Below are 72089 nucleotides of genomic sequence, written 5' to 3' on the forward strand. Positions count from 1 at the left end.
ACGCAAATTTTGTTCTCTTGCTTCGCCCATGATGTTCGGTTGTGGTTGTTCTTCTTCTTGATCAAACTCTTCAAATTCTTCTTTCTCTCTTCTAGCTCTTTCCCTTCGTAATCTTCTTTCATCACAGTCAATATCTAAAATCAAATCACAAAGCAAACTCCGGAAGGAGGGCGTCATATACAAAAGGAAAGCTTAAAATGAACTAACTACTTTTTGTTGTTATTATTTTTTAAAAAAAGAATTCAAAATTCTAAAAGGGCAATTGCATGGTTCCCCGACAATGGCGCCAATTTGTTCGGTGTAAAGTAGGTGTCGTAAATTCTATCTACCCAAAACAAATTAATTTATTTGTACTCTAACTACAACTAGAACTAACACATAGTAATAGTGGAAGTAAGAGGTCGATCCCAAGAGAACCGCAAATAATTGACTACTTGAATTCCAAAATGCAGAAGCAATAAAACCAGGGGGGGAGGGGGGGAGAAGAAGAAGATAAAAGCAATTGTAGCAAGAATTGCATAACAATCTTTTTTTGTTTTTTAGTAAAGAATTGATAGAGAGAGATTCTTGGGAAATCTTGTTACTAAGTTTAACTCTATCATTGTTCTTGAACACATGCTTGAAAAATCAACGTCTCATAATTCAATAGGGAAAGTCCCTAAAGACCCATATAGCCAATTAACATGAATCATACCAATTAGACGTAATCTAAGTAAAAAAAATACTTCCATATAGCATCTATCATGTCTTTTTCTTAGAATGCTTAAAGAACTAGGGTTATTGTGATTATGACATTCAAAAAACACATTAGAGTAAATTTCAAAAATGATTGTATGAATGCTCTAAATTAAGGAATTCAAGAGTTAAATTCAGAAAAAGTCCTAATTAACACAAGAAAACTTAATTTTTGTAACCTATCTCTCTATTATGAAATAATACCAAGAGAGATTTACATACAAGAAATCAATAGAATCAATGTGTCAATTATCATCCATCAATTTCTATTCACATTCAGTCCAAGAACATTCAAAGAATCAGAAAATTCAAGAAATTATACAAAAGAACTCGAGAATTAAAACTTAGACTAAGGATTTTCCAAGAAAATTACTTACCTAACCATAAGTTGGAGAGCCCTTGAAGAAATCCATTGAAGTTGGCATTAAACTGAATAAAGATTGAACAAAAATTGACAGAATATCTCAGAAAATTACAAGGAAAATTTCTTTGGTTCGTGGAATCTCTCTAAAAAACGAGTTCTCTCCCTATTGAAATCTGGAAAATTTTAGCTATTGTAGAGGGTCGCAGCGTCACAACCCTGTGTGACAGTCAGCCTGACGCTCACTTGCACAGAGGCGCAGCGCGCAATTTTTTTTAATTTTTCGTCATTCTTCGATGTGTCGCAACACTCAGCTTTTAATGATAGACAAACAATGACAGACAAGAAAAAAAATCTGCTTTTAATGACGCACAAAAGATGTCAGCTGGCAAAAAATCTGCACATCTGCGTATCTTCATATTTTCTTCCTTCTTTTCTCCACTTCCTTTGATCTCTTTTGATTAATTTGACTCCATTATGCTCTAAACTCCTCAAAATAGCTTCAAGAGTTTCGGGATTGTATTTTACCTATAAAATAGACATTTGAAGTAAACAAATATGATAGAATTGAAGGTTTTAACATAGAAAAGGTAGACTTTTACAAGACCTATCAAATAGCAACATGGATCTTCATTTGTAGCATCCCATTCTAAAGTTAAGAGTTCTCTTCTTTTTCTTTTTTTTTTTTTTCTTTCTTTTGTTCTTGATTTGAGTTGAGAGTAAGTATCCAAGAGTTCTGTTAGATCCGAGTAGTTTGAGGTTACAGCTCTAACAGAGTTAGTCATTGTATCCTACTGAGATGATCAATGTAGTCTGCTTGCAGCCCGTGGAAAGCGTATAATCGTCTTCAGGACAAAGTTTACCAGAAGCATACATCGACCACGTTATGATGTCTCCAAAGGTTTTGAGGTTCTTTTAAGTATTTGGTTATTTTCATCTAAGCCTTGTTACACCATCTAGCTTTCGTTTAAGTTTGAATATTATACATTGAGTGTATTGTTTCTAGTAATTGAGGTATAATAAGTGTGCTAGTGTATTCAATTCTATATATATCATTTTCCCCCATCAAGAGATATGTAATTAGAACCCTACACCCCTATTGAACATAAAAAAATATAGAGATTATCTAATTATTAAATTAATTACATATAGTTTAGTTCGTTGTGTAGGCATATTATATTCAGATTAATATGATCTTTTTTTAATGCCAAATGCTAAGTTACGCTCGCCTTGATAACTAAGATTGAAAACATCAATTAATCGACAATATAAAACTTTATTATTTACACAAAAATTGTGTCATATGTTAGCATAAATTCTTTATATCTATATTGAATAGATAAACCCTAGGATCATTCATGTCAAATTATCAAGAATAACATACCGAATTCTATTGCAAAATTGATGATAGCTTATGATGGATGACTATGATCTTCCTCAACCAAAACTCTGAATGCCTTAGTGGGATCTCTCTCTAGATGGGATTCAAGAAAGACTGAGTGCTTATTTTTTTGGTATATTGAGGACCATAGCATTAAGGTCTCTTTATATACCAGTTCAATTAGGGTTCCCATTAAACCCTATTAACTAGGAATGGGCTTCTACTCATTAAGTTCATACTCAATTAGGAATCTAGGGCCTTAATTAATTAGATCACATAATAGGGTGCAATCTAATAAAATAACCCAATGTGATAAATTATTAATCCACATACATAGCTCATACTTTAATTAAACGTATTATTATTTAAATATGTCTAACAATCTCCCACTTGGGCTATGTCTCTGTACCTAATATAATTAAATCACATAAACCTTAAACACGCATAAACAGGTTATTTCAATAATAAAATTCTCCTTTAGTTCAATCTGGTCTATCTCCTGTATTAGCACGGAATCAAGCGGCTTTCGTCACTATCCTTGTAACTAAACCCTTCTTGATCACCAATTCCAATACATTCAATGACATAGATCAAGTATAGATGGATAGCATGGAAACTACAGGCAAAGTGATCTAGATCATATCTGTTTTCAACTAGTCCAAATTCCTTAATGAGATCATTCTAAAAAACTTTTTGCTAAACTGCATGTATGATAAACAAGTTCAGATAATAAAACATAAACCATCAACTTTATTCTATATAGAAAATAAACAAAATAAGGTCAAAGAACATCCTCAATAACAAACTCCCACTAAACCATGGAATCAGAAAAGTAACTCCATGTGAGCAACATGCTCATGAAAAATTTTAGGTGGTAAACCTTTAGTCAATGGATCTGCCACCATAGAATTTATTCCTATGTGTTCAATCGAAATTTGACCATTTTGAACTCTTTCTTTAACAACCAAAAACTTCACGTCTACATGCTTTGACTTCGTATTTCTTCTGTTGTTGTTAGAATACATCACAACCGACTTATTGTCACAAAATAATTTTAGTGGTCTTTCTATGCCAACCACTATCCGCAGCCCAGTGACAAAATTTCGCAACCATATTCTATGATTGGATGCCTCATAACATGCTATAAACTCTGCAACCATGGTAGAAGAAGCCATAAGTATTTGTTTAACACTTTTCCAGGATACAGCTCCTCCAGCCAACATGAAGATATAGCCTGAAGTGGATCGCAAAGTATCTTGACATCCAGCATAATCAGAATCAGAATACCCAATGATCTCCAAAACTTATGATCTCCGATAAGTGAGCATATAATCTTTTGTTCTCTATAAATACCTCATAACCCGTTTGGCTGCTTTCCAATGATCCATCCCCGGGTTACTCAAATATCTGCCTAACATTCCAACTATGAACGCAATATCTGGATGCGTACATAGTTGAGCATACATTAGACTTCCAATAGCCGATGCATAGGGAACCTTCTGCATCTCCTTAGTCTCGAGTGTGGTCTTGGGGCATTGACCTAAATGAAATTTATCACCTTTAGCGATCAGGGTATCTCCCGGCGTACAATCTTTCATGCCAAATCTACTCAAGATCTTTTTAATGTAGTTCTTTTGTGATAATCTCAAAATACCTTGAGAACGATCTCATAGTATTTCAATTCCTAATACAAAAGAAGCATCACCAAGATCCTTCATCTCAAAATTTCTTTTGAGAAATCTCTTAGTGTCATGCAATAAACCTACATCATTACTAGCTATGAGTATGTCATCAACATATAACACCAGAAAGATTGATTTACTCCCACTGAACTTGTGATATACATAATCTTCCACAATGTTCATCTCAAAACCAAATGAGGTTATCACTTCATGGAATTTGTGATACCATTGACGAGAGGCTTGCTTGAAACCATAAATGGATTTCTTTAATTTGCACACCATGGACTTTGAATTATAAAACACAAAGTTTTCTGGTTGCACCATATAAATCGTCTCATCAATGTTCCCATTGAGAAACGCAGTTTTTACATTCATCTGGTGTACTCTAAATCAAAGTGAGCTACTAGTGCCATGATTACCCTAAAAGAGTCTTTCGATGAAACCGGAGAGAAAGTCTCTTTGTAATCAATGCCTTCCTTTTGAGTAAAACTCTTTGCAACAAGACGAGCCTTATATCTTTCGATATTGTCATGTGAATCCCTTTTGGTTTTAAATATCTATTTACAACCTATGGGTTTCACTCCTGATGGAAGTTCAACAAGTTCCCAAATGTCATTATCTTTCATGGATTTTATTTCCTCTTCCATAGCATTTATCCATTTTTTAGAGTTAGAACTTTGTAAAGCTTGTTGGAAGTTGATTGGATCATCTTCCATTATGCCCACATCATCCTGATATTCTTGAAGAAACACAATATAATCATTTGGAATTGCACTTCTTCTCTCTCTAATAGATCTTCTTAGTGGCACTTCTTGAGGTTGTTGAGTTTGAATTTTAGGTTCAACAACGGGGACTTCAATGTTGTCTTGTTCTATAATTGGTTTAATAATGAAGTTAGGAATTGGAGCCTAAACATCATTTATAATCACATGAGGAAAAGAAACCAATTCCTCTTCAAAGACAACTTTCCTTATGTTATCTTTCCCTCAAACTCAACATCCTCAAGAAATCTAGCATTTCCTGTCTCAAACAATGATCTAGAAATGGGATCATAAAACTTGAAGCCCCGAGAGTGCTTAGAATACCCAATAAAATAGCAGCTAATAGTTCTTGAGTCCATTTTTCTTTCATTAGGCCTATAAGGCCTAGCCTCAGTTGGACAACCCCATATGTGAAGATGCCTAATACTAGGCTTCTTTTCTGTCCGCAACTCATAAGGGGTTTTGGCTATTGCTTTACTTGGTACCCTATTAAGAATATATGTTGCAGTCTTTAGTGCCTTACCCCAAAGGGATTTTGGTAAAGAAGAATGACTAATCATACTTCTTACCATATCCTTAAGTGTTCTATTTCTCCTTTCCACTACACCATTCATGCTGGGTTTGCCCAACATAGTGTATTGCGGGATGATTCCACATTTCTCTAGGTATTTGGCAAAGGGCCTTGGACGTTATTTACCTAATCCATCATATCTACCGTAATATTCACTACCACGATCAGATTTGACAGCCTTAATTTTCTTTCCAAGTTGAAATTCAACTTCAGCTTTGAAAGATTTGAAAACGTCTAAGGATTGAGACTTCTCATGAATTAAATATAGGTACCCATATCTTGAATAGTCGTCTATGAACGTAATAAAATATTGTTGTCCATTCCAAGAGGTCGTAGGGAATGGACCACAAATGTCTGTATGTATTAGTTCTAAGACGTCTGAGCATCTGTTGGCACCTAATTTTCTTATGTTTATCTGTTTTCCCTTAATACATTCCACACAAACATTGAAGTTACTTAAATCAAGGGAATCAAGAATTCCATTTGACACAAGTCTCTGAATTCTCTATTTAGAGATGTGACCTGAACGCTTGTGCCATAACATAACGAAATTCTCATTTAATTTACGTTTTGTACCACATGAATTAGATAACAGGATCTTGTTAAATGAAGCAAAAGAATCAAGCATATATAGATTATCAATTAAAGAACCGGTACCAATAAGCTTAGAATCTTGAAAACGACTAACTTTATTATTTCTAAAAGAACAAGAAAAATCAAATTTGTCCAAACTGGAAATAGAAACTAAATTCCGTCTAAATGACAGTACAACAAAAGTCTCATTTAGATCCAAATAACAACCAGTTTTTAAAAGTAATCTAAAATTTCCAATAGCTTCAACTGGAACTACTTTGTGATCGCCCACATAGATGAATCTTTCAGCATCACTTGGCGGCCGGCTCCACAGGATACCCTGCATTGATATACTTATGTGAGTAGTAGCACCAGAATATACCCACCAAGTATCTGTAGGTACAGAAGCTAAATTAACTTCAGAACAAACCAAAATAAGAAGTTTACGTGGCGTACTTGGGACAATCTTTCTTGAAGTGACCTTTCTTTTTGCAGAAAAACAAGGATTTTTAGTAGCTTATTTCTTGTTTTTATTCTGCTGAGATGTCCCTTCTGTAGCATCCACAATTCTTGCCAAATGAGCACTTTCTGTCATTTATCTCTTAATCCTATATTCTTCTTGCACACATTGTGAGATAAGCTCATTAATACTCCATTTATCGAGAGATAAGTACCAGATGCACGAGTAAATTTTTATTTATCTCGATATCAAGTGCCTTTAATTTACCTGCGAGATTGGACATTTTCATAATGTACTCTCTTATGTTTCCATTGCCCTTATACCTCATAGAAGTTAAAAAAGTCAAAAGACTACTTGCTTCCCTTTTTTCATTTTTAGTAAAATATTTTTCAATTTGAGCAAGGAACTTATTGGCATTTTCACTTTCCGTGATAGAACCCCGAAAAGACTCCGGAATGGAGTGTCTAATGATCATCAGATACATGCGATTTGACCGTTCCCACTTCTCTATATTAGCCGTATTTGGCTGCTCCTCAGTAGAAGTAGGTTTATGGGTCCTTAATGCAAGGTCTAAATCCATACACCCAAGAAGTATCTCTAGTTTCCAAATCTTGAAGTTCGATCCATTCAACTTAAGAATTGAACTTAGATTTCCAGATATTTGAGTAAGACCACTGAAACAATAAACAACAAAACATATGCTCACAAATAAAACATAACAAAATAATTTCACATATGTGATAGACCCCTTTAACAAGATACCTAGCACAACATTGATGTCCAGCCTTTGGGCAAAAAACACCAACTGTAAATGGTACTCTCAATGTAGTAATCAAAGTACTGACAATTAACTCTGTCAAAAAATAGCCTTTCTTTAGATCGACTATTTTTCACATGAGCAATCCTTATAATTGCCACATACTCATTACCACATGCATATCCACAATTTGGCCAAATAATTATCTTCCTTTGGCCGATAATTATCCGCATAAATTCATGAATATGCACATCATTTTAGAATTTAATTAATCTAGATAACAGAGGCTACTTTGGTAACATATTATTTTGATCAACTCAATCTAAAATATAAGACACAATAATATAATAATATTATTGTACAAAAAAAAAAAAAAAAAGGAAGAACATCAAATAGTTTTTACCAATATTCACTTAATAATTGCATAAACACAATACAATTAAAGCAACAAAACATGTGAATATCGCTAAATATCATCAATCAAATTTAAATTTAAATTCACCAAAATATCAATCAAATCTAATTTTAAATTTACCACATTATCAATTATATTTAAATTTAAACCATAGCATGATCAATTAATCTTGAATCCACAATATGATTATTCAAATCTTGACTTAAACCACTAGTAAAACTTTAGATTCAAATTCACAAACCTTATTAATTTAAAAACTAGATTTAAATTCACTCAATTATCAATAATCAAGATCAAGAATCACTGGCAAGATCAAACAAGATCATATAAGAATCACTGGAAAAATCAAACAGATTGATTAATAAACGAAGAACATCAATGAAAATTCCTCCCATAGTAGCTTTTTCTATTATAAACATGACTTTTTTTAAAAAATTCTTTAAACTTCTTTACCCAAAATTGAATCAAGATCCATGACAAACAAATATGAATTGACAATTCAACATGAAATCCATGCTCTGATGCCACTTGTTAGCATAAATTCTTTATATCTATATTGAATGGATAAATCCTAGGATCATTCATGTCAAATTGTCAAGAATAACATACCGGATTCTATTGCAAAATTGATGATAGCTTATGATGGATGACTATGGTCTTCCTCAACCCAAGCTCCGAATGCCTTAGTGGGATCTCTCTCTAGATAGGATTCAAGAAAGACTGAGTGCTTATTGTTTTTGTATATTGGGGACCAGAGCTCTAAGGTCTCTTTATATACTAGTTAGGGTTCCCATTAAACCCTAATTAACTAGGAATGAGTTTCTACCTATTAAATCCACACTCAATTAGGAATCTAGGCCTTAATTAATTGGATCACATAATAGGGTCCAATCTAATAAAATATGATAAATTATTAATCCACATACATATCTCATACTTTAATTAAACATATTATTATTTAAATATGTCTAACATCATAGTCTTAAGTACATTGTCCATTTAAATATAACTCAATAATGAAAGTCTATCTATGATGTTTTTGATACATCGTGAGTTCAAATTGTTACCATATTTTCAATACGTGTTTAGGTAATCCGTCTCCTAAAATGGTGAGGATCTCAATCTAACAACATCAAATAGGTGGTGCAAGTGGTGCTTTGCCTAGCCCGATCACATGAAGTCTTCAACTTTTGTCTCATTGGACAAACCCAAATATACGTAACCAATGACATTATCAACATGACAGTTCTTGAGAAGTTCTTGTAGAACTATGAAACCACCTTTCTAAATTGGCTTCAGGCTTTAATCGTTAGGAATGATTTGGTAGTGTATTAAGTCATAGTTTATTTCATTACATATTTTATTTATTTACTAGGAAAATTATTTTAAATGTCAAAATTGTTGAAAATATTTACAAATAATAGTAAAATATCACAGTCTATCTTCGATAAATCGTGATAGACTACTATCTATATCTACCTATGTCATGATAGATACCGATGGTAGTATATCTCGATCTATCGTGATTTATCGCAAATAGGTAGTAAAATTTTGCTAAATTTATAAATATTTTGATTTAGTTTTCTGTATTTGAAAGAAGCCATTTATTATTAGTTTTAATTTCTTGTTTTAATTGATATCTTCTCGTCAATGTCCACATTTTAAACCATGAATACAACATTCTTAAAAAATTGTGGTCAAATTGAGTGCAAGCTAAGATTTTCATTCCACCACGTCACGATCCCTCTATTTAAGCCCAATTTGAAGGGACATTGGCCCTTAAAATCGGGTCTATTGCGGTGGGCCTCAGCCCATTGAACTTGCTTGCATTCCTTCTTTTATGTCTCATACTTTGTAGGTATAACCTATAACAATTGAAAAACATTTGGATATATCTAGAGGTGTATCTAGAAATTGAGGGTATTTTTTTGGATGAATGCGAAATTTCAAGTTGGTTAGATTCACAACTTAAAGGACCCAAATAAAGTTTCCAACTCAATCCTTAAAATTCGGATTGGGTTGTCGGTTATAACTTATCTTTTCTTTTTAATTACAAATATATAAATTTATATATAAAATATAACTAATAACTAAAATCTCATAAAATTCAAATGCTAAATACCAAATATCTATGATATTTGTTGCAAACTTTAAACAAAGACAAATATCATAAGAATTTTAAAAGAAAAAAAAAATTAAAAATTCACAAATTAATCAAACTTTAAACACACACACATATATATAGTCACCCAACCTAGCTCAACAGAAATACAAAAATTTTAACTCAATCCAACCCAAGAACAAAACTAATCCAACCCAACCATGACTTTTTGGGTTGGGTAGTCTAGATTGTTCGGGTTGTCGGGTTATTTGAACACCCCTAGATATATTGAAAATTACATTCATTGTATATGTATTTTATTCAATTGCTTAATAATAATTTGTTACATGATAATTTTTTCTTTTCTTTTTTTTTTTACTTTTTTCTTTTGTTGTTGTATGTGATTGGGACTCGCAAAGATATGCATATTAGAATATACCAAAATATTGCTCGTATTTTTTTTATATATTTCTAAATTTTGTAATAATTGTTTATACATATATTTCACCATTTGTTATCATAAAAATACAAAAGTAGCAGCCAATCAATAAAGTGCATAGGAAAATGACATTAAAACTAATTTTTTGTGAAATTCGTGAATTTTGCTAAACCAAAAGGTTTATGATACTAAATAATCAATGAATGGCTAAGGGCATACTAGGGCGAGTTCCTAAGTACTTACAAAATCAATCAATTATTTATTACACTAATTATTAATCATGGTAAAAGCTTTATGTTTTAGAAATTAGTGAGATCATAGAAAATTGTAATTACTTAAAAATTATTAGGTGAATTAGTGGAATGCAACACCCATCTAAATTTACCATAGAATTTGACAAAATTAAAACTCTGTAGTAAATATTAACTATGGCAAATTGTTCATGTAGTACCTCAAATCACATAGAAAAAAAAATTAAGAATTTTTTTTTAAAAAAAAATTGTGACATGCAAAATTGTGATCTAGATATTAAATGGACAAACTATACAAAGACCAATAACCTCAAAATACATCCAGATATTTATAAAATTTAAAAAAAATATTTTTTAAAATATTTTTATATGATTAAAAAAAAAAGTAAAAAGTACAAAAATGAGGTGCACCCTAATATTACCATATATATATTTTTTATCGATCATTTGAAGGAATGAAAAAAAAACGTGAGTGGTTGTAAAAAGTGGGGGATTTGTGGGCAAGAGAAAACCCAGGTGGCGAAATAGTAAGGGGCTTTCCTGCTCCTATCTGCCCGTGAAAGTCGTTGGAGTGCCCTTCACACGGACACCAATTTTGCATTCTCCACGTGGCAGCCGTTGGAAGCTCCATAGAGATTCAAGATTACAATCTATCAGAAATAGAGGAAAAGAAATGGGGAGCCAAAAAAAAAAAATCCATTCGTGTGATTTTTCATTTTGCATTCATGTGTTATTATCAATATGAGTTTTGAAATAGATTTATGTTCACCTTTTCATGAGTTCGATATGAATCGATATTTTATTATATCAAACAAAAATTCAGACACATAAATAATAGACTTGTTTATGAAAATGTTTCTTTATTAATTTAAATATATTTTTTAAACCTTACAAACAATTGCATTATTTGAAATTAAAAAACACGAAGAAAGAAAAATGAAAAGAGAAAGAAAATATTAGAGAATTGGGTTGGCGGTAACCTTTGTCACAAGGCAGAACTCTGCACCTTCCTTTCTCTCCATATTCTTTCACTCTCCACTATTTAAAAAAAGCTTCCCCTCTTCTTTTTTTGCTTTCTCACATAAATCTCACCACCAATATTCACTTTCCAATTCTCAATTTTTTTAACAAAAAATCTCTCCTCCGTCATGGACTCTGGCGAATCAAACCTCCCTCTCCTCCTCCAACACTCATACTGCAGATCCAAATCCCTAACCTCCGATGATCTTCGCAACTTCCGAATCAGCCTCAAATGGTGCGCTCTCGACCACTCCTCCGCCGCCGGAAAGTTCTTCTCCTACTTCACCTTCACTTTCCTGACCTTCGTCGTCCCTGGCGTGGCGATCCTCGCCGTCCGAGATCCGGCCGACGATCCGATCTCGTTCAATAAACTGGTTCAGGTTCCGGAATCCGGACTGGCGGCGGTCGGATTCTTGAGCCTGTGCCGATTCTTCCGGCGGTACGGACTCCGGCAGCTTCTGTTCTTGGAGGGATTGCAAGAAGATTCAGTGTATGTGCAGAAAGGTTATGCGCGTGAACTGGAGAAGTGGTTCCGTTGCGTTGCGTACATTCTTTTTCCGTCGTTCTTCGTTGAGTTGGCCCACAAGATCATATTCTTCTCCACCGTCAAGATTTCATTTCCGTGAGTTTAATTCAACTGCTTAACCTTGATTAATACCTAAATACCTTAATTAATACATAATTAATTCTTTTATTTCTATTTCATTTTCGTATATGTATATATATCTTCCTTCCTTTTTATTTGTGGAGTTTTTGAAATGGTTAAATATTGTTTTGGTCCTTTATTTTAAGGTTTTGATTCATTTTAATAATTATACTTTTAAAATATTTATTTTAATTTTTATACTCTCAACTTTAGTTCATATTGGTTCATACACTTTAAAATTGCTTATTATAGTTCTTGTATTTTAGATTTTAGTTTATTTTGATTTTTATTCTTTAAAAAGTGACCATTTTTTATCCTGTCATTTTCATTTTTAAAGGATTAAAATAGTCACTTTTTATAAATTCAAGGATCAAAATGAATCAAAATTGAAAGTATAGTAACCAAAATAAACATTATGAAAGTAAAGGGATTAAAATCAACTGAGTTGAAAGTATAGAGATAAAAATAAACATTTTAAAGGTAGGTGGACTAAAATGATTAACCAGAACTAAAAAGTATAAAGACTATAATAGTATTTAAACTATTTGAAAAAACAAACCACTTTGGTCGCAGATATTTTAAAAGGTCTATTATGAAATTTTTAAGAAAGTTGTGATTCAAATATTCTTGAACGTGCCAAAGTGAGCTTAGATTGTCGATAATTGTGATGAGCTTCTTTTAGAAGTCAAAAGTTTGATTCTTCCTCCACTCCTCCTCCATAATTATTACTAAAACGATACTTTTAAAATTATTTTTTTTCAAAATTACTCATATATTTTTAAAACATGCAATATTATCCATTGGCTTTTATAACCGTTTTAAAACAATTATTTGAATACAAATTTAGAATTTCGTTCTCTCGCAAAATTATACTTTGGTTGAAGGTTTTTTTTTTTTTTTCCTTTTTACAATCAAAACAATAATAATTTACCATGAGAAAAGATTTTTTTTTAAAAAAAAAAACTACCATCTTTAGAAATTTGGAGGAAATTTTGATATTTTTCCTCCTATAAATTCGGAGAGTACATTGAAAATGTTGATGCATAAAAGATGATGAAAAATACACAAACAAAACAAAAGACTATAACATATATTATTGTTTATAATTAATGTGCAGTCAACTTTCAAGTTTCTATTTACTTGGTTCTTAAACTTAAAAAACTATCTAATATAGTTTATTTATCTTTTGTTTTTTTCTTAAACAATATTCACATTTAAAAAAAAAAAATTAATAGATTTATACTAAGATATTTAAAAGAACTCTATATTTTCAAGTTTATATCTAATAATAGATATAAAATTAAAAGTTTAAGAATTTATGAAACATATTTTAATGTTCATAGGTCAAATTAACACACAATCTTAAAAATTCATGATCGAAACTTGTAATTCAATTGATCTTCTTTTCATTCATTCTCCTTACCATCACAGGATGAACAAGGCAGGGTTTCCAGTGAACTCGATTTTATTCATATTCGTGTTGGGATCGTGGATGTACCGAACTGGGGTGTTTTTGCTCGTTTGTGTATTGTTCCGGCTCACATGCGAGTTGCAAATTCTTAGGCTACAAGGGGTTCACAAGCTGTTCGAAACGAGCAGCGGTTCGGGATCGGATGTGGTGGTGATCTTCAACGAACATTTGAGGATCAGAAAACAGTTATCGGTTACGAGCCATCGGTACCGATTCTTCATAATTGTGTGCCTGCTCGTTATTACAGTTAGCCAGTTTGTTGCATTGCTCTTGGTTTTAGCCTCTAAAACTGACAAAAATTTCTTCAATTCTGGCGACGTTGTGGTATATGCTCAAACTTTTATTATCATCATATATTTTAGACTTCGTTATTTTGTACTTTTAGAAATCATTATTTTTTCGTTTTGTTTTTATTTTAATTTAAATTTCATTTTAGTACCATTTTCGTTATAAAAATTTAAAAATGTCTAAGGTAGTCTTTAAACCTTTTAAATTAATATCATTTTGATGTTTATCTTCATTTTGTTTTTAAAAATTAATGTCATAATTTTGATCGGTATGTGTATTACAAACAATTTCAAGTTAATGGTCATTTTCTCACAGAACTAAAAGAAAAAAATTAGAGAGAAACTTAAACAACTAAATAATAGATGAAAAAATATAATATAGTAAGGACCAATTGATAATATATATGTATATATGTGTGTGTGATTCTCATCATGATTTTTTTTATTTTATTTTAAATAAAATGTAGTGAAGATGAATCAGATCAAGATGGACTATATAATGGATCCATTGATGATCTAGGTTGAATATCTATTTATCGTTTTTATTCTAATTTTTATTTAGTTGATAAGTTTTAAAATGTTTAATTTAATTTTCATTTGATCATCAATTTCGTAATGTTATATTTTTATTCTTGAGTTTCGAATTTAGTTTTTATTGTCTTTTCAATATTTTACACTTCTACCCTTGAGTTTTTAGCAACACTCAATTTGATCTTTAGCTTTAACTTTTAGTTAATTAATTTAAATCAGTATGATGCAATGTGAAATTTTTTAATTAATTTTATTAGTGATGAAAATTAGTTTGAAAATTAGTGTAAACTACTTTAACTATATCAATTTAATGGTCTTAAACTAATCAATCGATATTAACATCAAGAGCTGAATAGTAAAAAATGTAAAAAATAAAATTCGAGGATCAAATAGAAACAAAAGTTAAAGTCAAAATAAAATTATTATATTTTAAAATCTAGATACCAACTAGGTACCAAATATAATGTATATTAAAAAATATATTTAATTAAAAGTTAAAAAACCATATTTATTATGAAATTGATTCAACAATAAAATTGGAAATTTAGGTTTGCTCGGCAGTTCAATTATGCGGATTCTTCTTGTGCCTATTTGGAGCTGCAAGAATTACTCACAGAGCACAAGGAATCGCTTCGGTTGCAACCCGATGGCACATGCTAGTCACCTCCGCTGCCACTGGATCCAACCCGACCAAATCTCTGCCATTGCCACCATCCGTCGACGATAAAAAAGACAACAATAATAACAGTAACAGTGACGACGACAACGACACCGATTCAGATTCATCATCGGATGTTTTGATTTCAGTGAACACACAAGAACCTTCTTCCTTCCAAATCAGACAGGCTTTAGGTTAGTGAATTCTGCTCTCGTAAACTTCATAGTTTCAATTATACTCTTAAATTTAGAAATTTTCATTTTCACATTTTTTTTTACTTCGAATTTTGTTTTTAAAAAATATCATTAATTATTTTTTTATACAAAAATGATGAAATCAGCATGATATCAAATGTGTAGAAATTAGAATGGTTGACTTTACTTTAAGTAGGTTTGAAAATAAATTGCTTGAAATAATTTGAAATTGAGTATTGTTTTTTTTCTTTTTTGAAATAATTTCATAGATAATTAAGGTTTATTTGGTAATCATTTCCTTCTTTATTTCTGTTTTTAAAAATTATGCCTATTTTCTTCCTATTTTTTACAATGATTTGCATCTCAAGTACAATGATTGAATTTTTGGCTAAATTCTAAATACAAAAATAAGTATTTAAAAGCTTTTTTTTTTTTAGTTTTTTAAACTATTGGTAAAAAATAGATAATTATGGAAGAAATTTGAAGAAGAAAGTAACGTCTACAGGCTTAACTTTTAAAAATAAAAACCACAACTCAAATGGTTACCAAACGACGCCTAAAAATTTTCAGATCCCGAGAATATAATTGAAACTTACTACAAAGCTTAACCTAAATTACAAGTTTATGTTCATCGACCTTTGAAGTTGTGTCTAATATGTGATCCTAAAGTTTTTAACAATGTATAAATATTTGACAATTCAATTTTTAAATATCTTTTCAACGTTGGATCCTCAACATGTTACCTCTTTTGGTTAGGACTTCAAAAGCTCTCGATTAGAATCTAAACCGAAGTTTAAAGATTAAATTTTTAATCTAATATTGATTTGATTGTGCAAAGCTAGACTTGGAATCTTATCGTTTTGATTGAAGTAATTATGTTGTGATTTTGGCAGTGTCATATTTGCAACACAACAATGGAGGAATTACACTGTTTGGATATGCATTAGATCGAGGATTGCTTCATACACTCTTCGCATTCGAATTTTCTCTAGTTATGTGGATTTTGAGTAAGGTTGTCGTATTATCTTAAACCAAAAAACCTAATCAAACTTTTAACAAAAACTTGCATTTTTAGGTCAAGTAATTTTATAAGAAATATTGTATTGTCATAAGTGGATAAAAGATTCATTATTACTCTAAACAGCCATGTTTCATCTCTCATAGTGGAATTGTGGTAGTATGCGTTGTTATTTAAAAATAGATTTAAGAAAAATATTATTTTAGTTCTAGCATTTGAAAACTCTGTCATATTTTAGTTTTCTTATATTTCACGTTATGTTCTATTTTGTTTGTATGGAAATTATTATTATGGTTTAATCAAATTTTATTTTAAAAATTGCACTTTAAAAAACTCGTTATAGAATTATAAAGTTCAAATGGATTCACTTGAGAAAGTTTTAAGAATTTAATTTAAACAATAATAAATTTAATATTTTAATTGAGACAATGATAATAAATGAAGAACGTACGCTGATTTTGATGTTTAAGGCAACTAGATTGGGAAAAGCCCATAGGCCCATAAGACTTAAGACTTAAAGCCCAAACAAACACATAATTTCGAAGTTGTTAAATACAAGGATTTTCTACATAAAATGCCTTAAATATAACCTATATTATATTAATATCTTTACCTTTTATTTTCTTTCATATTTCCAACTTTTCATAGGTTTATTTAAATATCTAACGTATAATATATACCTCAGTATATAAAGGAAAAATTAAAACAAAATTAAAACAAAAATAAAACACCTATTGTATATACTACAACTAGATATACGTGTCACATTGTACTTTAATCATATCCTTGTATATGGAATATCACACCTAAATATACCTGTGTATATACAAAATCTATATAATTATTACTAACCCTTAGCAATATTTAGCAACAACGTTTGCAAAACCTATTGAATATATAGAATTTTTTTTCGAATAAATAGATTAAATGAAACACACAACTCGAATAATTGGAAAAAAAAAACATATCGAAAAAAAGATACACCCTATTATATATTGAAGGAACTTAAGCAATTTTTTATGCATGGTCTATATGTCTAAAATTTTATTTAAATATCTAACATGCAACATATTCCTTGATATACAAACAAAAGATAAAACGAAAACAAAGCACCTATTGTATAAACAATTGGATATATATTTCATATATTGTAATTTAATCATATCTCTATGTATAAAATATTACACCTAAATATACCCATGTATACACAGAATATATAGAACTGTCACCAAGTTGTTGTTAGATCCGCTTTCCCTCGTTGAAATTCAAGGTATATTACTTCAATCCGATGATTGTTCAGAATCTAATTTCGACATTGTTACGACAAATGCTTGAACTTCCACTTAATTATATGAGAATTACTTGGGTTCTTGAACCATCGGAGCGTCGGAATACTATCACGAGAACTTCACCAAGTATTTCACCTCATGATTTTCCGGCACGTTTCTTGGCTGGAAACCTTGTTACTTCAACACCGGCGTGATGGTTATAGATTTCGTCAAATGACGACGGCCGGCTACAGGAAGGGAACTGGAAGAAGAACTCGAAAATAAGGGGAAAAAACCAAAAAATCAATAGGGAAGAAAATTTGAAAGTAAAAAAAAAAAAAAAAAAAAAAAAAGACCTGTGTGAAGAAAGGGAAGATGTCAAGAGTGAAGATGAAAGACTCCTTATTCAACATGAAGGAGTTGGTGAAAAAAGATGAAGAAAATGGAATAAACCCCTATAATTATGACAAGAGAAAATTTTGTAAATCAAGGTATATTTAACATTAAAAAAAAAGTAAAAAAAAAAAAAAAAGAAGAGGGAAAATGGTAAATTATCCAAAATTATCTCTAAAAGCCTTTACTGAAAAATTTAAAATTTAAGTACATTTATGAAATATATGCCACCAAGAGGGATTTTCTTGTAAAAATCTCTAAATAGAATAATATATATATATTTAAATAAAAATCATATATTATGAACTTTAATTGTATTTCGATTATTTTATTTTATTTTTAAAAGAATATTGATATATTTTTTGGTACAACCAATGGTAGAGATAAGAGGCAAAGTAAGTTAGTTCAACTAATATAAAATGTGTTTTAGCTATCAATTACAGTTAGCTAAGCTCACTTTGATAAATCTGATAATTAAAACACAATAAATCTCAAGTTCGCAATCACATACTAAAATAAAATAAATACACTTGAACTTTGCCGGTTGCTTCAAAGATATTATTGTAGTTTCAAAAGTTGCAACATTATTCCTAAACTTTAACCGTTTAGAAAACAACCTTAGAGTAGGAATCTCCCTTAAAATTTCAAACACATAATCATAACAAAAAAACCGTACACCGATGACCTAAAATAATGTAGTAATAAAAATTTTCGTTCTATGTCACTTCAACACTTTCATTTTTCAATTTTCATCCATAATTTTTAAAATTCTTCTAGTCCAAATGTATTTTTGAAACGTTTATGGATATATAGGAATAATATCGTTACTTTTAGAAGTATATATATATATAATATTTTAATCATTTAAATATAACCAATAATCAAATGTGTCCGATGCACCTTAAACATTGTAGTTTTAAATTAAATTATGATGTATATAAGATTATAATATTTAAAAAAAAAAGTTTAAATGGTTAGTTTTAGTCTAGCTTTTATTTACACAAACCTCTAAAAATTGATTTTGTCTCTTAAAAGAAAAGTTTAGTGATTTTTTTTTAGTTTAAGTGAATCTTACATTATTGATTATATATTAAATACCAAAATAAGATCTAAAAAAAATTAATTTAAAACATAACTTTTGTTTCTGTATTATATTTTGATCATTTTTTTTAAAAAGAAAAAAAATCTCATATATATATATATATTGTTATCCAAACTTATAATTCATGAACATAAATGTGAAATACAAAAATTGAAAGAGAGCATTGAGCAACAAATAAATAAAATTTTAAATAAAACAGTTATTGAATATTTATTATTTTACATAAATAATTATAAAATTTTAGATTTTTAATACTAAATAGATAACAAAATAATCAAAGCAATCTATATATATTTAAAAAAGAGGAGGAGGAGGTACCTGAATATGGAGTTTAATTTAACAAATTGGTAAAGAAATTTTTTATTCAAGTAGATTTGATTTTAAACAAAATATACATCACGATATGGTTAAAAGTAAAAATTGATAACATCTTTTTCAAAATTGAAAAACAAAAAATAATTCAAAAAATAAAATCTAATATTAAATATATAACATGATGATCAAAACTGAATCTAAATTAAAATTTTGAAATAGATCAAATTAGGAAAATCAAATGAGTGGAATTTTTTATTTTGATTTTCATAATTTGAATATTTAATTTAAACCAATACAATCTCTTCCACATTTTTTCCCGTAATATGATATGACTATTAGGAGAAACAAGAAGAAAGCCATGGTGTCATACAAAAAGAGTGCCATGTCACGAAATCAAGCTCTGTAAGCATGCCTTCGTCAGCACAATTTCAGAAGGATCAGTCAAACGAAATCTGTTCGAAAAGAATCTCAACTGTTATAGATTTTCTATGAGAATGTACCATTTTTATTCATTTACTTAATATTCTTTATTTTTTGCCCTTCCCATATTAGGGAATTTTGTGTACAAATGGTGAGATATATTCTCAATAAAGTTATCGAATTCATCTGGGCAATTCCTCTTTTCTCTTAACAATTCTCTTTAACTTAGTATCAGAGTAGAATGACTACCATCTATTTGGTAGGAAATTAAGTCATGAATTCCAATAGCCCTAATTTTAGCAGTCCTCCCTTAAATTAGTTGTTCAATTAAATCACTTCTATAAAGCTGAACTGGAGTAACTTTCTTCTATGAAAACTTGCCCTCCCAATCCTTCAAAGCTACCGACTTAAAGGACATCTAACTGGACATATAGTTTATCCACTAATGGTTTTGCAACCAGCTGTTGGTGATCGCACGACTCAACATGCAACGATAGTGACTGACACATAAAGCTCAGAAAAAGACTTTGGTAATGGAGCATCTAGTTATTCAATCGGCTTAGAAGTAAATCCTCAATATGAAATGTGGATGATGGTGGATCGACTCCTATTGGGTTGGCTATACAACTTTATGACCTTCAGGTGGCGGTTCAAGTGATGGGATGTGGTTGTGCAAAAGACCTCTGGAACAACATTCAACTTTGTTTGGCGTACAATCGAGGGCTGAAGAGGACTATCGTCGACAAATTTTTCAGACGATAACAAAAAAAATAACTTTAAAATGGAAGAGCATTAACGTATTATGAAAACCCACTCTGATTACCTTAAGCAAGTTGGGAGTCTGGTTTCTATAAGGGCGTTAGTGTCACAGGTCTTGTATTGGATGAAGAATTCAACGCTATTGTTGCCATGCTCCAAGGGAAAGGAGATATATCTTGGTTAGACATGCAGTGTGAGCTCTTACTCTATGAAAAAATGCCTAGAAAGTCAGACAACATAAATGCCTAATGTAAGCTTTGGTCACACTACCACATTGAATATGGCAAACATTAAGGGAACCAATAGCAATAATAGCCAAAAGGCTCAAAGAGGCAACAACTCTCATTCAAATGGAGGTCATAAAGGCGATAGAAATTTTAGAGGCCGCAAGAGAGGTCGAGCCCAAAAAACTAGTGTGTTGGATATGTGACAAGATTGGAGACATTGCTTATCACTGTTATAATAGATACAATAGAGAATTTGCTTCAAATTTAGCTCCAAACGAGGGTGGTAACTTCAACCACAATCAGTATAAAGGAATGCCCCAAACTTCCAATACAAATCAATTCAAGGGAATGCCTCCACATCCATCTGTGTTTGCAGCTTCTCAGATAGCGAATCAATTTCTTGTCACTCCAGATATTATTACTGACTCGAATTGGTATGTTGATAGTGGCACCTCCAACCACGTGATGCCAGACTATAACAACCTTGCAAATCCCATTGAATATGGAGGTAAAGACTCTGTTATTGTAATCAAAGGAGATAGTTTAAAAATATGACATATAGGTAATGATTTTTTGGCCTCTGGTGCTAATATATTGAAACTTGATAGTATACTGTTTATCCCTGATATTACTAAGAATCTACTCAACATATCTAAGCTTACAAAGGACAATAATATTTACATTGAGTTTCACGATGATTGTTGTCTTATTAAGGACAAGGGTACGGGCCAAATCATTTTGAAGCGAGTGCTTAGAGATGGATTATACTAGCTGGAAGGTGTCGAGGTCTGTTTGAATGAAGGTGTCATTGGGTCAGGCTCCCTACAGCCAGTGCACAAAAATAAAATTATGATTGCTTTTATGTTATCTAGTTCTAGTATATCTGTAAATCGTTTAGTATCAAAGACAATTTAGCATAAAAGTCTTGGTTATCCGTCTTTGAGAACTCTAGAGTCAGTACTTAAGGGTTGTAATCTTCCATTTTAAAAGTTAATGAAGAAGTTGAGTTTTTAGAGTCATGTCAATATTGTTGGAGTTGATGTCCTAAATCTCACGTGTCTTGTAGTTTGTAAATACAAATCACATATCTAATAAAATAAGAGGTATTATATTGACGTTTAGTCTGCGTAAATTCAATCCAATAAATTAAGATCCAAGGTTGTTTTATGAAACTTAAACATGTATGTGGAGACAGTAAATGAATAAGACTGGGTACCTTATCCTAGTGATACTAGGAATACGATACACTTTGTAGATATTACAATTTTTGTAAAGTGTTATAAATGATCAGATGCTGATCGTTCATGTGGAGACATGCGAGTAAAGGTATTCTATACAAAGAGTTTGTATAAGACCAAACCACGAAATGAATAGTCTTTTTATATAAAAACGTTACTAGAAAAGACTTACATTTCACTAGAAGGACCATAAGTGACTTGGCCTTAATCACGAGTGAGTTGTGAACTCCTGTCTAGAAGGGAAATTCTTTGATTTGCATGGGTGAGAGCAGCTTTTGTTAGTCGACTCAACAAGGAATTCACTCCTTCCCGTCCTTAGGGAAAGTAGATAAATTCGTCCATTAATAGTTGATTCCTGGTCTTGAACATTGTGACCACAACCTCTCACTGACACCTATTGGAATCAGTAGTACTTAAGGTGTTAGAGGTAAACAACAAGGGTAACTACATGGGTAAAATGATAATTTGACCCAACTGTAGTTATAAGCGATTTGTGAATGGTCGACTCACTGTTGATTAGTTATATCCGTGGACACAAAAATATATCTATAGTGCGAAGAGTGTGGTCTTTAGTGAAGTGACCGATAGTTAATAAAGATTGATTAATTTAATTAAATAGTTTAATTAATTAATCTCATATCATTAGGACTTATAATCTGTAGGTCCATAAGGTCCACTTAGTCAATTGATGGAATCGCATATTGATGAGATTAATATAATATAGTTAATTATAGATGTGATCTATAATTAAGAGAGAAATATTTGAATAATATTCAAATATTAAATTCTTATGAATTAGATTCATGAAAAATTAATTAATTAAATTTGAGGGGTGAAGGAAAAATAAACATGTGATGTTTATTTATTCATTAATTAATATATATATATATATATATATATATATATATATTAAATTAGATTTAATGTATATGGTCATTTAATTGGTATGTTAATTAATTGAATAAATTTTATTTAATTAATTGGACTTAAGGGTAAAATGGAAAAAACACGGAGAAGGGGTAAACCCTAATCCATTCAAATATCCTTTTATGGCCATTCAAGGGATGAAATTTCATTGTGAAACTAGTCTCCAATCTAGATTTCCTCTCAACAATTCTCTATTATTATTCCTCCTCCAAGGTGATAGATACCACTGTTTTATCCTTGGATTCCTAGAGAATAACAAGGTTGCACTTGTGGTGGTGTCTCTTGTTCGTTGAAGAAACATTCGTGAGAAGATGGAGAGAAAAATATGAAAGTTCAGGATTCGACAAAGGTTTGTTACATTATCTCTTTGTTTCTTCTTTTAAAGTATGCTTTCTATAATGTTTATCCATTATTATTTTTGTTTTCTTTCCTGTTTTTGTTTCCTTAAAAACTAAAAACAAAATGCTAGACGATCTCATACTTCCGCTGGAATTCGATTCCCTTCAATTGGCAATTTTTACAATTTTTTTTTTTTTTGGCTTTTAGAAACAAAAAAGAACATGATGGGTGCTTTTATGCATTGTATTCATGAGATGAGTACTATAAATTTTATTTGGGTATTTTTGGCTTAATAGATGTTTTCGATATTTGGCACATAAACTCGCTTTACTTGACTTGATCATGTACAGGCCCGTTGTTTTTGGGCATTTTTACTGTAAATCAAGTCTATAAGTCCGTGTTGTTCGTGACAAAAGTTGTTATGATAAGACCCGAGAAAAAAAATGCGAAACAAGAAAAAACGGAGAGAAACTATGCAGTGCAGTTCGATTTTTTAGGGAAAACTTTTACAAATTTGTCAATAGCTGGAGTTATAATTGTTGAATTGTGCTGAAATTTGGTTAGCATGTTCAGGACACCTATGGTATCATTTTGAACAGTTGGATCGTCATTTTGAGCTCTGGTTTATTCACCATTGCCGCTAAACAGAAGCAATTCTTTTTTGTTTTTTTCTGTTTTGTTTTAAAATTTACTAAAATCTAGGGTTTTAGATTTTATTTGTTTATAATTTAATTGGTATAACTCGATTATATTAATTTAATTATTTTATTAAAGTGCCAAATATCAGTCTATTAATTCCTTTTATATAACTGAATGTGCATGAAATGTATGTTTATATTATATGATTTATATGTTGCATATTGTATGTCATATAGATTTAAAATCCCACCTTCGTATAAACATGTTTCATGCATCCTTTTAATATAAGTGTTATATTATGGTTGCATGATTAATTAAGCATGCTCATGCATCATACTAGAATATAATTGCTATATAGTATGATAACATGTTAACTGATTTCATTTGTGATAATATAATTGTTATATTATTTAATGAAAATGTCGCATTAAGCATGACATTACCTAGATTAATATAAATGTTATGTTAATCAATATCACAAATGCATATTTATAGATTTTCTTTTTCATTATTTTATAATGGTTATAAGTATAATGAAATTAGAATTGAAATCTATAATCAAGAGTTGCATGCAAACATATGTCCAAGTTAATTTTAAATGGTTTAAAATTAATACACCTAGATTTATGTTAAACACGTTTCTCATGAGATTAGAAATAGGTTAATCTTTTAATTCGTTTTAATAGGATTAAAACGAACTCTGTTAAACGGTTAAATTTATAAAATAATTGTCCATAAGGGACCTTTGTTTAAGAATATTCTGCCTAGGAGGAGGTGTTTAAGCTGACGAAAACGAACATCTCCACCTGTAAAACTGACCTGGAAAGTGATTTTGGGCAAATATTTTATAAACATGCAATAAATGATTAATTTTATTAAAGAGTTTAATGAATGAAATCACATATTTGTTAAAATAATCAATATAAGCGTTATATTGAGTAAATTAACAAGGACTTAGTTAAAATAAATTAGTCGAATTTTACTAAGTTAATAAACTCATCTTTTGCAAAAAACTTAGTGGGAGGAAAAAGATATATATGATATGTCATTTTTCCGCTCACGTTCTCCCTAAAAGTTCACAAGGTAAGATTCATGCTCGACCTCGTGGTGCTCTGGACACACTCTCCCTTAGAAAGGTATTTGCATGGGTCAATATCAAGGTAAATGGAGAAAGTTTTTATACTAAGTGGGAGAAATATGTGTGTCAACATATCTAGTGGTTTCCTTCATTAGTTGGAAATGTCATTTCCAAGCTCGGCCTCGTGGCTCCTGAGTGCGTAACTCTATAAATGGATTAGAACGCTATAATCAATTGCATCAATTATATTCTTCCCTAAGGCAGACTGTTTGGGGCGGGGTTATAGGGTTGAAAATGAATGGTTACACTTACAAGAAAGCTAAGGCAGTTAATGATTTCTGGACAAAATCAATGATAATCAAATATTATAGGAATAAGAGTTATTCTGGTGTAATGTTTGATTGAGAATATCTCAATTCAGTGAAGGAGTAATTGTTCACCTCAAGAGGGTACTTATTCTACTTCACTGAAGTATCATTATAAAGTAAAGTAATGTTGGGTTCATTATTTAGTTTTTACTAAACTGGTTGGATAAAAATTATTTTTGCATAAGTGTCTAAAATAAGTGATTTGTTTTGTATCAGCAAATATGACTAGTGCAGTAATCTCCTTGCTTGAAACTGCTAAATTAAATGTTGATAACTATGTACAATGGAAAAATATAATCAACACGATTTTGATGATTAACGACCTGAAATTCGTCCTATTGGAAGAATGTCCTCCAACCCCTGGACCTACCGCCTCACGAATTGTTCGTGAGGTCTATGATAGGTGGACCAAGGCTAATGAAAAGACCAAGGTCTACATTCTACCTAGCTTATCTAAAGTATTGGCTAAGAAGCATGAAGTCATGGTCTCTGCTTGGAAGGTCATGGACTCGCTGCGGGGGTTGTTTGGCCAACCGGCCACTCATCTCAGAAATGATGTTTTAAATTCCATTTTTAATGCCCGTATGCCAAAAGGGGCGTCTGTCAGGGAGCATGTCTTTGACATGATGGTCCATTTCAACGTGGTAGAAATGAATGACGTTGTTATAGACGAAGCTAGTCAAATTAGCTTTATACTTGAGACACCTCTGAAGAGTTATCTTTAGTTTTGCAGTAATGCGGTTATGAATAAGATACATTATAATATAAAGTTAATTTTGAATAAGATAGATTCAAAATTAACTATATATTACGAGAGTATTAATGTTTGAAAAAGATTCAAATATTAAAATAATATGAATAAGATTCATATAATGAGGAAATTATATGTTAATTGTATATGATACAATTAATACAATGTATATAGATACATTATATTATATAAAGTTGATTTTGAATTAGATTCAAAATTAAGCTTTATAATGTGAGAGAATAATATATATTTGACTAAGATTAAAATATTATACAATATGAATGAGATAATTCATATCAAAACTATAGCTTAAATATAATATGAATGAGATTCATATTTAAACTATATAGGTTATCAGAGGAAAATACATTTGAATATGATTCAAATATAATGTTAATTAAATATATGATATTTAATTAACTTATATTAATTAATTAGATTAATTTATTTATTTATTCAATTCAATTAACTTAAATAATAACCTTGGTTGGATTTTAACTCCCCATGTGGTTAAGGGAGTTAAATGGTGAGTTAAGGGAAGTTACATGTAACTTCTCTTCTCCCTCAAAAAGAAGAACGTGATTTTGAAGATACAAAAGCAGTTCTTGATTCACTCTCACTTTTTGCAAAAATTGTTTGAGAAGAAAAAATTCTTCAACTCTCAAGACACACAATTTAGAGAAAATAGTTTTTATACAATATTGTTCTTTCTATACAATATTGTTCTTCTCTTTGTATCTCTAAAAGGGTTCCAACAAATCAATTCTTGCCGGAGAATAGCGGGGAAGACGTAATGATAATATATTGTTCAAAATCGAAGAAGAGTTATTATGTTCACAACGAGAGAAAATTAAAGATCTGTCTTAAAGGTAATTCTCTTCTCCTAAAAGTATGCTATTTTTTTTATTCATGTTTATTCTCTATTTTTCAAGTTTTTTTATATCAGATTTCAATAGCACAAGACGTTTGTGTGCTTTTATTGTGGGATTTGATCCCTTCAATTTCCTATTCAGAATGTGCCATTTGTATTCATTCACTTAATATTCTTTATTTTTTTTGCTCTTCTCATGTTAGATAATTTTGTTTATAAATGGTGAGATATATTCTCAATAAAGTTATCGAATTCATCTGAGAAATTCCTCTTTTCTCTCAACGATTTTCCTTAACTATGACTTCTATTATTTTCAATTTTTAATTTAAACCAATATATTGTTTTTCTATTTGTGACCCTAAAATATTGTTTTCATTACAAATTTTATTTCAAACAAAACAATCGTTTTTATGTATATGATAAACCCTAAAATATGATCATTTGTCTTAAACATATAAATCACATATCAATCCAGGTGTATCTACAACAAAATTGAAAGAAACAAAAAAGATGTACAATCACTAAACTAAATTCATTGATGTGCTTTACTTTGAAAAGTGAAGAAAAAGGTGTAATGGGCTTCTTCTCTACCACGTTCAATATGTGAGAATTAGTAGTGGTCTTCTTATCCACCATCTTTAATATGTAAGGATCCATGTGTATCTACAATAATCATGAAGAACAGAAAAAAATCTACAAAAGCATTTGAAAACAAGAAACTACATTAAATCACTCTGAAATTGTATGCATCTATTGCTTAACTTCAAAAATGATCGAAAATTGAAATTGAAATATTAGAAAAGAAAGATTTGAAAATTGGAAGATTGAAAAAAAAAAAGTTTATATAGGCATTGAATTATATTAAATTAGCATACATGTCAATAGAACATTTATTTTGAACTAAATATTTTGAATTAATTAATGGGTTTGTTAGATATTTTTTTTTAAAAAAAAAAAGTCTTTAACGGGAATTTATTTTTAAATCAAGAATAAATCATTTATTTTGAATCAAATCTATTGAATTGGCTAATGTGTGATGGTGGATCATTTAAACAAAAAAGGTTTCTAATGTAGATATTAAAAAACTAAACTAAAAATAATTTTAAAAACAATATTTTTCCTTTTATTTAATGTGTCAGTAGAGATTATTAATGATAAAATGTTATTTCTTTTTAAGTAGATATTAGTTAAAAATAAAATTTAGGGTGTTTTCAAATAAAGAAAAATTGGTTAACTTATTTATAAGTACAATAAAATTTTACTATCCGTGATAGACATCTATCAATGTCAACTATAGATGTCTATCGCAGTCAATTACTTATAGACAGTGACATTTTACTATACTTTAAAATATTTTCAACAATTTTACAATTTAAAATAATTATCCTATTTAAGTTATAAATTCTCTTTCTTTTTTACATGTGATGCTAAGAAACATAGGAAAATATCTTTACCGTGATGCTTAAAAGTGGGGGAAATGAGATATTTTAAATTATTTTTAATGTAAAATTACCTAAAATATCTCTATAATCATCCATTAAAAGAGCAAAAAGAGAGAGAAAAAATTTATCATTCCATTATCTAAAATATTTCTATAAACGTCTGAGATAAAAGAAAAAATCAAAAGTTTCTCTTATGTAGCCTCAATCTTTTAAGTAGTACATAGATTTTGTTAGGAGGAAACTAGAAACGTGGATCTTTCACCATTTCATTGACTAAAAAACAAATTTATTTTATTTTATTTTTTAAAGAGAAAATATTAAAAACAAAAAACAAAAAAGATAGTAAAAAAGGAGAGAGAGCAGAAAACGAAAGACGAAATTGGCGCGTCCAAACACGTGGTCAAAATCCAATGTCCAACGTTAAAAAACCAACAAAAATCTCACCATGTCTTGAAACTTATTTTATTATTCTGAATTTTTTCAAAAGGACATCTCTTTACTTTGACAAAAGAAATTTGGACCCTTCAATACAACCAAAAGCAATTTTAGACTTCGTCAAACAAATAAATAAATAAATAAATAATCCTCCTTCTCATGCAAACAAGTGGATTATCACATACTCTCTTTTTTAATATAACAATTAATGAGAAATCCAACATTCAAACCTCTAATTTCTAAAAAAAATATCATATAAATTATCATTGAGCTAAACTCATTTTGATGTTAATGCTATGGTTTAGAGTGTGTTTGAATTGACTTTTCAAATGTTTAGTTCTTTTAAGAAAAATAATTTAACAAAAATTATAATGTTTGGCAACAAGACGGAATGGGTTTGGGAGAAATGTATTTTTGAGTCAAACACTTGAAATCAAATCTTAAATGAATAATATTGTGTTTAATTGTAAATCATCTCAAAATTTCATAAATATATATATATATATATAATTGTGACTAAAACACCTTCACATTATCCTCTCCTAAATCTATCCACATTCACTTCCATAAAAGTTGAAGCGGGTAATCACTGGTGTCTAACAGTCAATCTTATTGTTTTAAATACAAATTTCGGCTTATTAACTAGTTCATAATATTTGCTTATAGTTTTTTAGTACACAATTAGTACATGTCCTTTATAGCAATTTGACATTCATAAACATATTTTGAGTAGAACAAACCAATTAAAATTACGTATAAAAACATTTTAGAGAAAGTATAACCAAATATATGAGTATTTTATTAATAAAATGTTTAAAAGAAAATGTATTTTGATTTTGATTTAATTTGTTTTTTCATGCATTCCAACACAAGCCTTAAAGATTATAATAAAAATATCGACATGTTATATCATTTTTTTACTATAAACTTTAATTACCATTAAATTTGAAAGTGTTCTAATGTCTATTTTTCGATAACTATAAATTTACCAACTAATTTAAATTTAACAAAAATCCAAAAAATATATATAGACTAAACTCATTTAAGTAATTCAAATTACACACAAAATTTAGTTGAATCAATGTAGAAATTAAACTCATTTTTAAAAAATCAAATTATAGAAAAGTTTGTGTCTATTAAATGGAATTGTGGAAAGGAGAAAAGTGGAAGAACATTTTTGAAAGATTGAAAATTGAAATTAAGAAAAGGAGAGAGAATCTTATCCGTGAAAGTATTTAAAAGTAAAACCATTCAAACTATAAACAGAAAAAACTATATTTTACAACTATAATAACTAAATTCTAAGGTTCTTAAAATTGTTGGTATTATAACTTTTCTTCTTTTTTCCAACTTTAATGGTTTGCTTGAATAACCCCTATTGCCTTTATCTGACTTTAAAAGCAGGCCATTTAATTGTTTTTGGAAAATACCAGATAACAAATTATTCAATTTAAAAAGTTTTTAAATTGCAAGTTATTAATAAATTTGAATTAATTAAAAAAACACAAATTTCCAAAATTAACAACTGGATCTCTGAAAATAGAACCACTTACAAAGAGATACAATCGAGGAGAAAAATCAGGGGTCTTTAAACAGAGGAATTGAATGAAGATTTTGTTTCTATTGAAAATTAAATGTCCAGATTCATTGAATCAAATCACAGGGAGGGAAACAAAACACTCAATTTTTCCATATCAATTCCATGCCAGTCAGTACTAAATGCCTTCTTGACAGCTGAAATTCCGACCAGGTTCAACGAATCTTCCACTTTAACGAATTTTTCACTTAAAAAGAGAACCTAATTTCACTTTTTTTTTTTTTAAAAAAAAGTTAATTTTCACCTCACAATATTACGATGTCATGGATGGTAATGTGCATGGCCATGCATGATGGTGATGGTGAAATGCATTCATTTATGTTTTTTAACTACGAGTTTACTCCCTAAATTTTGAGTTTTTAACCAACTTTTTATTTATGTAAACTTTTCGAAGTGTATATAGTAAATTATTAAATTGTAATTTTGGGTCTAACAAGTCTATGTCAAATTTGATTTTTTAAATAATTAATTTATTATATATAAATTAAAATTTTTATGTCAAATGCAACACCGACTAAATTTTGTGTTTAGTAGATTTGTGAACAAAAAGTTTAAAATTTCATAACTAAAGTTGTAATTTAGAAAGTTTAGATATCAACAAATACAAACATTTATTTTAAATAAATAAATGCAAACCTTAACGTTTAAAAAGTGTCTAACAAGTTCATTGTTATACATTTTAGATTTCTCAACTTTTGTCCATTTTAGTTTTTATGATCTCAAAATGTATGTTTATGTTTAATGGTTTCTTTAACCGTTGACCATCTTCGTTTATTTATCTTTTATCTCATCTCATATCTTTCAATCCAAACTTTAGCATACCATGTCATTTACTTATGATTCTCTTGTTAACTTATTTTTTTAATTTAAACAATGTCATATAATTATATAAAATAATAATAAAAAAATAATTTGAAATCTTATAAATTTATCCTTAAAAATTTAGGGATTAGGAAGATCTATTTTAAAATATAAGGATTAAATGTATATAAGATAAAAAAAATTCAGGACTAAACACATGTTTTTTAAGGGAAATGTATGTATAATAAAAGGACATGCATATGCATGAAAGGGAGCACCATCCATGGCGCCATGGGTTTCCGTTTTGGTAAGACATTGGCTATAAATTCCTTCTCTTCTTCAAGCTTCCATCCAGCAGAATCAGAAACAGTTGGCAGAGAGAAACCCCGTAGCTTTTCTTCTCTTCAGCTAAACGCAAATCCGTTTAGCCTTTTCGTTTCTCTCTTGCTTGCTGCTATAGCTCTTCGTTTCGTCTCTCTCTCTCTCTTTCTCTCTCAATCGGATCACCGCAATTCTTCCGGGTGTTAGATTCGTTGGAATTCTTGTAAGAGTCAATTCCCCCCTTCTTCTTTTCTTTTTATCTCTGCGTTTTTCGAATCAAATCATGTAATTATTCTCGCTGCAGTGGATTTTGTGTTCTGTTTTGCCACCATGCCATTTTTCTATTTGATTTCATTATAGCGAGAAGGAATTCGAGTAGTTTTAGGAGATTTTGTTGTAAACTGAATGAATTTCTTGATTGAATCGAGTAATGAATTAACCATTTAGTACAGAGTAAGACGAGAGGGACCTTGGGGATTCTCTATTTCACTGCCCTAATTGATTGATTTTGGGGGAAATTGCTCTTGCAGGATTTCGATTCAATCATGGTTCTTTGGGTTTTTGGCTATGGATCTCTTGTGTGGAATCCAGGATTCGACTTCGATGAGAAAGTGATAGGTTTCATTAGAGATTATAGGCGTGTATTCGATCTTGGTAAGTTTCTTCCTTAACATTCCAATTCGTTAATGACAGCAAAAGTTTTCTAATATCACATTTTCCATTACACAGCTTGTATTGATCATAGAGGTACACCTGAACATCCTGCTAGAACTCTCACGCTAGAACCCAAACAAGGATCAATTTGTGTACGTTTCGAGTTTTTTTCATTGTATTCTTTATCAATAATGCTAATTTTTTATGACATTAAATTTACCTCTTAAGCTTTTGGCTCAATCAGTAATTTAAGATCTTACCTAATTAGCATTCTTTCTTTCTGTTAGTGGGGTGCTGCATTTTGCATCCGTGGATGTCCTGAAAGAGAGAGAGCGGCCATGGAGGTATTTCTCTCAAATTTATCTTGATTTCACCCACAACCAGAATTTATTCCCTTACCCGTTTTGTCTTTTGCAATGTAGTATCTAGAGAAGAGAGAGTGCGAGTATGACCAAAAGACTATTGTAGACTTCTACACGGTAAGGCTGAGGCCATATGCAAGAATTTGCTTCATTATTAGTTGTGTTTCAATTGATCGTTTCATTTGTTGTTTTCTTATTTTTCGATTGGTTCCCTTTGTTGATTCAGGATGAAGACTCTTTCGAACCCACATTGACAGGAGTAGTAGTGTAAGCATATCAATGGATTTTTTTTATTCTCTTAAACATGTCATTTTTGGTTTATATCTGATTTGGGACAAGTTGAACAAGAACATCTCTGTTTTCTTGATCTCATAAATTCCATGTTTGTGTATGCAGTTTCACATCTACATTTGATAAAGTGATAAACAAATACTATCTAGGACCTGCTCCCTTGGAGCAAATGGCTAGGTAATGAGAGGTTTAGCATTGTGCTTTCAGTGGTCTTATTCATTCTAAAATGGGTTCATTCTAAATTTCTCATTTACTTACTTTTCAGCCAAATTGCAACTGCATCTGGTCCATGTGGGAACAATAGAGACTATCTATTCCTGTTAGAGAAAGCCTTGTTCGAAATCGGTAATAAGCCAGCTCTTTGATTAAAATTGAATTCTGTTGTGATTGGTATCAGTTGCATTTAAGTTTGGTTCGATATTGACCATATGCATAACTGATCAGGCCACGAAGATGATATGGTGATCGAGCTTGCAAACGAAGTGAGGAATATCCTTGGGAAGGTTGGAAAGGGGGTGATTTTGAAGGAGAAGAAGAAGCCGATTGGATCGACGACCCACCTGCCTTTCATGTCCTTCATCTCAGGTGTTCAAGTGCATCCGTTGGCAGAAGCCGCCATGGCCATGGATTCTTAGAAAGTATGGACTGATTGTTTTAGTGAAAGGTGAAAGTTAGGCTAACTCAAGAGCTAAGAAGACGAAGCATTTGGATTTGATTGATTGATTGTCACTCTTCTTTCTTCTGCACTCTCCCATTAAAAGCTTCTCTGATTCATTTATGATTTTTACTTCGCTGTTTCTGATCTGACCCATTAGAGTTGTTTCTTCTTCTGCGTTCTTAGATCTGCATCAACATCTAGCTTTTGAGCTTTTCTCACACTTCCCATGTCCTCCATTAATGAGCTTTCTTCGCTGTTGGAATATTACTTAGCGCATTAGGTTTGGAGGTTGTAGTTGGACAATGAGATACTGAACAGTGAATATACACTGTATGTTTATGGATCTTACTTTATAACTTGAATACAAAATCAAATTACACTTTGCTTCAGTGTTTTATCTCTTGATATTTGAGGTGTATCATGAATCCATGTGATTGAATTGTGTGATGTAGCTTTCAATGGCAAGATGTTCAAAAGATTGAAAGGCTGCAGGGCGGACCTGTATTCAAGTCAATGGGTCACACTCTATTTTTTAAAGTGGGTTGCAATGAGTGGAAGTATAATCGAAAATTATCCATACTACTGTAATATATAAAATTTTCCCGACTATGAAAAAGACTTTGAATTATAAACGTTATAAAACATTGGGCAAATAATAATTTATATTTATACTAATTTGATGGTTATATAGCTTAAAACTTTAAATTAATAATTTTCTTTTTTAAATACAAATAAGGTAGTGGGATATGAACTATAGCCTAACACACATCTGTGCACTATTATTTGTATTCATTTAAATCTTAAATTATATGTTCTAATGCTTAATTTTTACGCGTAAAAGATTTTGAGAATTGTTTTTTAAATATAAATTTGAGTAGTTTTTCATCATCTATTTTGTTGCTACTTTGATGGAATTTGACACAGTTATTAAGCCATGTTTACCAAAACGTGAAGGAAAATTGGTGCGATGAATCATAAATACAATTTAATTTCTTTTGATCGCGTTTACTTAGAATTGTGAATCTTTCATATTTTACCGTTATCGTTACTATTAATGTTCAATTTTCAACCGCAATTAGATTGAACACCTTTTGTTGCTCAATCTGATTACAAATTTCAAAGCGGGCCTCAAATCGCATTATGATTACGAAAAGCAGGTAAATCAAAACAAAAGTAATCAAAAGACTTGATTGATTTAAGAAAAAATCTAATAGCATATATTAATTTTCAACCGGAGTAAACGTGGTTATGTGGCCTTAGTTTTGAGTGTTAATTGATACACAATCCAAATTTTTTATACTTGATCTTAACTAACGATTTACTTTTCTAGATTAGAGATGGCAGTGCAATTTATAACGATTTTTCTTCTCTTGTTGATTATGAAATAATGATAAAAGTGTGTGCTGTTCGTAGTGGATTGATCTTCATGGACTTATCTAGTTTGTTTGATTTCTTCATTCTTTGTTTGGATATTTTAACTCTATTTGTCCTGTTTCTAAGGTCCCCAGATTGTAGAGTGTTTTTTGTTCTTCTAGATTTTTTGGTGCCTTGATCGTGGAATCCCTCTTGTTGTCATATAATAATATTACTTATTAAAAAAATGATAAAAGTAATAATTTATTAAAATAAATGTAATAATTTAAATTTTGGGTCAATCAATATGTATTGGAATAAGTAACGTTAGTTTTCAATTATTGGAATCACTTTCCAAAAATTTCCCCGGGCTTTGATTGGCTGTTTTGAGTTTATTTGTTTTTCTTTTCTTTCTTTATTCATGATTAACATTTTTTTAATAAAAATAGAGTGAAATATATTTGAAAAGCTATTTTGAATGATTGTCTAATATCCTAATTTTTTTCAAATTGACTTATTTTTTTTAAAATTAAACACTTGAAAATGTATTCCAAATAAATTTTAAATTTTATTTTTCTACTGAAATTTGTTTGCATCCAAGTATCTCCTTCCCAAATTATTTTACAAGTCTTGGATTTTTGTCATCGTTTTAATAGAAGCAATATATTCGCATGTTGTCCAATAAAAAATCGTCATATCATATATACCCATCAAATTTGACTTTTGATTTTATTCTTGTTGGTTAGGTAGAAAGTTAACATGGAAGAGAGTAATTTGTAAAGATGTTACTTGTTAACAAGGACATGCATGTTTGGCAAATTAAGGCAAAATGTAAAATCATAGATTGAAGAACTACAATTTTCTTTCCTTCTTTCATTTTGTTTTTGTTTTTACTTTTGTTTTTTTCCTTTAAAAAAAAAGTTTAACAATATTTTGGAGAGAGAATTCGACTCTCTAACTTTTTGATCGATGATACTTGTCTTAACAATTTCTACATGCATAGATTGACGTTTTCTAAAATTTCTAAATCACCAACATTAATTTAATAAATTATAAACCTCTCACAATTGTGAAAGTCCGTAAAGTTTCAAATATTAAAGTCAGTGTTATAAATATTCTCAATTAACTCGTAATATTTAGAATGTTCTAATTAAATGTCTCATAAATCTCATATGTTACATGTAATGGACATTTTTTGGAGTGATTCTAAAATGGTCAAAGTCACTTTTGTCATTTTCAAAATCACATGAAACTTATTTTAATCCTTCAAAACTAATCTTGATGATATGAAAATTGCATTTAAAAGTGTGAAATTTAATATTAAATTAATTTTAGGTGATTTAAAGCATGTTTTATAGTAATTTGGACGATTTTAAAATCATTCCATTCACCCCAATTAATCCCATAATTTTTTTGTCTTATATTTATGTTAGGCTCATTTATAAACACACGTCAATGGATTTGACGATTTCATTTGTTCTCTCCTTCTCCTTCTCCTTCTTCTCCCTTGTATTATTCATGTTCTTATTTTGCACTTATTTCATTATAGTCAGAACATTATTATATACTATAATTTAAACTTAGACTTTTTTTTGGGGGGGACAAAAAACATAGATTTAGTTTTTTTTTTTTTTTTTTTTAATAGAAGAAATAGATTTAGGGTTTAATTTTGAATGTTTATTGCTAAACCAACACATTCCCAATTAATTTAGTCTAAATTTTACAATAGGACTTATACACTTGATTTGGGCTGTCATAAAGCCCAAATCAATATATACACAATCCAATGATTTGGGCTTTAGCTCCAAGCCCAATGTTGTAGCTCCGGCCCAAAACTAACGAGCAAAACGCTAGGGGGGAAAAGAACTGGAAAAAAAAAAAAGAAAAAGAAAAGAGAAAAAGAAAAAACGACTTGATCGAGAAGTAAGGTCGAAGAACAAAAGCACCCAACACCAAAATCCAGTCTTTCATTCTCCGGCAATCCCTCCTCTTTCACTTCCGTATTTGAATATCGCTCTAAGTTTCTTTGGAGTAGATTCTCAGCGCCATGGATCTCAACATGGATCTCAATGCTCCTCACTCCATGGGTACTACCATCATTGGCGTCACATACGACGGCGGCGTTATCCTCGGCGCGGATTCTCGTACCAGCACTGGTAATTTTATCGTATTCACTTTCTAGCCCTAATTTCTTAGTACTCATCGTTTTTTTCTACGAATATTATCTTCAAGAGATGTCCGAAATGATTAGATGTATGTGGAGTACAAGTAGTAAGAATTTACTTCTCTATCGACCTTGAATGTAAATCATTTTGTATGCATCGCATTGAGAATTAAGCTTGGCTTTGTTGTTTCGAGTTTCTTTGTGTAGGTGTAACCATTGAAAGACTTCATTTCTCGTGTAGTTTACTAGTTCCCCCCACCCCCACCCACGATTGGCATCTAGCGAGAGTAATTGAATCTTCTGCATTTTTTGGAACATTACATGTCTGAAATTTAGGCGGGTATTTTGAAGCCTAGCTGCTCAAAATGACGAGCTTTCGTAAATACTGTCTGTTACAGTGACGGGTTCTGAAAATTTATGTAATGTAGTGGTGGGAGTGAACGAGCTTTATCATGTGAAAAATTATGTACTGGAGGAATAAGTAACTTGTAAAAACAGCTACCATATTATCTTAATTAGTTTTTTGTTTTTTTTTTTTTTTTTGTTTTGTTTTGAAAATCAGAGGAGTTTTTAAAACTCAACTCCCAAGCAATCTGAAATGGAAAAATAAATCTCAGTTGGTTTGTTTGTTGCCTGTTCCCTCTGTGCCCGCTTTCTTGCGCTGCTTTGATATTGACATTTTTCTTTTATTTTTCTTGTGATAGGTGTCTATGTGGCTAATCGTGCATCAGACAAGATTACAAAGCTTACTGACAACGTCTATGTTTGTCGGTCTGGCTCGGTATTTCCATTTCTGTTATTTCTCATATTAAATTGTTGAGTCAGATGTTGATGGTGACAATACTTCATAAGTTTTGTTCTGCTTAAGTTTAGTGTTTAGTTCAAGTCTTATGTTTTCAATTTTCCCCTCAACCTCTTGTTCTATCATCAATATATCAACAAATCTCTCAGTTCATGGGTGTTTGGTATTGTTAAATAAATGGTTTATTTTATGCCTCTTGCAGGCTGCAGATTCTCAAATTGTCTCTGATTATGTGCGTCACTTCCTTCATCAGCATACGTGAGTGCTTTTAATTATTGGCGATAGTATGTTGCAACTTTGAATTTGTTGGTTCATTATAACTTGATCACATTGAGCAATTTTCTTTTATTACTTGAATGGTTGTGATGGATTTGGGAAGATTGGATCTGTTAGCAACTGCATTTCTTTTTATTGTTTCTCAGTGGGGTTCAAAACTGTACAAAAAGTGGAAAATTCTTTACTTTATTTTGGTGCTATATTGCTATTGAAACAATTTGAACCATATATCAACAATTACAGTGTTGGGTTAAGAAGCATGATGACTTGATTTTTCCTTCACTTAATACAATGGCTAGCCACTATGTTAACTAGCTTGATGCGGAAAATGCCCAGTGTATAGGTCATGCTGTCCTGGGATTATTGTTGTAACACTAGATATGGTTGATCTGGTGGGAATGTGTACTTGGGATTCGTTAAAGGTGGTGTTTGTTTATAAATTCTTTAGGTAAATGTACTTGTTTATTCTTCCTCTACGAACTATCTGACAGGTTTCTGTTTTGGTAATTGTGATATTGTTATTCTTTTTTATTCTAAATTGCTGACTATGGCAAATTATGTCAACCTAAAGATGGTTGTAACTCATTCTGCTTGCTGGTTTTTGTTTTTATTAATGGTACTTCCTTTGATATAAGTGAGGTAGTCGAACGAATTCATAGGCATGTTTTGACCTGATGAGTCCTTGCTGATTGTATATTATCTTTGATGCACAGGATACAGCTTGGCCAGCCTGCAACTGTTAAAGTGGCTGCAAACCTTGTTAGGCTATTAGCATATAACAACAAGGTAGGAGCTCATATTCGTTTGTTAAAGATTACTGCATGCTAAATATGTATGCACAGAAATTTTCGATAAGAAACAATAACATTTCATTGAAACAGTGTAAATACCCCAACCCCAACCCATCTGAGGAGAGAAAGAAAACTCTCCAATTGGCCAAAATCATGGAAGTAGACTAATCACACAAGTGTCTTGCTAGACAAGAGAAACCTCTTTTCTAGATAATTGTTGTCTTGTTTTTGTTTTTGGCAACCAGGGCTTGCAGAAAGTTACCACAATCATATCGATCTACAGAACCATTATCTTTCCTCTGAAAGGGAAACTGCCATATGGGCTGTTGTAAATGTGCATATTTTTATCCTTAATGATTGTAGATTGATAAGTTTTGCCCTCTTTTTTGGAATAACAAGTAATTGTATAAAGTTCAAATATGAATTCAAAAAGGGAGGAGTAGGGAGCATCCCAACTTGTGAAAGTAGATATAAAGTTAATTCTGCAGTGAGTAGAACATCAAAGTTCTCTTCCTTTCTGTTCTTGTGTAATGAACATTTCAGAGTTGCATGTTAAAATAAAACGAGAAAGAGAGGAAAAGAAATGAAGACATGTTAATACTTCAATTCCTTAACAATACAGAACTTGTAACATGTGAGACTCAACAAATGCGAACTTTCTTGAAAATGATTTGGAGCTTCTCATAAAAATATGCTAATTGCGTTAAGGATTATTACAGGTTGTGTAAGAACTCGACTTAGGGAAAGAATGAATGTTCTTTAGGGTTCTATATTAAGCCTCCTCTTCTATTTGTTATTCTTTTTCTCACTTTTATCCCAACTTATCCATTCGACAAATCCAAAACCAAACCTCGCTTAACTTCTCTATTTTTGTTGGAAAGTTGTTTGATTGACTTTGTTATCCTTGTTAGATAGATGAGGTCACAACTATTTTAATAAAATGCTCACGAGAATGGTCTTTGCTATGTTTAAGTAAAGTTGTATTCTTGTTTTTTTTTTTTTTAATCCAAACTGAGTACTTTCTTTAATATCAATGTCATTTCGTTGAATGGGCAGGATATGTTACAAACTGGCCTTATTGTTGGTGGATGGGATAAGTATGAAGGTGGTCGAATCTATGGTATTCCTCTTGGTGGAACGATAATAGAGCAGCCATTTGCTATTGGAGGTAAAATCGTTTATGCCCTATTAATTATAATTGAAAAAGTAATGATGTTTGACGAGTTTTTTCCTTGGCATCCTTGTGTTTTCTAGCTTTATGACAGGATAGTCTGCTTTATCATCCTTGAATGAATGAATGAATTGTGATTGGATTTTTATGATTTCTGCTTAACCCATAAGGAGGATTCTCAAGCATGTCTTCTACGTCAAGAAAATATTCCCCTTCCCCCCTTCTCTTCTCTCCGTAATTAGATGTCTGAGAAGAACACCAATTCACTGTTACAATCCTTTGTGATGCTTGCAATTACGACCATTACCTGGTTCCTCTTGGTTCTTATTATTTCATAGGATCTGGCTCCAGTTACTTGTATGGATTTTTTGATCAAGCATGGAAAGAAGGAATGACCAGGGAAGAAGCTGAGGTATTTCTACTATTATTGGTGAATTAAGCATTCTCCATTATTATATGCTTTGTGCTAGCTGACTCAATATATATATATCTTTATGAATACTTCTGGGCTCCTACGATTTCCAAATATGGGTATTTCCCTGTTCTACATTCCTTGTTTACCTGTAAGTTGTAAGACTTAAGAGGCATATTCTTTCGTAGTTAGTGTGAATTTGAGATGACTGTAGACATGTTTGGGAGTAAATTTGATATAGTTTACATTACTTTTGTCTTTTTCAAAATCATTTTGAAATATGTTTTTAATAATTTTAAATTGATTTTGATTGTGTGACAATAGCGTTTAAAAGTGAAAAATCAAACATCAAATTGATTTTGAATGATTAAAGGCATGTTTCATAATAATTTTGAACATGACAAATTGATTTTAATCATTTCAAAATCAATTTTAAAATAGGCCTTTGGGCTTGTTTGTATTGGCTTTCTAAGTGGTTAAAAACATTCTTGTTTTTTGTTTTTTTATTTTTGTTTTTGTTTTTTTGTTTTTTGTTTTTTAAATTTTACATAGAAACACTTTTTTAAGCACTTAGAAAATCAATCCAAATATGCCATTCTAAACACCTTCAAGAAAGCACTTATTAAGGTTGGGTTTGCTAACTGCAACTTCTGAGGCTTGAACTTTGTCGACAAGATTTTTTTTCTCTGATTATATGCTTTTATTTGCAGCAATTGGTGGTTAAGGCCGTTTCTCTTGCCATTGCCCGAGATGGTGCTAGTGGTGGTGTTGTCCGTACTGTTACTGTAAGATAACATCCTTTTATCACATAAACTATTACTTTAAAACATGTCCAATCTTCTGTTCTCATAGTTAAAAACCATTGCGTGAACTCCGGCAGATCAATTCCGAGGGAGTGACAAGAAAATTCTATCCTGGTGATCAGCTACCGCTCTGGCACGAGGAATTAGAGCCTAAAAATTCGTTACTGGATGTGCTGAATGCTTCTAGCCCCGAACCGATGAACATATAAACACTAATGCAAGGATCTTTGCCAAAAGTTCTGGTAGTTATCTGGTTAGGCTATTCTACTTTTCTGGAAACAAGAGAAAAAAGAACCTGCTTAATCGCATTTGTTCTCTTCACTCAGTACCTCTTTGTAAACCTTATTATTATTTTTTTATTTTGCATGAGTTTTCAATGTACCATGTTTGAATTTAGTCCTGGTATATGGCACATGCTTGTTGTGGCATATGAAAAGATTGTAACATCGTTATTGTGATTAATCTTGGGATTATAGGTAGTAATATAACTGGTATTACCTGTATGGGCGTTGATATTTTTGTGATTATAGGTTAGGGTGGAAGCAGGTACATGTGGTTTTTGGCAAAATTCAACTTAAGAACTAACTTTCTATTCTAGTTTTTGAACTTTAGAAAATGTCCGCAATTGTTATATTAAAAATAATAATAACATAACTTTGAGTATCTATATTAGCTTTTTGGACATGCATTAAAGGAAACCCACACATCTTTAGTATTGGATTGTTATTTCATGATTTATTATTCTTTACATTGAACTCCATTACTAAACAATTTACTCATTGTCCTAAATACCCAATGTCTTCTATAATCGAAGGTGTAGACTTGTGTTTTCTTCATTCTTAGAACACAAACTATGGACAAGTCGATTTCAACTTAAATTGGGAGAAGTTCCAGATCCATAGTTTTTGAACTTTTTCTTTTTCTGGGCATTTCCCTTGATTCATTCATTCAAATATTTACTTTCTAGTATAGTATGATGCACCTATATCATTTACTCGCTCTGTAGTAAAGCTTTTTTTTTTTTTTTTTCTTCCACGACCTTTTCAATAATAAAGAGTAAGGATTCATTTGGATTGACTTAAGAAAAAAAAATGTTTTTTTTTTAAATCACTTTTAATAAAAATACACTTGAAAAACTATTTTGAGTAGTTGTCAAACATTTCAATTTATTCTAACATGACTTATTTTTTAAATTAAACACTTGAAAATATATTATAAACACATCTCGAGTCTATCATACACATTTGTTCATATTCATGATAATTAATAACAACACAATGATATACTTAGTTGCTTGCTCTTAATATACTCGATATAGTCATCATTATTCATCAAGAGAAACTTTGGATGTTCGTTGATTATGACCAAACACGTTGATAATATGATACAATTTCGGCAACTTTATCAATTCACCTACTGAAGCTATCTTTTGTTTTCAAGGCCTTCCTACTTGACATTTGACGATTCGAGGTAATACATTATCATCAACATTTACTATACTCCAATTAGGATAGTTAACAACATGAAGAATTGAAATATTGTAAATGCTTTTTTATTCTTCCTCTTCCTCTTTTCCCTACTTATCATTATCCTCAACTTCCCCTTGATATTTTTTCAGCATTGAATTAGGTCATTTGAAATAGGTAGTTGATGTCTGATGAAAGATAAAAGTAAGTGAAAGTAATTAGAATATCCCCTTGAAGGTATAAAATAAGATTAAAAAACCTCTTTTGGTTTCTAAACTTTCGTAAGATAACAATTTAGTCCTCAAACTTTAGGTCATAATTATTTAGACTTTGCACTCTCAAATTTATAATAATTTAATCCATGAACTTTAATAAGTAACACTTTAATCTTTATACTCTGTAATTTTTAACACATGTAGAAACTTATTTATAAATTATAATGACTAAATTATTGCGTAATAAAAATTGAAATTTCATTTTGATGAGCTATTTCTTGATAGGGACTAAATTGTTAAAAATTTTAAAATACAAGAACTAGTTTGTTAGTATTTGCTAGTTATGAAAATTATGAACTAAATTAAAAATGGTAAGACTTAAAACAGTTACTTCTAGAAAGTGTAGGGACCAAAAGAGTTTTTTAACCTAAAAATAATTAGAATCCAAAAGTATTACATGCTTACATCATCATTTTATCACAAAGAATAAAAAAAACTTTAAATACTATTTTGGTCTTTATACTTTTTCATTTTGATCTCTACTTTTAGTTTAATTTATGTACTTAAAATAAAAAAAAGAATGAAAGCTTTTTTCCATTTTCCCTCGGCTCCCCTCCCATTTGGTTAGAACTCTCAGTTGAGCAACACTTCTGGCCGTGAAAGATGAGTTCGACGGATCCGTCGCCGTCACCGGTGGTGGTTGCCGCTTCTCCTCCCGTCGGATCAATCCGTTTTACCCGCGTTTTCGTCTATGGAAGCCTCTTAGCCGATGAAGTTGTAAAGGTTCTTTTGGGTCGCGTTCCAACATCGTTCCCTGCTGTTCTCGATGGCTAGTCAGTCTGTTTTTATGAACTCTTTTTTCTATCTATATTCCCCTAACTGCTTCGTCTAGATTGAGAATCAAAACGAATGGAACAACGTTTCTTTAACTATTAGGTTCCGCAACTTCTTAAGAGTAATGAATCGTGACCTTTATTGCAATAATCGATATCTAAACTAGTGTTCAGAACCAGTCCTCTGGTCTTTTACTTGTGATTATTAACTTGCTGAGCATTTATGGATTGTCGGTGAAAACTTGAATAAAAGAAAAATAACCTTTATGAGAAATCCCACGTTGCTAAATTTGTAAGTTGGAGTCTCCTTTATAAATCTCACCTTTAGTTGTGGGTCAGGTGAGGAGATAGGCAAAGATGGATTTGGTGGGCATTTCACACATGTCTACCTCAACTTTTATTTATTTTATTTTTTATTTCTTTATTTTATTATTGTTATTTTAAAATAAAGAAAATTTATTCGGTTTTCAGTCTTCTTGTACACTTCTCCCTCGTGCACGTTTTTCTCCCGGTTAGTTTTGCGCAACCGTTGGCCTTCAAGGCCTATAAATTCAGCCGAATTCATTCATTCTAAATATAACAACAATCTTCTCCTCTCTTCTCTGCTTTCCAGATGAAAGATTTCCCTTTACTATTTCCTCTAATTTTACGTTTTTCGAGATACTTTTGTTTTAGAATATTGTGAGTTTTCCGTTCGATTCTAGTGCAATTTCGATCGAGGCAGATTTATTTATTTTGGACTGTTATATCCTGGAGACGACGTGGCTATAGCTCCGTGACTTGGCCTATAGCCGGTTTTTGTTTTGCAGGTTATTTTCCAACATTAGACGTTACTCGATAGCAACTGTTTTCTGTCCATCAGAGGTAGCTATTCCAACAATTTTAAGACGATTCGATCTGTCGCTGTTGCGATGGCAACCCAGACTAATATTATGTCCTTCGATCTCAACCGTCCATTTCGATTCGAAGGAGCAAACTTCAAACGATGGAAGCAGAAGATGCTGTTCTTCCTCACAATAAAGAAGATATCTATTGTCTATACTACGAAGAAGCCAATTGTGCCAAAGGAAGATCCGACTAAACAAAAAATAAATGATGTAGGTGATTGGGAAGAAAATGATTTCTTGTGCAAAAAATTTATATTAAATGGGTTGACTGATGATCTATATGATTATTACAGTACAATGAAGACAACAAAAGAAGTATGAGATACCCTATAGAAAAAGTATGATACCGAAGAGGCTAGTTCGAAAAGTATGTCGTCAGCTGGTACTTGAAATATCAAATGACGGATGACAAGTATGTAGAGGTCCAATCCCATGAATTGCAGAAGATAGCCCACGAAATTATAAGCGAAGGTATGACCCTGAATGAGCAATTTCAAGTTACTGTTATTATTGATAAATTGTGGAAGGATTTTTAGAATACCTTGAGGCATAAGACCAAGGAGTTCTCCTTGAAGAGTCTAATCACCTGCCTAAAGATTGAAGAGGAGACCTGGAAGTAGGACCAGAGGGAGGAGGTAAACATAATACTGAGAAAGCCCATCTCAACTGTTGTGAAACCTGACAAAAAACAAAAGGGAACCAAGAGGAAAGATCAGAATCCGTGGATCCAACAACCATAACAACTAGAAGAAACATAAACCCCCTTCGGAGAAATGGTATAGTTCATCTGCTTTAATTGTAACAAACCTAGGCATATGGCTAGGACTGTAGGAACAAGTGTCCTCCTGCTGAGCAGGCAAACCTAACAGAGGAGCTCTTAGTAGCCATGTGAAGGAACTTTTATCAAAGAGGACCTATGAGCGGAAGCAAGATCGTTCTAAATTCATTGTGATAGGAATATTACATTCACAAACAAACATACAAGTTATGCATTTACTAACAAATTACGATATGCTTTACATAATTAAGTAACAAAGGACCGAGAGACATACCTCTTGAAGAACTTTTCTTCTTTGATCTCTCGCTCTTGTCAGAACCAGCAACTCTCGTTTTCGTTGTGATCGTTAAGGCTATCATCCACCAAATCTTGCTGTCACTCACCACCGAATGGTCTTTTACACGAACAGGCACTAAGGAGGACACCACCACTCAATAACCTCGGTATTCTCAGAGTGAGAATCCAGAAGGTATGGGCTCTATTGGATTTGGTAGAGGGGATGAGGAAACTACGATTGTTTACAACGACCAATCAAGTAGGGGAGATTTTGTATCTATCGTATAAACGGGTGCTTGATCGTTTAGCAAAGGGTGCACGATCGTTTAGTAAAACGGGGATGATTTTTTCGACGAGCATTTGGGAGATCTCGCTTTTGCGCGCGATCGTTTAAAAAAAGCTATACGATCGTTTATGTAATTTGCACGTGTACATGATCGTTTAGGAAAACTTGAGCTATCGTGTATGCTCTCGTTAGCTAGACGATAGGCAGTGTACTAATCGTGAAGCGATATCCGATCTTTTTGCAAAATAAAAACTATTTTCATTTTATTCTTTAGTTATGAAAACGGAGTGCAACCTCCCACTATTTCATACGATTATGGAGAAAAACCACCAATAATTATCTCATAACTGTTTAATTAAAATAAATATAATCATATTATATTTTTAACCTATAGTTTAATATCACATCATATGCAACATATAAACTATAGTCCTTTTTTCCTCCACTAGATATAAATCATATTTATATCATTTTCCTCCAATTAATGTATCTCATACATCATGTCAACTATATCATTATAATTGATCAGTTTAATCATATCATATATAACCAAACTCCCTCTTGTCAATTTGAACACTTCAAACTGACCCAAAAACTGATTCTCAACATGAATCCATTGAGCTACCAAGGGGACCTTATGGACCTGTGGCTCAAAGCTCCAACGGTACGTGAATAGCTGACTAAACTCTTTCGCCACGAGATCCACTATCCGTTAACTGCCAAACATTCCACTAAAAACTGACAACTGCACTCTTCTCACCACAGATATATTTCTGTGTCCATCGAATATAACCAGTCAACAGTACGATAACCTTTCACAGATGCTGTAAGTATAGCTGAGCCAATTTACCGTTTTACCCCTGTAGTTACATCTAACTCTTTAAGTACCACTGATCCCTCTAATGAACAATACAACATAGCCCTACTATGTATGGACACCTCTCGAGCCATGAGAAGGCGTGTGGTGCCACATTATTCAAGCCTCGGAATCAGCCCTTAAGGGAGCAATCTATCTATTTACCCCTGCTTCGGGGAACGAGTGAATTTCATCCTGTGTATTTGAGTTCCCAGCTCCCAAATCAAACGAATCCCTAAAGTGGTAGGTTTGAGTCAGCAATCTGGCCACTCGCACCCATGCAAATCAAAGGACCGCCCTTAAAGGCAAGAGTTCCCAACTCACTCAGGATTAAGGTCATGTTACCTATGGTCATCCTAGTGAAGTAAAGTCTCTGTCATGAATGGCGTTATATTATGAGACTAACACTTCGTGGTTCGGTCTTATACAAACTTCTTTTTATAGGACACCCCCACTTGCATGTCTCTACATAAATGATCAGGATCAGACCATCTGTAGCAAGTCACAACACTTGTAACTATTCTACAAAGTGGGCTGCATCCGTAGCGTCACCAAGATAAGGTTTTCCTCCTATATCCATATACTAAAGACCATTTTGGTTATCACTTAAGGCATGATCCACCTATATGTCTCCACATACATGCTTAAGTTACAACGACAACCAGGGATCTTAGTTTATTAGTTTGTGGTAAAGCAAATAAAACATCCCATTTTTATAGACAGCAGTGAAGAAAATATCATATATTATTACATCACAAGTGTTTGTTTAATATAGTGTTTACAAACTAAAGGACCCAACAAGAGTTTAGGGTATCAACCTCAACACCATGATCATAGAAGTAAATGTGATCGGTGGCTCCAAGAGGTGGTGGATAGGCACTGACGCTGTGCACCATGTCTGTCATGACCTTAGTCTCTTTAAATCTTACACTGAAACTAAGGATTAAAAACATATTGTTGGGGGATCATCACTCAATGAAAATTGCTGGAATCGACAAGGTGAAGCTAAAGTTTACCTCCAGAAATACTCTCACATTTAAGGAAGTCTTGCATACTCTAGAGATCAAAAAAGAATATGGCCTCGGGCTATCTTCTCAATAAGGCTGACTTCACTCAGGCAATAGGGGCATACTTATATACCCTCACTAAGAATAATGTATTTGTAGGGAAGGGTTATGCAACTGAGGGCATGTTCAAATTAAACCTAAACTTAAATAAAATAACATCTTCCATTTATATGTTGTGTTCATTCAATGTTTGACATGCTAGACTTTGTCATGTTAAAAAAAAATTAATTAGTAACATAATTAAGTTGGAGTTGATTTCCTAAGTTATTTATGAATGAGTTTGATAAATGCGAATTTATATTTAGGCTAAAATAACTAAAACTTCGTATAAATCTGTATTTAGGGAATTTGATCTATAGATTTAATTCATTATGACTTATATGAATTTAATGGTGTCTTGACTAGAAATAGTAAAAGATACTTTATCACTTTTATTGATGATTGTTCAGATTTCACGTTCATATATTTGCTGAAAAATAAAAGTGATGTTTTTTATGCCTTTAAACTTTTTGTGATTGAAGTAGAAAACCAGTTTAACCGAAAGGTTAAGAGACTTCGTAGTGATAGGGGAATTGAGTACGACTCAAACAGTTTTAATGTTTTCTATAACTCGCATGGAATAATACATGAAAAAACTACACCCTATTCTCCTGAAATGAATGGAAAAGCAGAAAGAAAAAATAGAACTCTATATGAATTAGTAGTTGCTATTTTGTTCAACTTAGGAGCTGCATCTTATTGGTGGGGTGAATTCATCCTTATCATATGTTATGTTCTAAATAAAATACCAAAATCTAAAAACACAACTTCACCCTACGAAGACCTTAAGAATAAGAAACCTAACTTGTCATCATACTTTATAACGGGGTGGGGGTGTCTAGCCTTTGTAAGAATTCTTGACCCCAAAAGAAGAAAGCTTGCTAGTAGAGTCTATGAGTGTGTCTATATAGGTTATGTCGTAAATAGTAAAGCCTATAGGTTCTATGACCTAGTAAACCAAGTGATCATTGAGTCAAATGATGTGACTTCTTTGAGGGTAGATTTCCTTTTAAATCTAAGAATAGTGGGGGGCTGAAGTTCTAGTAGTTTACCACCTATTAGGTACCTAACTACTAATGAAGAAGCTGACCCAGACCCTAGGAGGAGCAAAAGAACTAGAACTGTCAAGAACTTTGGGAATGACTTCCAAGCCTATAACATAGAAGAAAACCCTAAAGACCTAAAAGAAGCCCTGTCCTTTGTAGATGCCAACTCATGGCAATAAATTATAAATGATGAAATGGACTCTCTTGAGTCAAATAGGACTTGGCATTTAGTAGACCTACCCCTAGGTTGTAAGGCAATAAGATGTAAGTGGATCCTAAGGAAGAAGCTTAGACCTGATGGACAATAGACATGTTTAAAGCCAGGTTAGTAGCAAAAGTCTTTAAACAGCGAGAAAACATAGACTTCTTTGACACATTCTCCCCTGTCACTAGAATTATCTCAATCCGTGTATTGTTTTCTATCGCTACCTTATATAACCTTGTAGTACATCAGATGGATATAAAGATCGCTTTCTTAAACTGTGAACTTGAAGAAAAGATTTACATGGAACAATCTGAGGGCTTCATAGTCCACGACCAAGAGAACAAGGTTTACAAGTTAGATAAATCTTTTTATGGCCTGAAATAGGCTCCCAAGCAATGACATGAAATATTTGATAACCTAATCCTGTCTAAAGGTTTCAAAGTCAATGAAAGTGACAAATGCATCTACTACAAGTTTAAAAACAATCTTTGCCCGATCTTATGTTTGTATGTAGATGATTTGTTAATCTTTGGATTGAACTTGCACGTTATAAATGATGTGAAATTCATGTTGAGTACAAACTTCGATATGAAAGACTTAGGAAAAGAGAGTGTAATCTTAGGCATAAAAGTGACTATGTCTGAAAAGGGAATTTCTTTAGATCAATCTCACTATGTAGAAAAGATTCTAAAGAAATACAATTACTTTGAATGTAAACTAACATGTACTCCTTATGAGCCTAGTGTTAAGTTATTCAAGAACATTAGTGACAGTGTTAATCAAACTGAGTATGCGAGCATCATAGGTAGTATCAAATACGCTGCTGATTACACTAGGCCTGATATAGCTTATGTTGTAGGAATGCTTTGTAGGTTTACAAGTAGACCTAGTATAGAGTATTAGAATAATATAGAAAGGGTTATGAGGTACCTGAAGAAAACCAAGAATCTAGGATTACATTATCAGAAGTTTCCCTCTGTCTTGGAAAAGTTCAACGATGCTGACTGAAACTCCATCTTAGATGATTCAAAGGCTATAAGTGGCTATATTTTTAATATAGCAGACGGAGCTATCTCTTGGAAGTCTAAGAAACAGACTATTTTAGCCTAATATATGATAGAGTCAGAAATGATAGCACTAGTAACAACTAGTGAAGTAGCAGACTGGCATAGAAGTCTACTATCAGAGATTCCCCTAGGGGAAAAATCGGTACCAGCCATTGATGACGAAAATTGGTGAACGCAATTATGTTGCATGTCTTAAGCTATGCATTTATACTCATGTATCGGTGATCATGCGTTGGAATGAAGGTATGTGTTAATCTCATATGCAATGACCATGCGTTCCTATCACAAGTTTTCTTGCGCTCTCGCCAAGTATAACGAGATCACAAGTTTCTCGGGTGATCCGAGGTCGAACTTAGGGATTTGTAGCTAAATGTTATGCGGTAATGTGTTTACGAAAAAGAATAAAAGAATATTGAAGGTTATGACTATGCGTTACTCCTACTTCTATCTAACAGATTAAACAGTAGAAGTATGACGATGAGAGGTAGAGACACGACAATTATTAACGCGTAGTAAAATGCATGGAAAAATAGTTAAAATGGCGATGATGTCTCCACCGCAATACTGAGCTTGACCGCAAGGGTAACCCCAGCCAACGCATGCTATGCGATCATGCTATACACACTTGACGTAGACACATGCGATGTATATGCGATAGTGTCTAGAGGCCTTATTTCTAAGTCTCTATTCCCGCTCACGTGCTCTCACACATAAGCAAGATGACCGCATACCACCATATCCTACTTAAAGGATGCATATTCTGTGTAGTAGCAAACAGAGCTTATTCCTAAGTTCCCATTCTTGCTTATATGATCCAATCCGCTCTCCCGAGTCTAGATTTGGTTTTTAGACCACTTTCTCAAGTATGCCTAAATGATGAATGATGCGTTCATAAGACAAGGTAATCGCATAAACATGGTTGACGTAAAATTATTCCTATCTCTAGTGAACACTTACTTACATTGTTTAATGCAATCAACTATTTACCCTCCCGGGCAGTTGGTTGTTGCTGATTCTACTCATAGACAAGTATTGCATCTGCTTATAGACAAACGTTGCTACAGCTTCATACTAAGCAAATAAGGTTTTCTCACAACACTCGCACAACGCACACCTCCCGGTGGTTTGCTACATGCTTCACATCCTTATGCCGCATGATTAAGTATGCGATACTCTAACAGTCTTACTTAGTGATGCAATGAAATTAAAGGATGCTAAGTAAATGAAGATGGAGATGGAATCGAAGGAAAATATAGAAATGCATTGATCACAAAATGTATTAATATCTTAAAGCATAATGTAATATAATACAGAGATAGAAGGAAATGGAGGGCCAAATGGAAGCAATGTCTTGCTTCCATCAGATGTGTGTCAATGATATCGGTGGTGCCATAGATGGGCGGTGGAGTAGACTCTCTCGAGCTCTAACTCCGGCGAAGGCTCCGGTCGTCACTCAGAATGGTTGAAGGGATGAAGAACTCTCAAGACTATCTTCTCACGCTTTGGTCTGGATCACACGGATCCATCCAAAGGTAGAAAACCTTGGATGATTTGAAGTTCTGCTCAACGACTTCTATTTATAGAGCTTGGTTGCCGACAACATTAATGGTCCTTCTCTGAAATTCTGCAGCTAACGGCGTGATGGGCGTGATGGACCTGCTCTGAATCTCTGCTGCTGACGACGTGATAGAGAAAATGTCAACATTACCTTTTGATACTCCCGACGTATGCGTTCATGCTTGGTTTCTGGAGTATCAACGCATTCCACCACCCTTGCGGTTATCCCTCTATTATGGTTATTATTCTGTAGCCACAATCTCTCTACGATGACCGCATTCGCTCGACAGTCGCAACTTCTATACGATGGACGCATGCGGTTAATGGCCGCAACATCCATGCGTTGAACGTATGCGTTCGCCTTTGCGATGGAAAGATTCCCCGTATGCGGTCGTCTTTGCGATAGCCTGACTTCCACGTATCACTTCCTACGTTAGCTACAAAAATAGACAATTGAACGCATAATAACGCATAAAAGTGGGTTAGCCGAGATTCTTAATGCCGATCGACGCAAGCTCATTTTCTCATGAATTCTTAGTATAATCGCCGCATCTTCTACTTAACAACCTTCATAATTCTAAATAAAAGGCCTATAATGACATGCATTTCTACCCGTCATCAGCCATATTGATCCATTGCGATAGTATTGCATCAACTGCAAAATTTTGGAACCATTATTACAACGAAAAGAGATGAAAAATACATCGTAGGCACAATACCATTAGAGAGCTCCTCACTACTGGTGTAGTTAGAGGGGATCACATAAGGACTGATGAAAACTTGGCATATTCTTTGATGAAAGGACTAGCCAGAGAGAAGGTTTTCAAAACCTCAGAAAGAATGGGACTCATACCTATAGAAAGATGAATCACTGTGAGAAAAACCCAACTTATAGACTGAAGATCCCAAGAAACTGGTTCAACGGGTAATAATTGATCACAAGTGATATGAAATGACTCATGCTAAAACGAACACAGAGTTCCCTTCCTATGACTTAGAGTCTAAGCATGATATCCTAAAGCGTAAGAAAGGTTGAATTTAGTTCTTAATGAGATCTATACTTGATGTCAAATAGAGTACCTAGCTACAGTGTACTCTTGATAGACTCATCTATGTAAATATAGAAGTGAGGATCGCTTCCTATGAAATTTTAAACACTCTAGAGCGTTCACTAGACCAGGATACACTTGTTAGGCCTTAAAGCATGGGCTTTCGAACTACACCCTAATAATGTTGTGTATGATATGTTGTTAGAAATAGAGTTCAAAACCAAAAGTTACTCTAATATATTATGAATCATCTACATTATGTAAAGGTTCAAGTCGTAAGACACCTTTGCTTATGCACAGAGTATTGTACATACTGATATTACTCAATGAAAAAAAATGTTTTCTTATATGTTGAAAAGTTTTTCAAATGGGGGATTGTTGGTGAAAAATTTAAATAAAAGAAAACAAGCTTTTGAGAAATCTTACATTGCTAAATTTGTAACTTGGAGTTTCCTTTATAAACCCCCACCTTTAGTTATGGGTTTGGGCCCCAAGAGGTATTCACGTTTTAGAGGGGTGAAGAGAAAGGCAAAGATGGGTTTGGTGGACATCCCACACGCACGCACCACCACCATATTGTTATTTTAAAATAAAGAAAATTTATTCGATCTTCAGTATTCTTGTGCGCTTCTCCCTTGCGCACGTTCATTGGTTGCGCGCATCCTTCTCCCCGTTAGTTTTGCACAACCATTGGCCTTCAAGGCCTATAAATTCAGTCGAATTCATTCATTCTAAACACAACAACAATCTTTTCCTCTCTTCTCTACTTATAGATGAAAGATTTCCCTATACTCTTTCCACTGATTTTATGTTATCTGAGCAATTTTATTTTTAAAGGGTGTGAGTTTTTCGTTCGGTTCTAGTGTAGCTTCGATCGAGATAGATTTATTTATTCAATTTTTTTTAATCCTGGGGACGACGTGACCATAGTTGAACTGCTTGCATAAGGAGAGTAGAATCGCGAAACATCTTAAAGAGAACGAGTTTCACGACCCAACCTATAATCGATTTTTGTTTTGCAGGTTATTTTCCTAGCTATTTCAACATGGATTCATATGTGAAATTTTGTTGTGAAAAATTTGTTGTTTATGGATTCATATGTGAACTTTTCGAAATATCGAAAATACCCTTAAACTTAAAAAAACTTTAAAAATATCCTTAAATATATGAATAGAAATGGTTCATGTCTCGTTGCAAAAATAGTTTTAAAATAAATAAAAAATTTAAAAATGCTCCTACTGTTAGTGTAGTAATGAATTTGTTTGAAGTTTTCTTGAGTTTGAAATGAACCAATTTTAAACAAATTATGTATATATCCTCATTTTTTTCATATAAGTTCTCTCATTTTTCTCAATTGTAACACTAAGTTGCTCAACAACTGCAATAAAAACCGAAACTTCTAAGTTAAAACACAAAATCTCACAAAATTCCAAAATCAAAATCTTCCCTTAAAACATACCAAAACGATAAATAGCTCGATAAAGAAAATATATTTGGCTATTAACACATATTCAACTACAAATGTACAACCTCATTAAAACATTTATGTCCTAATATCTCTTAGTTCTTTCTTTTTCTTCTGTTAAATTATATATACTTTAACTAAAGTGGGTAGTTTCATTTACTTATTATTATTATTTTTTGAGATAAATAAATGCCCAACAGTTAATAAAAAGAGGAATAAGAGGGTATTGAAGAAGGGAGGGCAAAAAAAATGGGAGAAATAGAATAATTATTTTGTTTAGATAAACAAATATTAAATAGTTAACAAAAATAAAAAGGGGAGTAAGATGGTATTGAAGAAGAGAGTGAAAAAAAAAAAGGTAAAAATAGAGAAGTAATAGGCTATTAATAGTTTTTATTCATATACTAATAAGAGTATTTTTAAAGTTTTTTTTTTCTTTCTAATTTAAGGATATATTCTAAACTTTTGAAAGATAAAAGTTAGTAACAGTTTTCACCCAAAACTAACGGTAAAGTTATTTTTAATTTGTTATTTTACAAGTTTAAGGGTACTTTTAAAAGTTTTGAAAGTTTAGGATATTTTTGACTCAAAATGGTAGATTTTTCACAGTTGCAAACCATCTCATTTTCCAATATGATCAAGCGTTCTTTTGTTTGTAGGATATCGAAGACATTTTTTGTTTGTTGTGTAATCTATACTTTCCATTACTTGCTTTTATGTATGATGAAAATAGGCATGGAATATGATAAGCTTTTATCCCCTTTTTCACGCGTAATTGTTATGCTCATTGGCATGTTATTCTCTTCAACATGCATTCAAAATTGTATATTTTGGATGCATTTGGAGATGTTGAATATTAAGAATAATGCATTGTTAATATTACCTCGATTGTAAGTATTGGAAACCATTTAGTTCTTTGTTCTTAATTAGACATTAAATTTGTTAGGTCTTTTGAGTTATAAATAGTAGGTAAGACGGAGGCTCTTCAGGTGTGAAGAATTTTGTGGGATTTCCTTTGTTGGGAATTTTAGACGAGACTAGCATTCTCGGAATGCTAGGTTACCTTGTTACTTTTCTTATGATTGTTAAAAAAGAGAAGAGGGAAGAGAAAACAACAGGATTACGTGGAAACCCTAGTGCAGGGAGAAAAACCACGATATAAAGTCTTGTCTTATTAAAACTGATACACTAAATACACAGGGACTCACTGTATAAATAGACAGTAGGAAGCCCTAGGGGTCTTACACAATTACATAAATGCCCCTAGGTTAAAAACCCTATTTCCAACACCCTCCCTCAAGTTGGTGCATAGATATCAACAAGCCCCAACTTGCTTACACAATAATTAAACTTTTGTTTCAATAACCCTTTTGTAAGAACATCGGCAACTTGTTGATTCGAAGGAATATAAGGGATGCATGCATATGTTTCCACTGTCCAACCTCTCCTTAATGTAGTGTCTGTCTATCTCCATGTGTTATTGAACTGGGTTGTTTGCAATACTGATGGCAGCTTTATTATCATAAAATAATTTCATTGGAAGCTCATTATCTTGCTGGAGATTTGATAATACTTTCTTCAACCAGATTTCTTCACAAATTCCTAGACCCATGGCCCGATACTCTGCCTCAACACTACTTCTAGCAACAACTCCTTGTTTTTTACTTCTCCAGGTGACTAGATTTCCCCAAAAAAATGTACAATATCCAGACATAGATCTTCTGTTAACAACAGACCCTGCCCAGTCAGAATCAATGTAAGCTTCAACAGGTCATTTATCAGTTTTCTTGAACATTAGACCTTTACCAGGAGTTCCTTTCAGATATCGAAGAATACGTTCAACTGCTATCATATGATCTTCACAAGGAGCTTGCATGAACTGACTCACAACACTTGCTGTAGAAGAAATATCTGGTCTTGTGTGAGACAAGTATCTCAACTTCCCAACTAACCGCTGATACCTTTCTTTATTAACAGGAATTCCATCATTCTTATCACCGATTTTTGCATTGTATTCTACTGGCGTGTCAACAGATTTACACCCAGTCATACCTGTTTCCTTTAGCAAGTCCAGTATATATTTTCGTTGAGAAACTGATATACCCTCTTTTGAGCGAGCCACTTCCATTCCCAGAAAGTATTTTAGCTTCCCGAGGTCTTTAATTTTAAATTCTTTAGCCATCTCTGTTTTTAGTCTTGTGACTTCTACATCATCATCCCCAGATAAAACAATATCATCAACATAGACAATAAGAACAACAATTTTCCCTGATGTTGATCTTCTTACAAAAAGAGTGTGATCAGAATGTCCTTGAACATATCCCTGTGCTTTCACAAACATTGTGAACCTGTCAAACCAGGCCCTTGGAGACTGTTTCAGTCAGTATAGTGATTTCTTCAATCTACACACTTTATTTTTAAATTGACTCTCGAACCCAGGAGGGGAACTCATATAGACTTCCTCCTCAAGTTTCCCGTTCAAAAAAGCATTTTTAACATCAAATTGGTGTAAGGGCCAATCTTTATTCACAGCTACTGACAGAAGCACTCGGATCGTGTTAAGTTTAGCCACAGGTGAAAACGTCTCAGAATAATCCACTCCACATGTTTGGATGAAACCTCTTGCAACAAGTCTAGCCTTGTATCGGTCAATTGTCCCATCTGAATTGTACTTTATAGTAAACACCCATTTACATCCTACTGTTTTGTGCCATTCAGGCAAAGTCACCAGTTCCCAGGTTTTATTCTTTTCTAGAGTTCTTATTTCTTCCATAATAGCAGACCGTCATTCTAGATTTTTCATTGCAACACTTATGTTATCTGAAACCACTTCAGTGTTCAAGCTAGTAGTAAAAACCTTGAACTCGGATGTCAGATTACTATACGTCATGTAACTATGCATAGGATATTTAGTACATGAACGGGTACCTTTCCTCAGGGCTATAGGAAGATCAAGTGACACATCACGTTTTTTCACCTCTTCAGGCTTCTCATCATGATTTACTATCTGTATATCAGAAACTTCAGTAGTAACTTCCACATCATCATTAGCCCGGACTATTTCATCCTCCGTAACTTCAATCATTCCATCCTCTACAGTTTCTCTTTCTATTACTCTCTTAGTATCACTGCTTCCTTCCCCCTTTTCATGCCTGTCTTCATCATCCTCCATACATAAATCAACATCATTAGGAATACACGTACCTGGACCTGATGACAGGTATGACTCCTGCACTGGAGCCGATAGTTCTAGTTCAACAGGTGACACTGCTTCCTTTCTAAGATTCTTCCTGTAGTACGTTTTTCAAGGAACTTGATTGGTAGGAAGAACCAAACTATCATGATCAGGATTAGGTTTAGACAAGGTTTGAATAGGCGCTGACTCTAAAGGAATAGCATAAGAGGACCAGTTAATCTCTTCTTCATTTATTGTCTCCCCCTAAAGATGACTAACGGGAAAGAACAACTGATCCTAAAAAAAGGTGACATCCATAGAGACATAGTACTTTCGAGATGACGGATGATAGCACTTATATCCACGTTGATGGAGTGGATATCCAACAAAGACACACTTCTAAGCAGAGGAGAAAATTTCATGCGGTTTGGACCATGGGAGTGAACAAACGCAAGACAACTAAAAACCCGAAGAGAAACATCAGATATCAACCTAGTAGTAGGAAAAGACTCTTTAAGCAACTCTAAAGAGGTATGAAGATTAAGAATACGAGAGGGCATCCGATTAATAAGATGAGCAGCAGTAAGAACTGCATCTCCTCAAAGGTATGACGGAAGGGTTGCAGATAACATAAGAGATCGGGCTACTTCAACCAGATGCCAATTTTTACGCTCAGCTACTCCATTTTGTTGTGGAGTGTAAGCACACGAACTCTGGTGAACAATACATTTAGAGTCGAGAAATTTTCTGAAAGAGGCATTAAAGAACTCACGCCGATTATCAGTTTTTAAAATCCCAATCTTTGTTTTAAATTGAGTTTCGACAGTTGTGTAAAACTGTTGGAAAATAGAGGACACTTCAGATTTATCAGTGAGCAGGAAAACCTAGGTGAGACGGGTGTGATCATCTATAAATGTGACAAACCACCGTTTTTTCGTGGAAGTAGTAATCGGTGAGGGACCCCATACATCACTATGAACAAGAGAAAAAGGACTCGAGGGTTTATAAGGCTGAGAATGAAAAGAAACACGATGTTGTTTGGCACGAATACAAACATCACAATTAAATGAAGAAGTACTAGCATTACGAAATAAATGAGGAAATAAGTATTTCATATATTGAAAATTCAGATGTCCTAAGCGAAAATGCCGTAATATAACATCATTTTCAGAAACAGAGAAATTTAAAGACATAAACCCCGATTGGTGATCATTCATAGAGGAAGCCTCGTCAGAAAGGAAGTAGAGTCCCCTATCGTGCCTGCAGTGCCAATCGTCATCCCCGATTTCAGGTCCTGAAATGAAATTGAATCAGGTGAGAAAATCGCCTTACACCTTAAATCTCTTGTTAGTTTACTGACAGATAACAGATTATATGATATTTTAGGCACATGAAAGGTATCACGTAGAATTAACCATGAAATGGAGAGATATTTCCCTTTCTTGCAACAGAGGCAAAAGAGCCATTTGCAATTCGAATCCTCTCATTACCAGAACACGGATTATATGACATAAATAACTCTGTGGAACTCGTAAGATGATCAGTAGCCCCTAAATCCACAATCCATGGTTTCTTACCATTCATACTAATTAGGCCAAAAGAAGGAAAATTACCTGACTGTGCAATTACACAACCCCAACGGGACTTGAACTGTGTTTACCATCACCAAGAGATTTCTTCTGAGTTTGGTCATCTATTGAATCACTTGCCATGGCACGACTAGTATTAGATTTTTCGTGAGACTTTCGTCTGCTATTTGGGGGCTTCCCGTGTAATTTCCAACATTGATCCTTCGTATGCCAAAGCTTTTTACAATGTTCACAAACGGAAGGAAGTTTCTTATCACCATCAGTACCGGACGGCTTGGCAACAAAAGCAGTTGCATCAGTAGTTAAGGTGGTATTATTCATGGCATATGACCGATCTTCTTCCAGCCGTATTTTAGAATAGACTTCTCGAAGTGAAGGAATCAGATGCTGGCCCAAGATCTGACTACGAACCCCATCAAACTTTGGATTTAATCCAGCCAAAAACACATAAACACGATCTGCTTCCTCAATCTTCAAATATTGGGCCCCATCCTGTGGACAATTCCAGACAATTTCTCTACACAAGTCCATTTTCTACCACAGCATCAACACTTTGTTAAAATAAGAGGTAACATCCATAGACCCTTGTTTGGATTCATGAACCTATTTATTGAGTGTATATAACCGAGAGGCATTCTGTCGTTTAGAATATAGATCTTGCGCCGCCTCCCAGATATCCTTGACTGTGGCAGCATATAGTAACGGTCTTTCTATATGGGGTTCTATATTGTTCACCAAGACAGAACGTAGCAACGAATCTTCTCCTTTCCAAATTCGTTCTTGTGGATCACCTGGGGCCGGCTGTGGAATTTCACCTGTCAAATATCCAAACTTGTGGCGCCTTCTAAGGCCATCCGGATCGATTGAGACCAAGAAAAATAATTCTGGCCATTTAATTTTTCTCTGACGATAAATCCTGCAGAATTACCCATCGAACCAGATAAGTAGGAAACATTAGGCACTATAGGTAATGAGTTTACCAAATTTTCAGAATAAATCGGTTGAGGATTTGCACCGAACATCGTATCCAAATCAGAAATCTGCTATTGTAGGTAAACCAACCGTTGTCTTACATCGTCTGGGTAACGACCTGAACCATAATTTATCGAAATAGGTATTGGTTGCTTGAGACCTCGGTTGTTGGATGTGAAAAAACCATCGGTTTGGCTATTGAAGGAAATCGGATCACTGGGTCGGGCTGGATGGGCTGAAAGTGGATCGGCTGGTGCAAAAAACTAGGTAGAAAAGCTTTCGGGTCGGACAGATGAGCTCTCGGGTCGTGGGTTGGATCACGGGTTAAAATGAAGGGATCGCGGGTCGGACTGAAACACAACGTTCTGCCTCGGGTCGGATCGATTCGAGTTGTCGGAATTAAAATCAAAATACCGGTGGTTGGTCTGCCCTGGTTCAACCCGAACCGGTCCGGTTTGCTCCAGACCGGTACTAACCCTAATCTGATTCTCCTCCCCTACTCCTCGCCCCCGATACTGCTTCCTCTGCTCTGATAATTCCGATCGATGGTCAACACCTCCCCGCAGCCAGCTTGTTCCTCACATCTGAGTCCGCCGAATCTGCCGTGATCGCCACCGACTCTTCCCTGATCATGATAGCTCCGATCGAGAATTGAAGGTTCCTCGCGGCCGGCTCCAGCTCTGATCTGATTCTGACTTGTTCCGGAATAGTGATACCCGGTTGGCTGAGGACGATTTTCCAAGGATTGTACCTGAACGGCAGATATTAATTCCGATAGGGCGTCCTAAAAACATTCCTTTACCACTGCCCGGATTGCTGTTCTCATGTCGAAACTTGAAGACCCATCAACAGAGGAGGATTGAGGTTGATTCTCTTCCATAACAACTAGGTTTTCATCACCGCGCTCTGATACCATGTTAAAAAAGAGAAGAGGGAAGAGAAAACAATAGGATTACGTGGCAACCCTAGTGCAGGGAGAAAAACCACGATATAAAGTCTTTTCTTTTTAAAACTGATACACTAAATACACAGGGACTCACTGTATAAATAAACAGTAGGAAGCCCTAGGGGTCTTATACAATTACATAAATGCCCCTAGGTTAAAAACCCTATTTCCAACAATGATATTATAGCATATTTTCATGTATTTCGATATTTATTTTTCTTGAGTTTTTTGTGTTCTTATTAAGAGGTATCCTAATAGTATGATTGTCAGTTGATCCAACTGATATTGTTTCATGTTTGTAACCATTTTTCAGCAGTTCTACTAGTCATTAATAAATATTTTCATGGACAACACATTCTTTTTCTTCTCATAATGATTCTAAGAAATTATCATCTTTTGTGTATGTTTGGAGCAAAGAAAGTGATTGGAATCTCGTCTTTAGTTCTTTGGTCATCATTAAGGTGTATTATAAAATTTAGGCTAAATATACCAAATCATCCCTAACCTTTTAGGTAATTTTCAATTTGGTTCTAATGTTATAAAATTTTAAAATTTACCCTCGTGTATAAATTTTTTTTTTTTTTTTTTTTTTTTTTTTTTTTTTTTTTTATTAGGACCTAGAAAAGATTCATTGAATCTATTAACAAAAAGTTTGTGTTTAATTGATATATTTTATAAACATATTTGGACATGATTTGGACATGCCCGAATGAAAAAGTGGTTTTCATTGGACGAGTCATATTTTTAGGATAAACGAGTTCGCTTCCATATGTCAAATAGTATTAGAGTGGCACGTCTATCTGTTTGAATAAGTTAATAAAACAATAAACTTATGATAAATTAACCTCTCAACTAATTGTAACAATTTTTTTTTCAACAAAGAACCTTAAATCAAGAATTTTAAAAGATTAAAGACCAAGCCGAAAATTATCCTATAGATTAACAAATAACAACTATCACATTATGTGTTTTTGCCTGAATTTTAAATCCAATGCTAGGTTATGGAATATGGCCATTTGCTTTTTGCTCCATTGTACTGTGAATTCTATAACTTAATATTTTAAGCTGAAGAACTTTTTTCTCCCAATTTAAAGTGTTTGTTTAAATGATGACAATTATTCTAACTCCTAATTTTGGTTGAAGTCCCTATATCATAGACTTGCTTTTGTTTCCTATAAATTGATGCTTAGAGTTTGTTTGCTCTTCAAATTTATTTCCTTCTACCACATGAAACAAGGAATGGAAACACGCAACTTTGTAATGACAACAACCAAATTTATGAAAGAGTTTTGTGGGTTCATTTAAAGTCAAGAATGTAAATTTATAAATCTTTCTTCTTTCATAGAGGTGATACCCCTCTCACGTGTAAGTATCATACATTTATACATTTTTTTGGGTAAGAAATTAAGCTTTCATCGAGAAAAAAATGGAGGAAAGAGGCATAAACGAAACAACGCCTTCCAATTTCTTTTCTACTTTATTGACTTTAGTACATTAAATTAATTTTAGTCATTAAATTTTAAAATATTTTATTGAATCAACGGAGAATTTTGAATAGATGTTCAAGTATGAGATTCAAAATTAAAAGAAATAGATTGCTATTATGTAAGATGTGACAATATATTTTGTTTCCTATATTTTCAAAGGTCATATGTTATAAATACCGCATGCTTCTTTACATGGATAATTTCTTATTAAGGACTTACATGTTGCTGGCTTAGTAGTGCTAGTGCATTATGGCAAGGATATGATCTTGTTTCAACATGATATTTTTTGGCTTCAAATAGAGAAAGATGTTCACAACTTTGTTTAGTGATGTTCTATTTGTCAAACCTGTAGACTGTAAAGGGCAGACCCACAACTCCAAAACCTTTTATAGACTTTATCCTTGGGTTACCAAAAACTCAATGCGGATTTGATTCAATTTTTATGGTTGTAGACTGTTTCAGTTAAGATGACTATTTCGAATTCGGATGTCAAGTTTTTTAGTCATCCTGAAGAACACTTTAGAGGAAGTTTGATACCGAACTTTGCTTAAGTGTAACACAAATCACCCTCAAACTAGCTGGTAGGTGGAAGTTACTACATGTTTGGTAATCTATTTTGATGCCCTACTTGTGGCCTAAGAAGCACGAACACTTTAGTTTGGCTAATGTGTCCATGTTTAGCATGTGTCAGATATTTAGACACTTTTGACACTTATTGGACACGTATTAGATACCTGTTAATGCAATAGATTTGTTAGGCACAAGTTGAACAAAGTCAAAATAGGTCTAATATTTGCTAGACATCATCAAACACTTGTTAAATATATTAAAGTTTGAGAGCGAAATACATTAAACTAACTTTTAGAACTTATAAACACATAAACTCATTAACTTTGAATTTTCTTCAAGTATAAAAATGATATATATTTTTAAAGAATATTATTTTAATGAATGTATCTTTATTGTGTCTATATCTTAAATTTTTCAAAAATGACGTGTTGTAGTATTTGTATACGTGTCGGATGCTTCTTGGATTGTGTCAAATCTAAAGAATGGAACTTTGCCTTGCCTCAAATAGAGTTGACATTTTTAATCACATGATGGATTGGTCCATCCCACAAGTTTCAAGATTTCCTCTACATTCAACGTTTCTGATCTTTCTGTATATCACCCCTTTAGATGACTTTCACTTAGTTTCATAAACTCAAGGATGAGTTCTTTTGTTGTGGAAAGGAATTGATGTAGTTTGCTTTGGTTTTCTTTGTGCAATTCCTTGTTGTATAGAGTTACTTTTCTTTTAGCGGAGGTTATTTGTTTTAGTTATCTTTTGGGGATAGTTTTAAGTTTGTTTGCAGTTATATTCCTCGGTTCTATATATTTGTAGCCCTTAAAGTTGTCCTAACACAACACTTTTACACGAATCATCTTATCCTTTACTCGACCTTTTTCTTTCGTTTATTTTTCTGGCTTGTTTTATTTCCTTTTGCAGTGGTTCCCAAAACGGTTCCTCAGCCTTCTGAGGCGTGCCTTGCCACTCTCAAGCTACACCAAGGGAATTTCTCGGATGACATTCAGGCGAAGGCAACTTTTGCGCTTAATAACCTCATCCAGACAAAGCTGGTCACTCCACTAGTTCATAGCACCCACGACTTGGTTGAGGCTTTCAGCTTGCCGCACACTTGACGCATCGCCAACTTGTCGCTCTTTAGACCTACCACCAACTCATAGCTTTCCTGTCCGCAGTCAAGCTAGTTGTTCACCGGAGTTATCACCAACTGGTCCTTCTCAAACTTCGCAACCTGCTAAACCTAAAGGTATGCTTAGACATTGATGTTTGTTGCTATTTTATGAGCTAATGAATTTTTCCTTTATGCAGAAATGGCCAGAGCTCGAAGAATCATCCACCTCGACCATAACGACGTGCAACACGAGGTGTTGCTGGGACTAAGATGGCCACAACAGGTTTTCAACAGTTTGAGCTTGTGGGTACTTCTAGCAAGCGAAGAAGGTCGACCCTATGCTATGCAGCTAGTTTGGCGAAGGCCCAATTGAAGCAATTGGCCAGAGCCTCCCTTATTTTAAATCGAGAGTCCTTGAGGGAGGATTGTGCCAGGGTAAAGGTGACTGTGTGCCAGGGAATTGCAACACCATGCGATCAATTGTGAATGAGAATGCCGCTCGTGAGTTGGTCGGTAACTCCTACGTTGGAATTGTGGATCACTTTGCTAGGCAACGAGAGCTAAATTCATCCAAAGACCCCTTTACCTTACTTCGCCACCTTATTTCACCAAGCTACCCACGATGCAACTCAGGTAAGTAGCTGGAGTGTCTTCTTACGTTAAGGTGTTTAAGGCAAGGAGTAGAGATTTTTTTTTCTTTTTTTCTTTAGTCTGGAGAGTTGTTTAGTCATGAGGCCTACAGTATAAGGTGTTATTAAGTCATTAAATTGATGTTAATAAGTCGTGGGACACAATGGGTTTAAGAACTCCTTGGTTCACCCAACCCCACCCCACTCCTCCCCCAAACACCTAGTTAGCATTTTGTTTTTAATACTAACATATCTTTAGGGAATAACTCAAGTCACTCACGCAACCCATTTCCTTCGAGCTGAACTCCGTGATGGGCATAAAAGGGAAGAGAGCTTGGTAAACCAACTTCGTGGTATTGCCAACCAAGCTGCTTCTACGTTAAGGTGAGTAGGCAATGCAAGGATGCTGCCAAGTTGATGGATGAGGCAATGAAGGCTAAGTTCGAGCTCATGGACGTGAGGAAGGAGCTTGAGGAGGCAAGAGTCCTCTTGCGAATTAAGGAGGAGGCTCTAAAGGTTGATAAGGAGGCCACGAATTATAAGCAAAAGGCGCGTGTCAAAGCTGAGGCAGAGTTGAGGTCAACCCAAAAGTAGACAACCCACGTTTCTTAGATGATGCTTTCAAGGACATGGAAGCTATCACGGGGTGGTAGCACGGTGTTTCATATTTTAAAGTTTTCCCGTGTGGCGTCAAGTCTCACTTGACCACCCTACTCGATGGGCCCTAAATTTTTGCCCATAAGTGACTATGGAAAGTCGAACACACCTTAGAATAGGTTGTGTTAGGAACTCACGGCTATAGGGGGAATGGATAGAGACACACTTATAAAAATAACTCTTTATTGCTCAAGTTATAAAAACCATAATTACAAAAAGGAATCTAACTTGCAAGACCAACTATAGAAGAGTTTATAATGGAGAGAACTCACTTTTGCTTTCAAATACTCAAGTGAATTTCATTGTGACCCTTATAAATTTCGCACTCCATGTCTTGGAATTCCAAGACATATTTATAGGTGGGAGAGAGCCTAAAAACGTGGAGGAAGTGAATGAGTGGCCCAAGTAGGTCTAACCACCCATTACCCATGAATTTAGGGCCACTCTACATGTCTCCACTCTTCCTTCCTTTTAGAAAGTGGACATGTCCACTCTTTCCCCTTTTTTAACTCCCACTCTGCCACTTACTATTTTTAGGACACCACTACCCTTGGAAGTAGGATGCCGCCCTCCACCAATGTAGATGCTTGCCGTTGGAAGTCTCCTACTCTTATGGACCACTTTCCATGCTTTGGGGAGTCTCCCACAGTTTTATAAAGTGAAGTGAACCAAGTGCACATTGTCCATGCTTGGCCACAAAGATGAGCCTCGGTCACCATTCCTGCGCGTGTTGCCTCGTATGCCCGTGCCTCTGCTCGTCTGTCTGGAACGTGCCTAAGGCACCCGTTCGCCCGTCTGACATGTGTGCGCGTCCAAGCGTCACATCTCTCGTGTGCACGCTGTACCCTGTCCGAGCGTGGCGTCGTGCACACGTACACCTGATGGTGCCTTCACGTGCGTGCATGCATCTGGGTGTTGCGCTTGCACATCTACCGCATTTCATGCCCTGTCCGTGCATAGGGTATTGGCCTTCTGCCCATGTCATGTGCCTTCCTCGGCTAACCTCACTGTCAGCCTATTCGTGCCATTGCCCTTGGTGTTTGCTAACCTCTCTCGGCAAGTTTTGTGCTCTAGCTCGCATGCCCAACACCTTTGGGCCTTGTTGTCTCAGCCAACCTCCCGTTGGCCTTGGACGTATTATCCACCCATGGGACATGGCCCACCCGTTGTGTCATTTGCTTCGATCTTGGGGGTCTGACAAACCTACACCACTAGAGCTAACCAATGTCCTATTTAGGTTCGTCCTCCTCCAGTGGTTACACCGTCGACTCACATTGGCGTTCCTAACTCCCCTACACATGTACACCATAAGGTTGCTGATGGATTTGCACCTTTCTCCCCGGGCGACTCTTCTTTTAACCTCCTGAGGACTTTGGAGATTCGGTCCGAGCTGTTCACCCACTCTGACCTATGGGGATGCTTATGCTAAATGTGAAAAAAATACGTGAGCTCTTCTTCAAGCCTTTCCTACAGCTTGGTTGGCTCGGCAGGGGCAAAACGATGCCCTGTTGTGCCCAAATTGACCAGTGTAGCTCTAACAAAGCATGAGGTGTTCTCATCATGGACCATCATCCCATTCAGGTGAGGCATTAGGGAGATCTTTTCCTCGACTTGGAATTTCATTCTAGTACCACGTCGAAATCGTCTAATGGAATCATAGAGAACTTGCAGTGGTTCTTCCATGAACGGAACTCTAATTTGGTCATGGATGTGCCCTCTGTTGGTCAGGCCTCCACGTTGACGGTCTTGACACGACTCTCACTCCAAGTCACCGTCAAACCCAACTTGTCCATCACTCTCATAGAAATGAAGTTGTTGGTGGCCCCCGTTATCTAGCATGGCCATCACTTTCACATCATTTATCTTAACGACCATGTGCATCAAATTGTAATGACACGACTTCAGGATAAAGGACAAGGTGTTCAACAACTTAAGGGTGTTTACCTAGCAGGTGTTGTAATGACTCGACCCTCTAGGACTCAAATTGGGCCATTACTAAACACATGCATGTATGAAACTTAAAACGACACCTTTTTTTAGTGAAATAAATGCTAAATAAATAAGGTAAATTCAAAAGACCTTCATTAAATTCAAATATTAAAAACAGCAATAGGGTACGCATAAATCATAAATGATAATAAATAGGTTTAAAAATAAATCTTAATAGTAAGCTTCAAACATCAAAACTGAAAGTTGAAAAACAAGAAAAGAAATCTAGATATCATGAACGGATGCATAGAACTGGTCACAGTGGCTCGATCAAGGATTCCGCTTGTCAATCACTGATGCATATTTACCTTTACCTGAAACAACAACATGAGAAAGGGAGAGTATAAAATACTCAGTAAGTAACCCCACTACTGGGGTCAGGCTAAGCATTTATGTCCAATAAATGAAATATGAACTGAAACTCTCTACTAGTGGGACCTGAAGATTTCCCTTACATGGCTCACTTTTTTTTCCCTTTCCTCTAGAGTGCACCTCTTACGTACACCCCAAGTCCTCTCTATGATTGTAAGGACGTGTACCTCTTTCGTACACATGGTTATGCATACACCTCTTTCATATACACATAACCAACTGAATGTATACCTCTTACGTACACATGGTTATGCATACAACTCTTTCATATCTACATAACCCATTGAATGTTCGTACATATGGTTATGCATACACCTCTTTCATATACACATAACCCACTTAATGTGTACCTCTTTCGTACACATAGTTATGTATACACCTCTTTCGTATACACATAACCCACTGAGTGTATACCTCTTTCGTACACCTCAGATCATCTCTATGAATGTAGGGATGCATACCTCTTTGGTACATATGGTTATGAATACACCTCTTTCATATACACATAACCCACTGAGCGTGCACCTCTTACGTACACCCTAGTACCCTCTAGGTATGTATCACTTTTTTATACACACCAGCCCTAGTACATCTCTTTCTTGTATTAGCGCCCTTGGGCATGCATCACTTTTATGTAGTCACATAGTCTGGAAAGGAAAAGAGATTGCATCTAACTTCATATTACATATAACATTCACTTATTCCTGAGTCCTCTAAAATCTCCTCATCAACCTCATGTTATTTAACCTCAACATACGTATTTAATCTAGTTTTAATTGGATCAATTGTAGCACATCACTTTCATGCACTAAATCATGTAAACAATCAAGTATTTGGGATTTCATAATATATCGTACGGTTTACACGTTCTCAAAATAAATCGCATAACTATATAGATCTGCAAATGTCTAATCCTCAACTAACTTTAAGACATTCCAGTAGGAGTACCACTTAAGTCATAATTTAAGGTCATGCTTAATCATTCTTTTAATATAACTATTAAAATTCTAAATCATGCTCATACATTAACATGTTTCAGACATATTATCACATACTCATACATCTTTTCTAAACAGTCCATTCAATCTCAGAACAATCAAAATTATCCTTGTAATAGTCTTAAAATCCTCAAAATAAATATTAAATTTATCGTCTGACACAAAGGCGGTTCCAATAGTAAGATTGCGGTTCCAATAGTAAGATTACTTATCTCAAAGTAAATCCAAATTAGTTCAAGCAAATTTATCCCCTCCTTGCCAAGCAAAGTCTTGAAGCGACACCTTTAATAAATCCAATAGTTAAATTAATCCCTTAAGTCCTTTCAATTAACCAATTTACTCAAGGTCTCCAATTTTATCTTTACTGAAATTATGGCTTGGTCCAAGGTTAATTTTCAAAACTCACAAAGACTTACCAACCTTAACAATTTTTCTCCTGAAATTGGTCTTAAACTTCAAACTTGATGAACCACCTCAAAATCCTCTAAAATCTTGAATCTATAATCCCAACATTATGGGTTAATCAAATTATACCAAAATTTTAGTTAACAATAAATCTCCGAAGTTCCAAAAAAACACTTACCCAACCAATCTCAACACTCAAAAACCGATAAGATGGTGGCAAAAGAAAGAGAGAGGTCAGACGGCGCGTGGGCTCCAGCGACAGTGCGACGAGCAATGGCCAGAAGAAGCCTGTGTGGTTGGGAGGCTAGGCGCCGAATCTGACGCTGCACCACAGATCTGACAGCTAGAAGATGATCGACGGCTATGCGGACAGAGGAAAGGCGTGGATCCAGTCTTGATGACAGCGCTGCTTGACTGGGTTTGCTCGCGTGGGAAGACCGACACGACCTCAATCAGAGGTGGAAGATAAGCAAGCGATGGCACCGACTACTTGGATGAATAGACGACACAAGGCACTGCTGCACGGATCGAATAGCTGATGCGAGTGGATGGATGACGGGTTGGCGGTACGAAGAAGCGAACAACTGGCAGCTGGGCTTGGGCGTTTGACCTTAGATTTGAGCGGATCCAGACGGCGGCAATCAACGATGCTTGGAGTCGACGAACGTGTAGGGTGTCGCAATCGCTCTTTCGGAAGCTTTCCTTAGAGATTGTGCGGCACTTGTTCCCACTCACGAACAAGTCAGCCAACTCGAATACGGACTGCCGGTGGCACCTCAAGTGCCTCTCGCAACCTCCACCCCCGTTTTAGGGAAAACGGTTTTAGAAAACGGGTTTGGAGAAAAGGTTTTCGTAAGAAGTTTTTGTGAGTGTGAATAAAGAAAGAAAGATTGTAGTAGACTAGAAAGCAATAAGCAACAACAACAACTTTATAGAGTACTACTCCGGGTATGAGGAAGTGATGGTTAGTCTTATCCCCATATAGTGCATTCTGAACAAAAAGCCAACTGGCGCCCTTGCATATGCAAAAGGGCGAGTGGTCACTTACAATGAAAATGTAAAGAAAGCAAGCTAACTAAGCTAATACAATACAAGATATGAAAGTATGCTAGAAGGGGGTTGGATTGGGCATGCGGCCATGGGCAACAGGCCCTGGACAAGCATGACCGTGACATTCTCCCCCACTTAATTGGTTGACGTCCCCGTCAACTGACCTTGTTCAAAACCTGCGATGGCTGGAGCTGCATTCTTTAAATCTTCGACTCGCTCCCAACTGATCTCTTCGTCGGGGAAATCCTTCCATTTCACTAAGAACTCTGTCAGTTCTCGTCTGGGTCTTCCAATACGGCGCGTACGTTTATCCAGGATTTGTGCAACTTCTTTCTCAGCAGAACTCTTCATCGTGACCGGTGGGCGCCTTAGCATGTTTCGCTGTTCATCCTCGGGATCGGGATGATAGGGCTTCAGGATACTCACATGGATGACAGGATGAATCTTCATCCATGAGGGTAACTGAACCCTATATGAGGTTCTCCCGACCTTCTCAATTACCTCCACTGGACCTTCATATTTCCTTACTAGCCGTTGGTCTCTCTGGCCTCGGAAACGAAACTGTTCCGGTCGTAGCTTGATCAGGACCTTGTCCCCAGCTTGAAACTCAAGGGCCCTCTACTTCTTATCAACCCACTTCTTCATCCTCCTCGATGCTCTTTCTAGGTAGGCGCGAGCTATCTCAGAGGTTTTGCTCCACTCTTTAGTGAAGTTATGTGCCTGAGGACTTTTGCCTGCATAAGGGTGGTCCATCAAGTGTGGCATGAGTGGTTGTCTGCCGCACACCACTTCGAAAGGCGTTTTTCCGGTCGCGGAACTCTGCTGGCTATTGAAGCTGAATTGAGCCACATCTAACAACTGGACCCAGTTCTTCTGCCTAGCGTCGATAAAGTGACGCAGATATTCCTCGAGCATACTGTTGAAGCGTTCCGTCTGGCCGTCAGTTTGGGGATGATAGCTAGAGGAGATATTTAGTGTTGACCCCATTATTTTGAACAATTCTGTCCAGAATGTCCCAGTGAATCTTCCGTCCCGATCGCTAACAATGCTCGCGGGGACACCCCATAATTTCACGATGTGTTTGAAGAATAGCTGAGCAGTCATCACGGCTGTGCACATTTTCGGCGTTGGGACGAAAGTGGCATATTTTGAGAACCGATCGATGATAACAAGGATCGATTCGAACTCTCCCACCTTGGGAAAATGGGTGATGAAGTCGAGAGACACGCTCTCCCATGGTCTAGAGGGCACAGGTAGGGGTTCCAGCAGACCCGCTAATTTCGCCCTTTCAACCTTATCTTGTTGGCAGACAAGGCAAGTCTTGGTAAATTGCATGACATCGTCTTGAAGGCTTGGCCAATAGTAGCCTTGTTTCAGAAGAGCATAAGTCCTCTGCCAACCATTATGTCCTGCCCACGGTGTGTTGTGACACTCCTTCATCAGCGATCTTCGTAACTCCCCGGATCTGGGGATGAAGAGGCGATTGCCTTTGGTGTATAGTAGATCATCTTCCACCCAGAACTGGCGTGTCTTCCCCTCTATGGCCAACTGTAGGATGGCCTGCGCCGCTGTGTCATTTGTCAAGTGAGTTTTGACAGTTTCTCGTACTGTTGCACTCAACGTACTTGCTTGTAGGCGGGCGAACATGCACAGGGCCGCATGTTCGCTCTTTCGGCTAAGAGCATCAGCCGCTTGGTTACTTTTCCCCG

The 72089-nt window shown here is 33.9% G+C and overlaps 3 protein-coding genes across 3 annotated transcripts; all 3 read left to right on the forward strand.

The window, feature by feature from the left end:
• The first annotated feature begins 11336 nt into the window (after positions 1–11336).
• Positions 11337–16455, forward strand: LOC120075225 (Ras guanine nucleotide exchange factor K). Its single transcript, XM_039028435.2, has 4 exons — positions 11337–12129; positions 13585–13948; positions 14991–15294; positions 16188–16455. The coding sequence occupies exons 1-4, from the start codon at positions 11636–11638 to the stop codon at positions 16322–16324; spliced, it is 1299 nt and encodes a 432-aa protein (XP_038884363.1). The 5' UTR covers positions 11337–11635; the 3' UTR covers positions 16325–16455.
• Positions 16456–31497: 15042 nt separating this feature from the next.
• On the forward strand, positions 31498–33957 carry LOC120075179 (gamma-glutamylcyclotransferase 2-1-like). The gene is made up of 9 exons (XM_039028374.2): positions 31498–31826; positions 32134–32257; positions 32333–32409; positions 32545–32601; positions 32680–32736; positions 32846–32886; positions 33016–33087; positions 33176–33255; positions 33355–33957. Exons 2-9 carry the CDS (start codon positions 32149–32151, stop codon positions 33543–33545), a joined length of 684 nt encoding a protein of 227 aa, XP_038884302.1. The 5' UTR covers positions 31498–31826; positions 32134–32148; the 3' UTR covers positions 33546–33957.
• Positions 33958–36799: 2842 nt separating this feature from the next.
• Positions 36800–41843, forward strand: PBA1 (N-terminal nucleophile aminohydrolases (Ntn hydrolases) superfamily protein). The gene is made up of 8 exons (XM_039028068.2): positions 36800–37077; positions 37790–37866; positions 38090–38145; positions 38877–38949; positions 40011–40122; positions 40464–40537; positions 41248–41322; positions 41418–41843. Exons 1-8 carry the CDS (start codon positions 36969–36971, stop codon positions 41547–41549), a joined length of 708 nt encoding a protein of 235 aa, XP_038883996.1. The 5' UTR covers positions 36800–36968; the 3' UTR covers positions 41550–41843.
• Positions 41844–72089: the final 30246 nt, after the last annotated feature.

The sequence above is a fragment of the Benincasa hispida genome, chromosome 4 (genome assembly GCF_027475165.1).
Source record: "Benincasa hispida cultivar pf3 chromosome 4, pf3_genome.v1.1, whole genome shotgun sequence".
In the NCBI taxonomy this organism is placed as follows: domain Eukaryota; kingdom Viridiplantae; phylum Streptophyta; class Magnoliopsida; order Cucurbitales; family Cucurbitaceae; genus Benincasa; species Benincasa hispida.

Bases quoted from the DNA above. Each gene is read 5' to 3' on its own strand.
- LOC120075225 (XM_039028435.2), top strand. From the start codon at position 11,636: ATGGACTCTGGCGAATCAAACCTCCCTCTCCTCCTCCAACACTCATAC. The intron at 12,130-13,584 runs GTGAGTTTAATT...TTACCATCACAG, and splicing joins ACCGTCAAGATTTCATTTCC to GATGAACAAGGCAGGGTTTC. The intron at 13,949-14,990 runs GTATATGCTCAA...TTGGAAATTTAG, and splicing joins TCAATTCTGGCGACGTTGTG to GTTTGCTCGGCAGTTCAATT.
- LOC120075179 (XM_039028374.2), top strand. From the start codon at position 32,149: ATGGTTCTTTGGGTTTTTGGCTATGGATCTCTTGTGTGGAATCCAGGA. The intron at 32,410-32,544 runs GTACGTTTCGAG...TCTTTCTGTTAG, and splicing joins CCAAACAAGGATCAATTTGT to TGGGGTGCTGCATTTTGCAT. The intron at 32,737-32,845 runs GTAAGGCTGAGG...TTGTTGATTCAG, and splicing joins CTATTGTAGACTTCTACACG to GATGAAGACTCTTTCGAACC.
- PBA1 (XM_039028068.2), top strand. From the start codon at position 36,969: ATGGATCTCAACATGGATCTCAATGCTCCTCACTCCATGGGTACTACC. The intron at 37,078-37,789 runs GTAATTTTATCG...TTCTTGTGATAG, and splicing joins GGATTCTCGTACCAGCACTG to GTGTCTATGTGGCTAATCGT. The intron at 40,123-40,463 runs GTAAAATCGTTT...ATTATTTCATAG, and splicing joins GCAGCCATTTGCTATTGGAG to GATCTGGCTCCAGTTACTTG.